Below are 69,031 nucleotides of genomic sequence, written 5' to 3'. Positions count from 1 at the left end.
TTTGAAATAGTTGGGTGTGTTATTTTTTTAAAACTGAAACAAGTGTTTGGCACAGTAAGCGTGTCCTCCGTTAGCAGTAATATCAAGACAATGATTTCCAACGTACTCTCACACGGAAGGCATCATTTACGCAGATGACCTGCTGCTTTCAGTTAGCCGTTCTCTTTCTGAGACTTCAGTTGCTTTCAGGTAATGCTCCTCGTTATTTCATCATGCATCTTAATTTTGACGCATTTCTTATTCCATACAATTCTGTTCCGAAACCCCACGATTCATTTCGCGTTGCTCACTTTTCAGTTTTCCCCCTGTTTTTTTTTTTTTTTTAAACGATGAAATTCACAATGCCGTCTTCCGACAGCCTTCTTCACCAGTCCAAGTCATTTCCCCCTTCATGTTCTCCTCCAGACACCTCAGTCCCTGACCTTCCTCTTACCCTTCGCCCTCCTTCCTGTCTTCCCCAGTTCTTGCCTATCCCCAGTTTTCTCTCTCCATGGTCCTGAGTTTGTCCCTGGTTATAATGGTGCAGATTACAGGAGGCAGAGAGGCACCGCACGTCAGCTGAGGAGGGAACCAGACGCTTCAAGCTGGACTTTGCCAATAAGGCCGACAGCCTGCAGCGGCAGATTGAACACAAAGAACGGCAGCTGTAAGTAAAGCCCATCCAAAGACAGACGATGTAGAGTTTAGAGCACAAGCTGTGTGGAATGATAAACCGGCTATTTACGCTCATGCGTTCCTACCTTGAACTGAAGCAGAAGATTCAAGAATCACAACTATAACATTAAAGCCGCAAGCGGCGTTGTAGGCCCTCGCCGGCCGACAGGCCGTTGAGCTGACCCGCCGACGCACGCCGCTTTTGTCCTGAGTGCTTCGCAAGTGTTTAGATTTGAGCTGCATGAGTAGCTCACAGTTTAGTCAAATCGTTATTTGGATTATATGGCCATCTGCCATCAGGAGTTTCAATCCAATATGGCCGCCTTCCTGTGTGTCTGGGGGCGTGGCCACAATACATTTTTTTTTTGCCCTGACATGACGCATGTCTGTACCGAATTTCGTGGCTGTCCGACAAAGTTGGCGTCGGACCCCTCCCCATAGGAGGGGTTGCCATCGCCATGGCAACAGCGTAAAAACAACAACATGGTTACGATTGTGTTTTTTGTTCGGGACCACATGAGGGACTTTTCTGGTAAGTTTCAATCATTTCTGGCAAAGTGTTTTTTTAATTCCCATTAAGTTTTTGTTATCGTTCTCTAGGGGGCGCTGTAAGGCTGATTGTCAAAGTTTCCCTTTTAAAGTGTCCAGGTAGGAAGGGTCAATCAGTGTTTAAAATTTGGTTTGGATTGGATTGTGTGTGTGTGCAAACGCTGACTCAGCAGTTTTTAAAATTATATCCAATATGGCCGCCTTCCTGTGTGTCTGGGGGCGTGGCCATAATACTTTTTTTTTTTTGCCTTGACTTGACGCATGTGTGTACCGAATTTCGTGGCTGTCCGACAAAGTTGGCGTCGGACCCCCCATAGGCACAATGCATTGTGATTTTTGTAGGTGGCGCTGACGCGCCACTTTTTCATGCCCAATTTTAAAACACATAAAATAATTAATTTTTCGCCGGTTCTGAGCTTGGTTCAAAGTTTGGTGAGTTTTCGAGCATGTTCAGGGGGTCAAATTGCCGTTTAAACAGCAGAACAAAGAAGAAGAATAAAGAAGAATTAAAGCCGCAAGCGGCGTTGTAGGCCCTCGCCGGCCGACAGGCCGTTGAGCTGACCCGCCAACGCACGCCGCTTTTGTCCTGAGTGCTTCGCAAGTGTTTAGATTTTAGCCGCATTAGTAGCTCACAGTTTAGTCAAATCGTTATTTGGATTATATGGCCATATGCCATCAGGAGTTTCAATCCAATATGGCCGCCTTCCTGTGTGTCTGGGGGCGTGGCCACAAGACATTTTTTTTTTGCCCTGACATGACGCATGTCTGTACCGAATTTCGTGGCTGTCCGACAAAGTTGGCGTCGGACCCTTCCCCATAGGAGGGGTTGCCATCGCCACGGCAACACCGTAAAACCAACAACATGGTTACGATTGTGTTTTTTGATCGGGACCACATGAGGGACTTTTCTGGTAAGTTTCAATCATTTCTGGCAAAGTGTTTTTTTAATTCCCATTCAATTTTTGTTATCGTTCTCTAGGGGGCGCTGTAAGGCTGATTGTCAAAGTTTCCCTTTTAAAGTGTCCAGGTAGGAAGGGTCAATAAGTGTTTAAAATTTGGTTTGGATTGGAGTGTGTGTGTGTGCAAACGCTGACTCTGCAGTTTTTAAAATTATATCCAATATGGCCGCCTTCCTGTGTGTTTGGGGGCGTGGCCATAATTATTTTTTTTTTTTGCCCTGACTTGACGCATGTGTGTACCGAATTTCGTGGCTGTCCGACAAAGTTGGCGTCGGACCCCCCATAGGCACAATGCATTGTGATTTTTGTAGGTGGCGCTAGCGCGCCACTTTTTCATGCCCAATTTTAAAACACATAAAATAATTAATTTTTCGCCGGTTCTGAGCTTGGTTCAAAGTTTGGTGAGTTTTCGAGCATGTTCAGGGGGTCAAATTGCCGTTTAAACAGCAGAACAAAGAAGAAGAATAAAGAAGAATAAAGAATTTTTGCAAAAACAATATAACTTTTTTTCTGAGTATGCGATTTTTACACAAAATACATTTTCGGAATGGTCTCGACGAAGGCCACGCGTCTGTGGGGGCACACAGACACACACAAACACGAGTTGACTCGCTGCGCTCGTCAACTCGTGTTTGTGTGTGTCTGTATGTGTGTGTTGTTTAGTGTCGGGGTGTGTGTGTGTGCTGTTAAGTGTCGTGGGTGTGGGCGTGGGTGTGTTGGTCGCCCGATGGTTGACTCGCTGCGCTCGTCAACCATCGGAAGACAGTTACAAACACGAGTTGACGAGCTGCGCTCGTCAACTTGTCATCTTCTGCGTTGCAAAAGCAATAGCCCCTTACGCCTAGAATAGGCGCTCGGGCCTAATAAAGAATTTTTGCAAAAACAATATAACTTTTTTTCTGAGTATGCGATTTTTACACAAAATACATTTTCGGAATGGTCTCGACGAAGGCCACGCGTCTGTGGGGGCACACAGACACACACAAACACGAGTTGACTCGCTGCGCTCGTCAACTCGTGTTTGTGTGTGTCTGTATGTGTGTGTTGTTTAGTGTCGGGGTGTGTGTGTGTGCTGTTAAGTGTCGTGGGTGTGGGCGTGGGTGTGTTGGTCGCCCGATGGTTGACTCGCTGCGCTCGTCAACCATCGGAAGACAGTTACAAACACAGTTGACTCGCTGCGCTCGTCAACTGTGTTTGTCGATGTCTGTGTGTGTGCGTGTGTGTTGTTGAGTGTCGGTGTGTGTGTGTGTGTGCTGTTGAGTGTCGGTGTGTGTGTGCGTGAGTGTGTTGGATGCCGAGGGTTGACGAGCTGCGCTCGTCAACTTGTCGTCTTCTGCGTTGCAAAAGCAATAGCCCCTTACGCCTAGTATAGGCGCTCGGGCCTAAATAGTGCTGTTCCTAAGCGCCCGGTTTCACTCAGCCCGTTGTCGTTCCTTTGTCTGTGTTGTCCACGTTTGTGGCGCTCCACAGCCTGCAGCTGGAGATGGACCTAAAGATAGAGAGGGAGTGGAGGCAGACTTTACAAAATGACCTGGGCAGGGAGAAGGATGCGGTGGCTCAGCTCAGCACCGAAGCCTTGCAGATCAACGGATTAAAAAAGGTACAAAGAGAGACTAAGGTCCCATGTAATATCTTTATTAATGACTTTGTGTGTGTGAAGTGGCAGAGAATAATCCGATGCCCTGTGCTGTTTCCTAAGGAGTTCCATCGTCTCCAGGATGAAAACTTCCAGCTGAAAACCATCTGTGAGGACCAAGAACAGGCTCTCGAAGAACTGGGCTTCAAACTAAGCGAGTATGTTTGCTAATTAGTTGTTAATTTTTTAATTATTAATTTGTCCTCTAAAGACGTGCTTTTACGGCAGTTCATATTAAATTGATTTTATTTAGTTCTTAATTATTTTGTATACCTGGTCTATCTTTTTTGTAACCAGATCCAAAATGAAGATTGAGGACATCAAAGAAGCCAACAAAGCTCTTCAGGTAGAGGAACAGTGAGTCGAAGAGATAATAAAAAAAACAAATAGCAACTAAGGTATGCCGTGGTGTTTTGTAGTGTCCAAAAGCATAAAGTCGGTGAGAAACGGATGAACTGTGTTTCAGGGGGGTCAGGTTTGGTTGAAGGACAAGGAAGCCAGACACTGCAAGCTGTGTGAGAAGGAGTTCTCCATCTCGAGACGAAAGGTCAGCCCATTGAACGAGCAGACATCCAACGTGAAACGTTGACGCGGAGCGGGTGGCTGTGACGCTTTCTCTCTTTGTCTTCTCTCCAGCACCACTGTAGGAACTGTGGGGAGATTTTCTGCAACAGCTGCTCTGATAACGAGCTGCCTCTGCCTGCCTCGCCGAAGCCCGTCAGAGTCTGCGACACCTGCCACGCCCTCCTGCTCCAGCGATGCTCCTCCAACCCAACATGAAGTACCTCCCCCACACTACATGGCTGCAACAGGAAATCTGAGGAGAGACCTGCGGACTCCCGTCCCGCAGCCCTCCTCCTTCCGGCCTTGCCAAGTTATCTCACCTCAGTGTCTGCTGCTAGAAATGGGACGGTGGGCGTGAACATTCAGAACATGTGACTTCATTTACAGTTTGAATAAGTCCCCCGACTTATTCAAACTGACTCATTTGCACCGTTGCAACATGTTTTGTCACCACTTGCTCGTGTCCAACATTAACACACACGTGTGTGTGTGTGTGTGTGCGTGTGGACAGACACGTCAGTCCTCTATAACATGGGCCCAAATGTCTTGAAACAAGAATCTTTGGTTATAAACCGTGACTTGTGGGTAGTGAAATTGTTTAATCCCACATGTATGTTTGATAGAGAGGAAACCATTTTTTGACTGGATTTAAAAACCAATGACCTTGACAGAGGAAGTAGTCCACACCAGAACCGTTAGTGTTGAGCTACTTTCGGGTCAGTCGTCGTGAGCACCCACAGGCCTGGTGCTCATAACGCACAGACGGCAGCACCGTGTCATGTTCTGGTGAGACTACACTGTGACGAGCACTGCTGCAGCTGAACGCGGCGGCTTTAGTGATACAGCCCGGGTGGTTCTCTCCATAAAGTCTGGATAGATGAACATTCACATCCAGTGTGACGGCCTTATTGCTGTCGTTTCTGGTTGAGTGAAATGAACACAACGTTTAACCTACTTGTCTTTTTGTTGCCAAAATGAGTTCTATTTTGTTTTAAAGTAGAATATACTAGCCGAGCACACAGTTAAAAGGTATTTGTTGGAGACACTAATTGATTGATGCTACTTAAAGGCTCAAGGAGAGCAGCAACGCGTTCGGTGACTGACATCAGTGTCGGCGCGTGTTGAGAAAACGACCACTTCACTGCCTCGTCGGTCGTTGCAAGAAGGCACTTCTAGCAAAAGTACTTGATTTCCTGATGGACTTAGCTGAGACTACATTTCCTTTTATTACAGGCGCAGTCATTTTTACTTTCAGGGAACACATTTTCACCAGAAGCGAATGTGCAGATGGAGACATAGAAGCACAAAACTTGCTCCGGTCCTGAGTTTTGTTTTTAAAGCAAGACAGACTGTACTTGTCTTTTCTTTTTGTTTCTAGTGATAGATTATGATAAAATGATCACTGTACATTTCTGGTTTTGTACATGTTTACAAACTATTACTATTTAAAGAACTGGGAATCCCTTGAAGGGATAGAAACAGGTCTGGTCATTTTAAACATTTAAAAACTAAATTGGCAAACGTCTCATCTGTACAGGCTTGATAGTTTTGTACAATGAGGCTGACAACTCTCCCAGCTTTCAATGGGAGTTGAACATTATCATTACCACGTTGTGTAATGTTGGTTTCATTCTGTCCCTTTATCTTGCATAATCATGCCAATTGAATTATTGCCACCAACATGTTGCCTTGACTGTAGCAGTACGATTAAAAGTTAAGACAGTGTCTTTTTATTTACGGTCAATGCAAATCACTTAAACTGGGTCTATTTCCTGTCTGCGTAAAACATTCTTAGGGAAAATTCAGATGCATTACCAACTACAATACCGATACATTTTCAGAAGTAATGTCAGAGTCAAAGAGAACTAAATATAAAATTTATTACGGTAGTCAAAATGTACAACAGCTGCATAAGCTAACTAACAGCTCAAATATAGAGGCTTTGTGCTTCCACTCTTTCAGAGTGGAATAATATCCAACTTAGTTTTGAATTTTGTAATAAACTGAGAAAACCATACATAAAAAAAATACACACTGGCTCACAGTTATCAGACGTTTCAAAGCAGGAAAGCTAACGTGAAATGCATCTCAAAACTATTACACAATGGCCAATTGTGCTGAGAAGGAACTTAAAACCAGAAAAGACTTTAAAATGTTTTAAAACCCCTTCACCAAAAGCTTTTATCTGGACTAGCTAGACGCTTCACCCCCTTAAGAGCGATTCCTATGGATCCGATCGATCCAAACAGTGCTGAACCATTCAAAATGTTTCGCCCCACAAAACCCTCCGCTCTTAATCTACATCCTATAAAATTCAATCTTAATGCATTTGCACTTTATTACATCCCCCGCCAATAGTGAATTCAGACATAACATGAATTACAAATTAAAGTGCATCCCAACAATTTCACTGAAAGTTGAAAGAAAAGCCATCGCTGTTCAAAAGCCATTTAAAATTACTATCATTAAAGCACGTGCTTTATATGTGAACAGCAAAAATCTAGTAATATCCAATTGATTTGAAATTGTAAGTTTCCCCATCAAGTCGATTCGGCACCGAGAACAGCGCCAACATTTTAATAATAGTTTTGTTCTTCAAATGCCTTAAGGAATGGTGTGTGTATATATATAGTGCTTGTTCAGGTCACGTCTGTCTGTTCTATTATCTCAGAGGACTTTTCAATACAACTACAATAAAATTAATGAGTTACATAAAAAATGAGAGACTTCAGATCAGCTGTCCAGCTTAGAAGTGGTAAATGTGGCCGACGGAGACGGGAGACAAACGTGGAACAGAACAACGAGATCATCAGTATGCACTTCGTAGGCCGCTGCTCCGTGAACTTCCGCCGCCTCCTGAGTGACTGTAGTAACCGCCGCTTCTGGGACCTGCAACCAGGAACACATAGCATGTCATTCATCAGTGCACATATGTTTGGAGAAATAAAAATTCCACTTGGCAGCGGATTTTTTGAACTACGGTATATCAGAATTCTTTTTGAAAGCGCACCGGTACTCATTTCTGCAGCGCCGCTGGATGTCGAGTTGAGAAACAGTTCAACGTAGCGATGCTCTGTGGAGAAGAAAACAAGCCGGCATTCATACCCGGTGCGCTGGTTGATGGAAATAAAATCCTCCCGACATGAGGAGTAGTTAAAAGTGTAACAAGAAATATCCCAAACGCAGTCATGAAACACATTTTGTTATTTTAGTTCAAGGTCTTCTGATCTGTTAAGCACAGAGTTTAGTTTTAGTCCTATTCCTAGAATGAATTCCAACTCTGCCGATAGTCGAGCGGTTCTGTGTCATTAACATTATAAATGGTGAATAATCACAAGGATGGAGAACGGGAAAGTAAACTAAGAGCACATACGCATGTGGTTCTTGTCTTTGGACATGGCTGCCACAGCATCCTCGTGCGAGCGAAACTCCACATCTGCTTCTCCGGTTGATTTTCCATTGAGAGCCACGTCGATGTGGACCCTCAGTGGGTTCAAAGGAGCGAAGAACTACACAGCAAAAGACGTATGCATACGTTCATGAACAGGGTTCAAGCAATAAAAGAGTTTCATTCCTACCCAGAGACACCCTCAAACTACCGGTAAACGAGTAATTCAACCCTCAAATCACCCTAAAAATCTCCTTAAAATAAGATTTGTCTTCTTGCCTTTTAAGGCACAGAATAGCTTCACTTCTTAAAGTTTTTATTATTTTGTTTTGTATTATTTTGTTAACTATTATTAACTTGCACCAGACTGAGTTCTTATTTGGTTATTATTGGCTAAACTTTAGAAGAAATGCTAAATTAGACTGTTTTTAGAATTGTCAGATTTTTAATTCCCTTACACTCCCATTGATGGGATCAATGATGGCGGTTGCTGTAGTGGTATCGTTCAGTGTACTGGTTTCACTCATTTGCGATTCATGAGCCCAACGATGACTTCCTTACCATAGATTATTAATCCCTAATAATACTCTTAAATCAGTGCGACCTGGGCCCAGATGAGGAACAGGAAATTGATGGATAGATTAAACCAAATCACGTTTTTACAGAGTGTCATCGTGATTTGATGGAGCTTGTCAGGAGCAGGAGTGACGGTTCCAACTTTAACGTCCTGCGGTATAAACTGCCGTCACAAAAACGCATCTTTAAATAAATACATGTTCAGCACAATCCGGTAGCTCGTCTCATCACGCGTGTTCTTACTTTAGCGATGTCCCCCTCTGTGGCGCGGAAGGGTAAACCCCTCATATGGACAAAATGGCCATTGTGGAAGCCTGAACAAGAATCACTTTGAACACTGTAACTGCGGCCTCCCATCCCTATGAAAAACACACAATACCACATTACCAAACACTAAATCACAAAATAAAATCTAGTCCTGCAGATGAAAGAGAGATTATCTGGAAAAAATGCAAGTTGCACGCTGGTTTAAAACAAACTAATATTAAAAGGCCTGCGCCTTTCAACAGGAACATTTAACTGTATGGACTGAGGCTTTAAACATGAACTCAAAATGACAGACGGCGAATGCAGTTTGGACTTTACCTCTGCCTCCTCGTTCCACTCGCACTCGCTCATCAAACAGCCCATTGCCAAAGTCGTAGCTGCTGAAACCATTGTAGGTTTCAAAGCTACTGTAACCTGGACACACACACACACACACACACAAATACAGGCCTTTAGATCCTTCTGTATAAGCAGAAACTTAAAACGTACTCAAACACGTTCATTAATGTGCTTTCTTCATGGCAGGGAAATATCTATTTGAGGTCGGTTGTTCACGTCGATGCACGACAAACATCAGATTAGCGACGTTGCTAGTACAACAGTCCGCAGTCAGCATAAGGTCAAAAGGTCAAAAACATTTTGATCTCGCCCTCATCTCAGTTTGATTTCTACTTACCTCCTCCATAGCCCCCTCCACTCCGCATGGTGTCGATCAGAGCCGCACCGCGAACAGACCCCTGCCCAAAATACCCTACTCTGGATCCTCCCATCATGGGCCTATCGTACGGCCCGGGTCTCTGGCCTCCCAGCCCCCGCCGGGGCAGCTCGTAGTAGACTCTGATCTCATTCCGACTGCTCTTAAAAATCTCGATGTACCTGCAACAGAAGAGGTCCATGCAGCAGAGCGGAGCAGAGGAGAGGGTCATGGGACAGAAATGGCTGGTTTCATGCATAGTAGAACAAACACCCCCCCCCCCCCCCAAACAAACATTCCTATTCCTCACCTAAGAGTTTAACTTGAAACTGAGAATGTGAATGACTGAACCTCAATAAACTTTGATGCTTATCTGGCTTTAGGGCGGTGTTACAGGACTTCTACACCAACCTCACCTTTTATAACTTAGTTTAAAAAATAAACCCTTCAGGTGTTGTGTTGATTCAGGAATGCTTAATCCCTTCTTTCACAATAAATCATCCACAGGATACTTTTATAAAAAGGGATAGAGAAGCAACACCAGATGATGGTCTGATGGTTAAATTGAGCTTCCAAGTCAATACAGCATCAAAATCTAACACCAACGTTCTATATTACATCATGACCCTTCACCCCATTAATCAACATGTTATCATTGTTACAATACATAAACCCATTAACCCTCCCATATGCATTGAACAAATATAATCATTGCTTTATCATAATTATGCACACCAACCCATGCTTATCATTGAACGGTAACAGAACCCATAGCGTTAAAACCCACAAACACTCCATTATGACCACCCATTAACAGCTAAAAGAGAAGTCCATCCCGTCCCCGTCCAGCCCGTCCCTTTCCCGTCCGTCCCACCTGTGCCCTATTCTTTCCTTGTGTTTCCCCAGAGCCTTTTCTGCTATCTCCTTTGAAGCAAACTGCACGAAGGCTTCCCCTGTGCTCCTCCCCTGGTAGTCCACTGGCAGAGTAATCCCATTTGGCACGATTCTCAACCCTTCAACCCAAGCACACATAAATACATAGGTCGGTAGGTAGACTGATAGAAGTATAAATATAACAACACCCACTGAATCACTGGACCTTCAGGATTAAAACAATATCATGACAGTAAACAAACTGCTTTTAATTGATGTTAAAAGGTTGGCATCTCAGATTAATGCATTTACTTAGACACCCAGACAATTCTAGCCTTTGTGTCAGCAACTACAATATTTAATTAAGTACAGATGAGCTTTTTCTTGAGCAGGTAACAAAATTAAGGTCAATATTTATTTTGATTACATTATATAAAAGCTGCCAGAACACAGAATGACATAACTGACCCCAGATCAGTGTCATGGGACCGGCTCCTCTAAACCGAACCTGCCCTATGTTTTAATTCCTTTACAATGTTAAAACATTTATTTAGATAACAAGAAGACGGTTAGGAGCCAAGTAACAACTGATAACTGGACAATTTAGTCTGTGCTACAAAAAGACCAGACAGTATGCTGAAAGACTGTTAACTAACTAACCTTAACCCTAACCCTCAATGTACTAAGACTAACTCTTGTGTTGACAAATATATGATAGCAAATGCTAATTTATGCTGTTAGGTTGCTCAGCAAAGAGGAAACCAGCTGGCGGTTCATTTTAATTCGACAATCGTTTCCTGTTCTCGCATTGCTGCTTAATTAACAACCTCAGAATAACGAGCTATACTCTAGTGGAACGTGTAGTTAAATTCTACTAGGGCTGTTAGAAGTCTGCCTCAAAGAATACTTTTACAGAGCAGCACATCTATAAATACTATCCCTCGCATCGACATGAATTGTGTTTTATCACTTGACTTAAAGAGAGCAAAGTTGAACTTTTTTTATATACCTGAGAAGAACTGAACAATCTCTTCTTTGCTGCAGCCGTAGGGAAGGCCCCGAAGTCTCAGCATGCAACCGCTGCTGCTGTCATAATCAGCTGGACCGCTGCGTTTCAGGACCCAGTCCATCTCGCTGCAGTTTGACTTGAACACTGATGCAGACACGTAGAAAGACGGATTTACATGTAAACAGCTGAACGGGTAACTAAACTTAGACTTTGTTTTTAAAGCTCTTCATGCACACCTGTTATTTTTACAGGGAAATCAATAACACGCAGTACGACCAGACTGAACAAACATCTTCAAACTTTGGACTTTCACTGGCATGTAAATAATAAAGCAATGATTTGACAGGAAACTAGACACAGATTATATTGCTTACCCTCTACGTATCGGTGCCCCATGTATTTGCGGTCCTTGGATAGAGCATTCTTGAAATCATCGGATGTTTTTAATTCAATAAATGCCTCTCCACTGGGACGGCCTTCTTTAGAGTAGGTGAAACACACTCCGTTTACGTGACCGACAATGTCACAGTCTGTAAGGAAGAAAGACCGGGTGAGATTTCCTGGAAATGACGCCTATTCAGAGACTAAAATAAGAGTAAAAATCTTTAGAGGTATAACATGATCTGATCAACTTGAACTTGCCAGAAAGTAGAATCAAAACATATAAAACTATCCGATTCAATTGAGATCCTGACAGAAACTTTGCAAATTTGACACAATAAAGACCGTTCTCTAATATGCCCAATATTTCTTGACAATTTCATCAAGATCTGTCTGCAACTTTTTCCGTTATTTTGCCAACAGATAAACAAACAACGCCAGCCTCGGTGGAGGTAAACATTTAGTTGAGGCTGAAACGTCGGTCTTACATACGAGTACAGGTGAGTACAGGTGAGTACAGGTGAGTACAGCCTGTTCTCACCTGAGAAAAAACTCGCCACTTCCTCCTGCGTGCAGGTCCAAGGAAGTCCTCTGATCCGGACCACATATCCCTCCTCATTCAAAGACATCCTCACCGTCTGAAAGCAGATACGAAGCAGACATTATATAATGTAATAACACTATTAACTAATACGGTTGGCTTCACTATACAGGTAATAACCATTGTGAAATAATAAAATAACAGCAGCATCATATGCCTAATAGTCGCTAAATGCAAGTTTCCGCAACTCCTACAGCAGCTAAACACGCTAACGCGCTAACGCGTTACTTCCTCCTCCCAACAGAGTAGCCAAGTAACCCGAAGAGTTATTCTAGCCCGAATAGAACCTTCCCATACAACCCCCTAACGGGATGTTATGTGTTCTCAAACAGGCACTTATTTGAAGTTCATCGCGGAATACTATTTTTCCAATCTCGATTCTAGGATAGCTAGTTATGCTAACCTTTCTCAGCCGTCGGTCTGACGTGTAAATGTTAGCTTAACATTACCAGCTAGCATGCTAACAGCTAAAGCTAACTGTAGGACATTGACAGCGGTCAAACGCAGGGGGTTGGGCCCAGCGGGTATTAACGTACGACTCTCGACGGAAATAAGACAGAAAACAAAGGAAAAAAATGCCTGACCGCGAAGAAATTATCTTACAGCCACCGATTCTCCCCGGTCCTACTCTCCCGAGCTCCAGGCAGGTATCAGCTCAGCTCTCGCGATGCGTCGGTCGATCGCGAACGATCCGGTTCCCGTCATTGGGAGCCAAAACGTTTTTTTATGTTAAAGTCTAACGTGATTGGTCGAGATGTGTGTGGGCGTCTGCGTTTCCACAGCGAGCAGGGGGGGGGGGATTTCCACACGCACTTGCAGCACAGCGAGCAGGGGGGGGGAGGATTTACACACGCACATGCAGCACAGCGAGCAGGGGGGGGGGGGGGAGATTTACACACGCACACGCAGCACAGCGAGCAGGGGGGGGGCAGGGAGGGAGAGAGCTGTAGAAAGTACACACGCTAGAAAGGGCAAGGAAAGCAAAAGAGAATCTGGACACATTTTAATGCGGTTGACGGCACAAACGCAGACTGCAAAATAAAAATCTCATACCTCGCAGGCTCTACAAGCAACTTACACAGGCACATGCGGGTTCTTCATCTTATAGTGCCATTAGAGGAGAAAAGAGGAGCAATGGAACCTGCTAATGAAGGTGTCCGTATGTGTTGCTGCAGCATCGCCCAGTAAACTAGCTAGAGTACCTACAAGCCAGAACTCTATGAGCCTAAAGAGTCTGACCTCAGCAGCATCATCCAGTAAACTAGCTAGACATTTAATAAACATTTGATATATTGTATGTTTTTACATTAGTAGCTAATTTTACAGAATGCACATGATTTGGTATTAACTTAATTTTGACAATGCTAGACCACTACGAGCCTATAGAGTCTGACCCCAGCAGCATCATCCAGTAAACTAGCTAGACATTTAATAAACATTTGATATATTGTATGTTTTTACATTAGTTGATAATTTTACAGAATGCACATGATTTGGCATTGAATTAATTTTGACAACAACAAAAAAAAAACTGAGGAGCCACTTGGGAGCCAAAAGAGCCGGCTCTTTTTAGTGAGCCAAGCCAAAAGAACCGGCTCTCTTAAAAGAGCCGGAATTCCCATCACTACAGCTAACCCGAACAGGTTTGTTATCACGAGACTTGGATACAACAATAAAGCTGGGGCCTCAATATTACTGTAGCGCTACTTCCAATAATAATTATGATCAGGAACCTTACAATCTTGATAACACATTTTCAATGTAATACTATGTTAAAATAGAAAGAAATATTAAGATAAGAAGTGTATGATAAATGTATATATTATTCTGGAAACATATTTATATAGACTGGCTTTTAGCTGATGGTGTCCTCTATTTTAATTATTAGCATTTTTTATTTCACATATTATTTTATAGTTCTTGCTTTTAAACTGAAGTTAAAAATGTATTTTAACTTCACCGACATATATTAAGTTTACCTACTGTTTTGGATTCTTGATTATGTACTTTTGTTTGTCTGTGAAAGCACTTTATGAATTTCATTTCTTGAAAGGTACTATATAAATAAAGCATATTATAATTATTATATGTGGCATCTATTTTTAATTAGCCTGTGGGATTTCAGCCCAGCTGCTTTTGGGAACTGTGAATAGGCCATGCCGTTTACACCTAAACATGCAAGCAAAGGATGATAGGAAAATATACCGGCCTTGACAAAGGCTTTTTACCAAATGAGAAAAATTCTGTTTCTGATGAAGGCCAACCACCTCGACTGATTCATCTCATACCGTCATATCTTTAAATGTGCCAACAATCAGGAAGGACAGTATTACACACTTCATTAGGGTTTATATAATTTATTCACACAAGATCAGAAAAATAAAGAAACAGGTAAAACATCAAATCCCACGGCCTAAATATCAGCTAATCTGCTCTAATCAAGTAACGCATCAGTTTATTAGAATAAGATTATAAAAGGCAAAATGGTCCCAGCAGGTTTCTTTACTTGGTAATCATTTGTAAGTGTGCAACTTGAAATTAGCTTGTCTGTTCCAACATGCTTTAATGGAAATCATTATCATCATCATCAAAATAGGCCTTGGCTACTAAAACATTTAAAAACAGAGAAAAAGCATCTGGTTTAAATTTATAGAGGTTCAACCCAGAGATTGGATCCATTAGGTTTTGCCACTCAACACATGTCAGTGTAAAATAGTGCAAACAAACATGTATGTAATATTAAAAAAAAAAGAAAAAAAAGAAATGTGCATGCATTTCTATAATTACATTTTTCATTAAATGGATTTCAACAGTTCCATACTATGAAAGATAGAGGACAGCAGTGATTCCTGACAGACGGGCAGACACCTGAGACCTGTTGAGACCGTCTCAACTGAGAGACACAGGTGACATGGAACAACACAACAGATAAGATGGTCTTCCATCACAGGGAGTAGATCGGGATGGCCTTGTGGGCAGCTTGTGGGAGCTGGATAATGTGAAGTAATGGTCAGGAAATAACTTCGTAAACCCACGATAAGTACTTAAAACACTGCACTGAAGCCATCTTGTAGCTTCAACCACCAGTTAAAGGATATCATGTTCTCTTGCTGGAGATGTTTGAGCAGTTTCTCCACTGGGGCGTAGTGTCGCAGGGTTGTGGCAGAACCGACCATCACCAGTTTGTGCTTCGCCCTGGTAATGGCTACATTCAGGCGGCGCCAGTCCTTCAGCAGCTCCCCCAACTATGAAAGGAGACACAGGAAAAAAAATCACGTCCGGTTCCCACTTACCATACTTTAAGCCATGTCGAAAATAAAGGAGAAAGGAGCGATGAAAAGACAGCTAGGAAGGAGAAGCACTTACTTTTTCTCCTTCTGGATTGCTCCTCACAAAGGAAAGAACAATCAGGCTTTTGTCCCGTCCTTGATATTTGTCCACTGTCTTCACCTCCACCCCGGTGAATACAGAGGACTGCAGAAGAGCAGAGATACTCTTCAACTGCTGTCTGTAGGGGGTGATGACACCGATATCTCCAGGCTTACATCCTGCCTGAAATTATAAAGAGAAGTCAGGAGGATTGTCTCCATTTTAAAACACCTTTCTCCTTTTCTTTCACAGCATATCAGAACCTAATCCAAGATAAGGGTTGTATAAATGTGGTTGGTGAAACAGCAATAGTGGGGTGGACAGATTAATCCAAGAACTCACATCATTTAAATAGTGTTTAAATATAAAATAACACCTTTATCAGCAATGAAAGCAGCTTGTGGATGATAACAGCCTCAGTGTGATTGCTAATCCCACTCTGCTCCAGAGACTCCAGAGCTGGCACCTACAGGAAGAAAGATGGACAATAACACAAGAACTGTGTCTTCTGGACAAAAATGCTGTCTAGAAAAGCAAATATTATGCCACATAAGTCTTCTGACTTAATTCCCAGCCAACACCAAAATGCTAACCCAATGAAGCTTCTGCATCAGCCTGAAAAATGAACCCTTTTATTAGCAGCTGGTCAGTAGACATTTGTAAGTAGCAGGAAAAGTAGAACTAATATTTATTATTCTAGAAAGGTCAGAAGATTTCCAATTAGGCAAACAACTTCAAGCAGACTTTTAATTTTCTACTTAAATACTGGGATCGTCTCTTTCTGCCCATCACAAGCTGCCACCAGAAAGTAATTGCACAGTACATTTTTACTACATCCTGTTCTAGTACACCAACCATTGAGCAATCTAGGAAGCAAACAGGGTTGCTTGGCAACAATGTGGTCTGTATCCAAGCCAGGTCATGCAGTGGATCAGCCTCGGCGAAAGAACTGAGCTCTGACTGGACAGTAGGCAGGAATGGCAGGTTGAGCAGCGCTGTGGCCGTCCTCTCTGAGCCACACTCCAGCCGGCCTTCGTACATCAGCGAGTTACTGAGGGACATTATCTGACTGCGAACACAGGCAAAGCAATATTTACTATATTTACTATTATGGAGGTTTACTGTGTAACGGCAAGAAGAAAGCTTTTATAATACTCTGACATATTTTAGACTGAAAAAGCGCAATATAATGATAGAACTCATCAACATCATTGACTGATCATTTTCTTTCATTAATACTAAAAAATAAAAGCATTTGAAACGTGACTACATTTGGGATATTAATTCCTGGGCTTCGGACAATCTTAAAGCTACAGTCGGTCAAGTTGTTTGTAAAATAATACTTCATCGCAGGGTCACACATAGACAATCATTCCCGCACGCACGCACGCACGCACGCACGCACGCACTCGCACCTACGGACAATTTAGCGTACCGGTAACCAAATTGCATGTTCTCGGTGGCGGGAGGAAGCCGGAGAACCCGGAGAGAACCCAAACGGACACAGGGAGAACATGAAAACTCCTCACAGAAAGGCCCCAAGTTTGGATTGGAACCTGTGACCTTCTTGCTGTGAGGCAACAGCGCTACCCACTGTGCCGCCTATTATATTTTCTTATTCTTAAGAAGCCTCAGTAACGTGACGGGAGCAAACACCAGTTGGATGGTCAGAAGAATGTGTGGGCCCACCGGTTCATTCGGTACTGCACGTTGAGCTGGACCACGGCCTCATCATGGTGCTCCAGTCGCTTAAACAGACTTTCATCCATCCCAAGTGACCTGGAGAAAAGAGAAGGAGAGAAAAGCATTCATTTCACAAAACCTGTTGAGCTGACGCTGACTCTCTCACACACACACACACACCCAACCTCGCTTCCGGATTCTGCACTATTGGTGGGAGCTGTTGATGATCTCCAACCAGGACAAATCTCTTTGCGTAGAGCAGGGGTCCGATAGAAACAGGTTGGCTGATCTGCGAAGCTTCGTCTACGATGCAGAAATCAAATCGGCGGCGGGTGAAAATGGGATGCCTCATGCCCATGCAGGTGGTCGCCACCACCAGCTAGAAAGAAAGAGCGGATCCGAGTTGAACGGCGTGACACAGACTCATTCCACGACGAAACCGCAAGATACAATACCCACATTTTAAATGTCTGGAAGCAAGAACTTAGATTGAGAATTCTCAATATGGAAAACAAATCTAAAAACTCACTTCTTTATTGTAAAGATGCTCCAGTTCTGACAGACTGTGAACTCCCTTCTTCCTAGTTTCCTCTGTGTAAGGCAGGATGTCTGGATGAACCTGCGAGCAGAGAGAGAGAGAGAAACCAGACGGGGACACGGCAAGACATTTAAACAACCAATCTGGACCTTTCATTACGCCCGAGCGCCTATCCTAGGCGTGAGGGGCTATTGCTTTTGCAACGCAGAAGACGACAAGTTGACGAGCGCAGCTCGTTCCAATTTCTTTTTGGGTGAACTATGAACCTTAATACAAAAATCCAGCACTTTTCTTCTTCTTTTTCAAGTCATAAAAAAGCGGACAGTTACAAAAGTGAACATTATTCCCTGTCGTGTCGGTCACACATTAAATAATAATAACAGCCCGCCGTGCACCTTCTGCCCCCGACCGAGGCGCAGGAACCCAACCCGGAAACGTTTCAGCTTCAGCAGGATGTTGTCGACGGCCGAGTGGGTGTAGCTCGTCAGCAACACGCTGAAGCCACATGCATGAAGGATGCGAACCTAGAAGGAACAACAAGGAATTTACACATCAATAGAGGAGAGATGTTTACTGTTCTAGTCCCACGAGGCTGTTGATGGCGAGGACTTGGAGTTTAGGTTGTGTTCATGAATCACGGAGAGCGGTTTGGCTCACCAGTGCACAGATGGTTGTCGTTTTGCCTGTGCCTGGCATACCAACAACCAGTGTGTAGTCTATGGACAACAACACCTTCTTCATGGCCTGCTTCTGTGGTTTGTTGAGACCTACACACAAACACACAAAGTGAGGGGAGGTCTCTGTGTACGATTTGGGACTCGGTGGAGGCATGCGCTCGACTGACTGCCCCTCTATTTACCACGAGTGTTCATGTAAAGAAACTGTCCAAGCAGTAGCGTAGAACAAGTTCTAACATTGAAAAGGACAAAGGAAAGCGAACGAGAGAATAAGAGCAGAGGACAGCAGCTGCACCACCTTTGAGGATGTCGGCCACATCGTCCTTGGCCTCTCTTGGAAGGACGGTGCTGAGGTTGGAAATAAACTCCGGAGGACGAAGGTCAACGACCAGCTGCCTCAAACGATCACTGAACAAACGGATATTGGCGTTAAACACCACATGTGTTCAGGACAAAGTCAGAGGTCTTATTTCACACAACGACCAAACGCACCATGTGAGGCGATGCCTTGTTACCCGCCCAATTTCCCAGGGTTACGACTATACCTCATTATGACGTCACGTGAACCCTACCTTTCCGGAGAGTTCTCCATGAGGTTGGACAGATTTCTGAGGTGAGAACTGACGCCCACCACGCCTTCATCCCCATCCAATCGGAACAACACTCCACTGTGTTTAGACAGGTCTCTGAATGAAATCAAGCAGGAGTAAATCAGATTAAGGGACTTTAATTGAGCAGCTGGGGGGGAATAGCAGGCAACCATAATTTTATTGATGGTTTCATTGATGGTTTTCTGTTTGCTAACTTCCAGTTAAATATACAATGAAATGAAGTTTCCACCTGTTCAAAGTGCAGCCGATGGATGTCTTGCTGACATCATGCAGGTATCCTGTTGCCAATCCAACCAACCGACCAGCAATGTCACTGACAACAATAGGATCCCCCCTCGCTAAACCGCTTTCGTCCAAACCCTTCTGAGGCGCTGCGCTGGATCGCTGGAATCGATGGAGGAAAGCTTCTGCAGACTGCGCCGTCACTGGGCCACAGAGCTGCACATCAGCCACGCAGTTTCCATTCTTCTGTCTGAAAACAGAGCTTATTAAGCTAAATATTTGAAACCATTCCAGAAAATACTTTTAATTTCCTTTTGTGTGTGTCCAAAGCTGGACATAAAAGGTAGAATATTTCATGAGAGCCCAGCATCTTACCGCTCCTCTGCAGCCTCAAGCCAGACACGCTTTTGGCCATTCTTGGACTCCATGGTGACCGCCTCAAGGCAGCAAAGTAGCAGCCAATGGGAAAAATACTTTATGTGTCGAGGGGTCAGGTGACCCGTCTCCTGTTGCAGGAAATCTCGAACACTGTGCTTAGAGACGTTTTCAGAGTTGCTATCAATCGCTCTGGAGACGGTGAGAAGACAAATTAATCTAGATACTCGCTAATTCATTACTTGAGATTAACATTGACTTCAGTCGTGTACCTTTCATATAAAGCACAGTTTCTTCTCTGAGAACAATACTGGCATGTTTGTCTGTCTGTCAGGACGTCTGGAAGTCTTGCCAAATGGCTCCGCCCTGCCTCAGTCTCCACGCAGTGGTGAATGTGGCGAACCAAGGTATTCCTCAGCTTCAGGAGCTCTGAGTTAAACAGTGGAGCAACAAACCCAATGGAGAAGAGGATCCCCATGTGACGACAGCGGATCGCCAGAGTTTATTTCCAATACAGAATGAATATGGTTCAAGCATGTAGGGGGGCATCGTACCTCTGCGATCCATGTGAGTTGGCACTACAGGGTGCAGGTTGCCAGTCTTCAGGTAAAGCAGGAAGCCAGCACCAGGATTGTATCGATCCTCGGTCATTAGCGTGTACAGGATGACCTACGCGCACAGACATGTGAGTAAACGTTCCTTTCTGTGCCGACTACACTGGTCTGCATGCGTGTCTGTCTTGTTAAACACGTTGTGATCCACCAACCTGACTGCGATGCTCTATGGAGTTACTCTCCTTCCCAGTTTTCAGCTCCAGGGGGACGGTCCTGTCCTCCGGGGCCGTGTGACGTCCGCTTCGCGGCCTTTGGGTTCGAATCTGCGCCGTCACATCGATTCTCCCCTTCAGACCAAATCTTGGCGCCCACACGCTCTCTTCTATATCGGCCAACTCTGCAATTGTGACAAGAGTTTCCGATTCTTGGCCTCTGCTCGGAGCTCCGCTGTCAGGCCTGGGGGGTCAAACAAACAGACAAACAAAACCGATCCTTCAGCTGACAAAAACTACTCGCACTAAACACGATAGATATGGAGGAGCACGACCATGAGCATGTACGACAGGACCCCAAAGATGGCGCAGGCGAGTAAACTGGTGGGAGGACCGGTATTCCTTCAATGTAAAAGTCTAGTTTTAATCATCCAACCTGTTTCTCCCCCCCATCAGATGATGAACAGACACATCTGATTTGAAATCAATCATCTGATGTAGATTTTGAGTGGAGACTATAGGGGGGGGGAAACAGCAATTTAATGTTCACAAAACAAATTGAAATGTCTGACACTGAAAGAAACCTATGGGAGCACTATTAATACATCTGGAGCACCGTTGTGTGTGTGGGTGTGTGTGTGTGTGTGTGTGTACTCACATTTTGAGACAGATAGCTTTTGGTGTTGGAGAACTGAGGTATTCCTCAGCCCAGCGTTCTATTGAGGGCAGATATTGATACAATTCCTCCTTCATCTCTTCCTGACTTACACCCAAACTGTACCTGGAGACATGGGACAAAATTTGACTGAACAAAAAACCCCAAAACACATAAAAAGATCAAATATCTGCAACGTGTAATCTGACCACTTACATGTCTCCCAGGTACTGAGGGCTGCAGAGGGACTGGTCAGCCAAATCAGACAAAGTCTTCATAGAAAAATCTTTAGCTGTAGCTGCGTTTTGAAAGATTTCATGGACCATACTGCCCTTCAGCATTTCCTTGGAGCCACCGTCAGTACTCTGCAAATAGAAGAGGAAAAGACTGGACTTACCACCCGAGGGCTCTGAGCTCCAGCCGGGTTTTTAGTTTACACCCATGTCTGTCCAGACTCTCGCTGCAGGTAATGAAGCCTGAAGGTAGTAAGTGCAGTTCTTGAGGAAATGGAAGCTGTTATTAAAGTAAAGGTTCCTGTATGAGACCCAGTGAGAAACACATCTTCACTTCCAGACTCCTTCTGTTTCTGAATTAAGGCATTTTATAATAAAGTCACTGTATAGCTTTGACTTTTGGGGAATAAAAATCATGACTTTATTACAATCTATTATAAATTTGTGTCATATTGCTGTAATGCCAGAATGAGGTCGCTCAGCAAATCAGTTTTGACCTTACAGCGTTAATAATTTGTGCGAACTTTGACCACTAAATACTAATTTCTCTTCCTCATTGAGTGCAATTGGACATTCGTGCCACATTTGAGGTTATTCACCCGAGGGATTCCAGAGCAACAATTGCAGCGCTAGTAATCGCATTAAAACCATTTTACCTTGAACATATCTCCCAGCACAGCTTGCCTCATGCAGCGGATGGAGCTTGAGATGCTGGTACCCGAGATGAGGCTATCGGGTCGTAAAACCAGGAAGCCGTGCTCCCGATCTACTAACCAGGATCCACCGTCGCCTTCGCCCTCCAGATGCACCACATCCCCACGGCGAACAGGCGTGTCCTCCCTGGAAGAATAATAAAAATAAAAAAATCACAGCAGATGCAGGTAAAGATGAACACAATAAACAATAAACTGAAAACCTAAAACACCTAAAGATACATAAAAACAGCTACAGAGTCTCATTAAAGAAGCTTAAAGCCTTCATAAACTATCATTAAAAAGCAAAAGGAAAGGGAGGGGATAGAAACAGACCAAAAAAAAAAACCCCAAACATAGTGTCCATACAACTATGTGATGATATACCCGTCAGCTAAAATATAAGTCAGATGACTTTCTGATTTAAAGAATGGCGAGCAGAGGCTTTACGCCTTAAACATTCAGTATTTGTATTGATACTATGCATAACGGTGTTAAAACACGTCGGTACTGCTTTGATAAATCTGGTTTGTATGGCGGAAGCCTTGAACAGCATTACCATCCGTCTATCAGGACACACGTCTCAGTTGGATGTAGAGATTTGAAGCATGATATTTTCAGTGTTTTACAGCCAGGTCTCTCCTCCACATCCAAAACCCAGTAGCGGTTGTTTCTGCCTCCAGTCAGGATGACATGGTCGGGCACCTCACTGAAGGAGTAGAGAGGATGCACAAACATTTTCTGGATGCACACAGTAAGGAGAAAAAATATATTTTGTGTGTATAGGAAATGTTTTAGGTCTTTGAGTTCAGCTCAGGAAAACAGAGCAAAAACAAAACTGTCGCATTTATTTTCATTCAGTATATTAATATGATAAAAAAAAGGTCTCACATAGTGGGGCAATGTCAATATTCTGACTTGTGGAATCAAAAAAAAGCACTAAAATGAAAGCAAAGGATGCATTGATGAATAGCTCGATTGTGGAGGGATTCAAAACGGGATATAAATTCAGTGATCTGATTACAAAAGACGCAAAGTAAAACTATCCACAGTAACACGTACAAGTTTCAAAACACAAGCTCAATAAACTGAGCAAGCAAAAAAAAACAACTTTGGACCACAACAAATAGAAGCGTGCAACGTTCAACAGCCACAAAGGTTACTGAGGGTTCCTTGACATTTTTTTCAGAATTTCTTTATACATTAAGAATATCGTAATTGGATAAATACCGAGGCGTTACATTACTTTAAGGCTTTATCGCCCACCCTAGTTCAGTAATTCTCACCGGCTTTTTCTGGATTTCTTCTCTGAGACCTGGCCTCCATCGTCCATCTCTTCTGCAAACCAGCTCTCCATCAGCCTCTCCTCCTCAGGACTTGCTGCCGTTGCTCCTGCAGGTGTATTGTGAAAAAGTTATACAAGTAAATTAGATGTTTAACACTCAATATATATTTACCTGGGATTTTATAATAGTAAGCAGATCAAACCATTCCTCTTTTCACTTAAATGCTGCATCCCTAGGAATTAAAACCTTAACCCCCAGACATTCAGGTCAAACACTTGAACTCAGTGTTTCAATAAGAGGCGTATTCAAGTGGGCTGAGGAGAGTTCTGCAGCTATATGCAACAACACTGAGCTTTTAAACCCATTAATTAAATATATCTATATATATATATATATATATATACAAGACTACCGGTAAGTGATAATCAAAATGTTAAGCTGTACCTTCAGCCTGTTTCAGGCCTGACAACGTCCCATTGTCTTCCTTGACTGAAGTCGATGCTGTTCTTGTAGCCTCTACCTCACCAAGCTCCCCGTCGTCTCTTACCTGCATTACAGATGTGATATTTTGTGCAGTATTTGTGTGTCTGAGAGCAGTTGGCGTGCGAGTAATCTCATCCAGGTGAGTGTGTGCGATTTGACAGTCTTTTGGATCGGTGGCTTTCTGCTCGGTTCCGATCAAAGCCAAACCACAGTCTTTCTCGGTTTCATCTTCCATCCAAGCAGACTCCACAGACGGCATTATGCTTTTGTTGTCCTCGAGGACCACTTCGTTGTCTCGACAACAATCCACTGACTGGTCACCGGAGAAAAGAGGAGTATTCAAACAACCAATCAAGGGCCGTGTTGCCTTCAGATTGCTCCCCGTGAACACATCTGGTTCCGCCAATGGGTTAGCAGGTCTTTTCTTCTTGGCATTGTTGGACTCTTGAGAAGGGCTGATCAGTCTTTTTATGGAGCTTGAACACCCCACTTCACTCATACCTTTTCCAGAACCCTTTGATATAGCTCTCCGTACACTCTGCCCTTTGGGTCGGGGACCACGACAGACTGGAGACAGCTGGCCAAACCTTTGGCTCGGCTGGGAGATTGATTGACCTCGATATCTGGAGGAAGAGGAAGCAACCTTGATCTGACTTTTGGGGGTCTCCGGAACAGAAAGGAGAAACTCTGGCGAGGAGGGCAGGAGGTTTTCAAGGTCCAATACGATGCTCTTCTTTAACGGTGAATGAGGTCTGATTGCAGACGTTACTCCATCTTCACTCTGAGTTTCACATTTGGCAAGCGCACCGCCGGTGATGGACAATTTTGTGGAAGACGACAGGCCCTATAAAAAACACACCAAAATGTGTATTTGAATTCCTAATCTGAAAATTGTGGCAGGTAAAATGTTTGCATTCAGCATGACACACGCAAAATGATCATCTCAAAGAATGTATGCGCGGACATAAAGCAATAATATCGGTAGTTTCTATCAACACTTGGAAAACGGGATAAACGGTACAGAAAATGTATCAAGGAGGAAAAAGGTAACGTTTTTTTACCTCTTTGTGGTTTTGACAGGAAAAGAAGACTGAGATGTTCCGCTGCCCGGCTGGTGCCTCATGAAAACCACAAAGCAGACAGAAGTTTTTTTGTTTTTGTTTTTTTACAGGCATCATGAGCTTCCGTTTTTCTAATTGGAGCACATCTGACATTTCAGAAGTAAATGATCACAGTCACTTAGACACCGCCTGCATATGTAGCAGCACTGGAGGGGGGTTGGGGTTAAGGTTAGGGGGTAAAGGGAATGCAATCTGAGTTAATAAGCGACCATAATAAAAGATGACACAAAAACACGTTCGCCGTAAACCGTCCTATCAGACGCTGGTTTGTTTAATTTGCCTTAAAACTGAACGTACCTTCTTTAGTTTGGTCCTATTCATATTGCCGCAGTATTGAAGCGTTTTCTTCCCGTCTGGCCACAGAGGAGGGAACTCAGCGATTATTAGCGGGATCTTTAACAGAACGCGAACATCTCACAGCATCTTTGGTCGAATCTGCATCTCCACAGCCGAGAATCGGTCTAACAAGAACTACAAGACGACTACAGGATTTGCAAAAGTCTTTTTGATAATCCTACAACTCTCTGCGGCGCCAAAGTTTGAGATTCGCAGAACGGAAATGACGTGTGGGGCACACTTCCGCTAAAACCAGAGACGTGTAATATTGTGGGACGTCCACATGCGAATAAACTGTACACATTCATAGCAGAATTTAATTTTTCCCAAACCCCGTGTTTGTAATTTCGTTTTAATTTACCTGTATAGTATTTAATTTTTTAATATTTTCCTTCTCATTATTTCCTTTTGCACGTATAATTGTAAATAAGTGATATTATATTCCTCACTGTTAGATTTCCTTCTATTTTATTCTCTGAAGATGTAATATTTTGGGACGTCTATGGCTGAAACGCTCCTTTTATTATTAGTTCTATAAGGACACAATTAACTGATTCCACCCGTGGTACAATTAATGAAATAACGAAAAGTCATTTCTGTCACAATAGTCGTTCACATCGTCCATGAAAAACAGACAAATCTTGTCTTTTGTTTGTACACAATAACTGGACGGCACTGACGTCCCTCCAAAACGCCATAATCACTCAAACATTAGCAATAAAAAAGAGGATTCAGATTATGTTGAAACATAATTTTGATCTTGGACAGAAACAACAACAACAACAGAAAACAATATTTAATCTATCATTGCAGCTTCAAAATAGCTAGGATTTATAAATAGTGTTTATAATTACCTCAGGTAGGTTTCTGGATGTGTAACAATGTCTGTGTAAAGAGTATATCTGGTGTAAATACCCTTCGTTGAACTCTGCTGCACCTTAATGCTGAGTAATTATTAACTGACCAAACTGCAACTGAAAGTTTATTACACCTTTCTTCTTCTTCTGCCACTGATTCACGATGGAGCAATAATGGACTTTGTTCTTATTTTATAAGTCAAGCATAAGATGAAAAAAAAAAAATTCTAACACTCTTGTTGGAAAGTCAAGATTTTGAGTAAAAGCCTTTCAAAGGGATGCATGATAAATATATCTAAAATGTAAAATTAATATTTTGTCAGCACATCAATAAAATGTTCAATGTTACAGTAAAGTCCTCAGTGTCAGAACTTGATTGTGTTTCCGAGGATTGCTCGCCTTGAGACAGACTGTAATGCTTTGATTTATTTCTTTTTATTTGTGTGTGTTTGATAAGATTAGCTTTCTCGATAAAGCTTTTACTGTAGTTGGTGCAGCTGTGAGGTTTCACCGCTGTGTGGATATTTGCATGCACGTTCATGTTTCCTATTCCCTTGAACCGCCTCCTACAAACACTACCTCTGTGCGTTTTTTCACCAGAGTGAGACTTCATTTGAGTCTAGAGAGGTCCACAGTTCTTCTTTCAACCACGTGGGCCTGGTTATCCTCACAAAAGTCAATCTTCATTTCACATTAGTTCAGGTTGGGGGACCCTGATTGACTGCATGATAAGATTTTGCTGTTGCCCACTGCCATGAAACAAAATACTGAAACAAGTCCAGAGGCACAAGCAGCAACAACAACAACAACAACTCATGCAGGATATTTCAAAGGTGGTTTGCTGGTTTTCATATTTGGATATTTTTTGCTGCAGTTTGTCTAAAATCTGGCAATTTTAGGGCTGTTATATTTTATATTATACATATTGCCTACGTTTGTTTCTTCTTAAGAGTAATTTTGTATTTGCAGAGTGCGACCAGGAGATGACAGCAGATATCCAGGGAAACCCATCAATGACTGTAATCAACCAGTAAAACGGCTTGGAGCCATCTTCTCAAACACTTTGCTGATTTCATGCTATTCATTTCAGTGTCATTTTGATTTAACATGGCAGGCCTGTTAATCTCCATGAAAGCTTTACTTCAGTCTTCTTTGTAGCCCGTGATGCTATTTTTTTTTTTTTTATTCATTCATTTGTGGTCTATTATTCAGCTTCAGTCTTTAGCATTGATGTTGGTCCTCCAATCTCAAATAAAAAAAACAAGTTCTGATTGACTTTTGAAAAATATGTAAACAATACATTATGATATGCATTTCTGAGGGATTTGAACCTGGCACCTCATGCACCCTACGCAAAAATTATACCCGAGCCGAGACCAACGAGCCATTCACACAAAGTTTGGAAGATGCCTCCCAGGAAAATATAGACTGCAGCCTGATGGGTATAATCATGACAACATCCTCCTGCTATTTTTATTTCTATCTTATGAGCATGAAACTATAGAGCTAAAACAGTAAATATGCCGTTGTGCTAATTTAAACTAACACCCTGAATCAAGTCACAAGTGGGAGGGGGGGGGGGGGGGCATTTGGATGTGAAGCCAGTGCACATTCATGTGAGAGTATCTGGTATGGTACGAACACTGAAATGGATCAATTCTGTTCAGCAGCCTCAAACCAGCCAATGAGAGAGAGAGAGAGAGAGAGAGCTCAACTCGAACTAGCATACAGGTCTGAACAGATATTAAAAAGACAATTAGAATCCCACCTCCAGGTCTTACTGAAGGTCAGAATGCCCGTGTTGATCATGTTTCCCAGCTGCTGTAAAGTAGACGGATCCCCAAAGAAACCTCATCAGTCGTTTTCTTTCCATTACACGGCTGCTTCTCTGGTGATCATGTGAGGAGGTGCTTTCATTGCTCCCTCTGGCAGCGGGACCTTAATGAAATCTTGTGTAGAGTCTTATTGCCCATTATTTTCAAATCTTGGAGTGTGTGCATGTTTGTGAGGACAAAGTGCGTTTTCAGAATGGGTAAGGATTTAGACAAGAGGGACGCACAGAGCAGATTTGTTCACATCACCAGGTTGAAGTGACTCAATTCAATTTTTTTTTTTGTGTATATGTGGCACAAATAAAATCTTTTCAGGGCTGTGTGAAACAAAGAAAAAAAACTTCAAATCCGATTTTACTCACTTTTACATGTGGCCTGAGATCGGATACAGTACATACCCATGCGACCTGAATGAATGAGATGGGAATTCATGTCTTGTTTTGCACTTACATATTATTGTTGTCATCATCAATCTGAGCAATTAAAACACAACCAAAGAGGAGATGTGGTAGCATGCAATGTCTCATGCAACATGGACCTGATGCATGCTTGATGTTTTGCAGGACAGATCCATCAATGTCAGAGCTACCATAGATATAGATTCAAAACAAAGTTACCACCAAGGTTATGTTTTTGACGGCATTTGTTTGTTTGTCAGTTTGATTGTTAGGAAAAATTGCTGGATGGTTCACGTTTGAGTCACATTTTTCTGTTCTGCTCCGTCATGTTCCCTTCTGGTTCTGTTCTACGAGCTGAGCTGAGCTAAGCTGTGTCTTCAGCCTCCGGTTTGATTCGAGTTAAATGGCATTGTAGAGCAGAGCATGTTTTTAATTCAACTATTTATTAGCTGTGCCAGGACCATTAACTTTCTACACGCATTCCATTAATAGAGGTAGAAAGGGCAGGAGGAGACAGTATTGTGTGTGTGTGTGTGTGTGTGTGTGTGTGTGTGTGTGCACGAGTGTGCGTGGGTGTTTACCAGCTTAGTGGGTCTAATGGCCGCCTGGAGGTGTAGAAAACGTGATAAATAACACTGCAGGAACTGCACTAACGAGCCACTGGTAATACCAGTCAGCAATCTCCTGTCCTCACACACACATGCACGCACATCCACACATACATGTATGCAAATTAGTATGATGATAGTACGAGCAGCATGATTCAATTCGTGTAACAAGGGTGGGTCAAACACACAATCTCTCTCTTTATTGACTCTGATAACGGGATAGAAGTCTGCTACCTGTTCTCGTTTTATTTTGAAATCTCTCTCTGAGGCTAGTTTAATGAAAGGTTTCACATCAATTTATTATTCAGGCAGAGACATAATACAGCATATAAATTCAGCTTCTAAACTCTGACCCATGCCCCAACAGGGACAATTTAAAACGACATAACTACTTTAGGTCCCAATATGGTATTAGCCCAATTCTAGTCACTAAGTTGTTATCTGACCTCCGCCCTGCTAACCTCCGCGGCACCGTGATCCTCGAGGAGACCCAACTACTTTTTAAAACTACGTGCGTGCTGATCGGGTCAGTTACATGAACTGCTTCTTTGGGTTTGGTGCAACTTGGTACTCGGGTTTTTATTCAGAAATCTGGATAATTCATACTTCTAGGACAGCATCTTATTCTATTTTAGTCAGTGGAACTATTCAAGGACATAACATAGCCTTTAGAACCTTTTAGATGTTATTCTGGCGTAAGCTCTATTTTTAAGTCACGGAAGAAGTCAAAGGGAGAGTTAAGATTTTGTAATTTTATTATAGGCTTGATTTAGAAGTAAAAAGCAATAAGCTGGGGAAAGCAGTTACACTTAATAAAAACATCAATTATAATCATAAATCAAAATTAAAATCAAAACATCCCATCCTGTTCTATCCCTAGTACCTCGCTAAGAGGGGAGTTGCTGGAGAAGTGGACGGAGAAAGCCAGGAGAGGAGTCTTTGATGAAAAGAGAGTAAAATCCTTTTTGTCTTCATCCGGCCAAGATAAAAAAAAAAACAATAGACAAACTGGGTGAGACATTTCTCACAGAAAAAAAGCAGAAGAGGAAACAGACATGGAGCGTTTGGTCAGTGATGCTTCACATGACGCAGCGGCAGAAGAACTCATGATCTCAAACTCACGTGGATGACTTTTTAAAAAATGCACCCTTTTATTCATTTTGGAAGTTCGAGTAGTTTGTGTAACGCAAACAAAAATAGTTTTGTGTTTGTGTGAATGATTGTCACTGGATGCGGTTTTGAGAGCGCCCCACCAAGCAAGAAGCGCCCAAGGCCACATATTACCAGGAACAACGGCATGACCCACCTGAAGCCTGCCACCTGGGGACCAGTTGATGTGGAGTATGCTCCGACCTCCGCCACATCAATGCTCCCACCAGAATGCTCAGAACAGCCTCATCCATCAATCTCATTGTGCCTCTAGCCTGCCGACCACCATGGGATCCCACCCTGGCCCCGCCCGCCACGTGTTTTTGTTCCTGTACTTGTCTTCGTAGGGGATTTGAGTCTCTTGAAAGGCGCCTCTGAATGAAATGTATGAGCATCATTAGAATGACTTCTTTTTGTAAACACCTGTAATTGAATAGGGGAGTCAAGTACAGTAATGGTTTATTTAGTTCATAGAGGAAAACAATGAATACATAAAACAGCATAAAAATGTTCAGTGCTTTAGACCGAGGCCGTGATGAAGATTTGACGAAATTTATGTCAGATAAAATCAGACACATAAGTGGTTGCGTTGGTTTCTGTGTTTATCCCTGAGACGAAATGCAGTGTGTTAACACTTGAATTTCCCAGTAGTCTGGATGTCGATCCAATTCTAACAAAAAACAACAAAGTTTTTCCTCAGTTGAGCACACAGACTAAACCGGCAGTTCAGAAGTGTTTCCACAGCGGCGCCACCTGGATTGACTGGAGCGAAACGGCTTTTTGGCTTCATCAGTCGATGTCTGGCATACAGTTGAACCATTTGGACACACGGCCGTGAGTCTTGGCTGCTCTTTCGTGTTCGTTTGAGTTCAGTAGTCTGTCCCTGTAGTGACTGTACTCACTGATGGCGTCTTCGACGCGAGTGATGTACAGCCAGCTGACTACCACACCAAAAAACTGGGGAGAGAGAGAGAGAGAGAGAGGCAGCAGTTGATGATGTCCTCTAACAATGGTTCTTTTTCCTGACCTCATTCCGGATCAGATCCAGAAGACATATTTCATGATAGTGCATATCGGACCCCTTTATGAATGTGATTTTTGGTGAGTGAACTGAATGCATATTTTAAAAGATATCATTTTTTTTAAGCCTCAATTATAAGTAAATGGGAAAATACAGATCATTGTTATTTTTTTGTATCCAGACCCGGATTGCTCTCAAATTTTGATGGGATCCAAGTCCGACCCAGACGCACTTTCAGATTTATTTTCATAATTTTCATATTTTCATCCAGCAGTTCTTCTGTAATCCTGCTAGACTCCTACAACATTTACATTTGACATATTTTTGTTTCTTGCCTTGGTGCAGGAGGATAGCATAGCAGGCTCTACGTTTGGTCTTAGTGCAGCACACACTGTGTGTGTGTGTGTGTGTACCTGAGGCAGCAGGATCCCTAATAGTATTGCTGCCATAATCTTGTAGTTGTCCATCAGCCAGATGAAGAACGCGTCAGTGCAGCCTCTGATGTGGATCGTATCTATCAAGTCCAGTCGCTATGAAAGACATCGTACTCGTTAGCTCCAGTTTCACTTAGTGGTTACAGTCACAGAGCAGTTTATAAAGTTTTAATCTCATTAGAGTTATTCATGTTGACATTCAGGAATAAATCACACCTCATGACTGAAAGGTTTTTATGCTGACTTCCTCCAAAGATCATTATATGGCCATTACAAGCTTTCTTTGCAGGCAAAAACCAGCACGATTCATATGAAACTAACAACAAGCACTTGAGGTTAAAGAGACAACAGTCTTTAAACTCTTACCTCTTTCTCCAACGCTTTGTACCCACACAAAGTATTGGCTACTTCATTAGGCTGAAGCGTATAGGGAAGCAGAGAAAAGGAAATCAATTTAAAAACAGTGCATATTAAGAAGAAGATCCCTGCGAACGCCTTCAAGAATCAAGACAACGTTTTATGTGCAGTCACCACAATGCAGGGTATTCCGTGTACATTATAGGTAGTGGACATTCAGTCCATTTCAGATCTGCCCCTCATTGTGTTGTTGCCTTTGGGATGAACTCTAAGTGAGTTTGAGAGTTTATGCAGACCAGAATGTACGAAACCAATGGCATCAAATATTAACGAGAGGAAACACGGGACATTTCGGTTTCACAGTAAGTGTTTCACAGTAAGAGAACTTTCACGAGTTTAACTCGACATTAAACTGAGGATCAAACACTGATTTTTTTGAATGATCAAAAAATTAATTTGTATTGTTTTCTTTTTTTATTGTAAACGCTTGGATGTGGGTGTTTAACTTAAGGATCGCCGTTTTGTGAGTTTGTCAAGCACAGCAAAGGCATAATTAACGCAACAATGGTGAGATGCTGTTCAGACATAACTCCACACTAGTGGCCATTATTTCAATCACATGACACACACGTGTGTGTGTGTGTGTGTGTGTGTGTGTTCAGGGCTTCACAGACTCATAAATATAGAGAGCCGGGAATGATTACATGCTTTCACTGTTCTGGCACTTCAGGCAAAGTTCCTCCAACGTATAAATAATCCTGATGGGAGTTTCGCTTTTCCGAGTGACACCTATAACTAGCAGAAATAGAAGCGGCACCTGTGAGCAGGTGGCTTTCTAGCCAAAGGATATCCAGATCATTTAGCATACATTAAAACAGCATGTTACGCTCTATGGTAAAGATAATAACCACGATATAATTAGACTTTTTTTGAGTTCAAAATATAAACATAGCATTGCTGGCTAACGGTATATTGCAAATGAATTGCCTGATCAACTTCCGTAAGTTTCACATTTGACTGTAGTCATTGGGTCAGACCCATAAAAACATACCGGCTTGGAAGGGGTTGATTCTTGATCGTAAAAATGCCGAGCTTCAAATTCAAAAGGATCGTTTCACAATATTTTTCCTCAAGCACTCGGCTGGAAGTGATTTGAGTGTCAACTGTACGTTTTTGCAGGAGCGTGCAAAAAGAAAACGGCAGCAGCAGTGATACCTACCCTGGTGATGATGCAGCAGGTGTAAGGGACCCCACATGCCAGCGGGCCAGGAGCAGAACAGTTGTGGTACATGTTCACCGACCAGTCTTTATACTCTTTACCGCCGCAGCATTGAAACTGTCAAAGATAGGGGAGAGGTCAGAAGAGAGGCGACAGCAGAAATGACAAAAACAGCACAGTACAAGTCCAGTGAATATAATATCATCTTTGTAAAAATAAAAACACTCCACCAGCACACCAGAGCAGCAGCGTTATCTCAGAAACGCATCCAAAGAGTCACGTCAACCCATTTTTCTGTTATTGCCCTCTATTTCACTCAAGCCCTGAATAATTTTGTTTTTTCTATGTAGGAAATGAATTTGCTTGGTTACGTTAAAGGAAGTGAATTGTTATTGGTTAAGGCTCTGAGCTCTTGAGTCAAGCCGAATCGACACTGCTTCTCGTCCCCAACTTCTTTGACTTTGATATTCTTATCCTCATGATGGCGCTACAGCAAACATCAGGGCCAGGCCTGAGGGATATTGGACTTCCCAATTTTAATTAATTTTGTTGCAGGTTATTTGTTGTTCCGTTTTGAGATGTCCTCATTTATTTGTCATAACTGCTGCCAGCTTGAAACACGTCTCCGGGTGGCTAAATCTGATTACGACGTACAAGATGTGTACAAGGCAAAGAAAGTCAGTTCGAGATAGAGTTGGAGCAGAACCTTATCTAATCAGACGCTGTGCTCTGAATAACAGATGGAACTTGAAGGCTTAATGATATTTTTCGGTCAAGGCAGCTCGGCTCATGTTCCCTGCCATATCTTTCATTCATTTATTATCCTTTTCCCGCCTTCCTCCTCAAAATGCAGCTAAAACGTTTTTTAAACGAGTTTCCAGTGACATACAATTTCAAATATCATTAAACCATGAAGTTATATAAAATGGAATTTAAGGCAAAAAACATGACTGAATATTCTCAGCTGGAGCTCCTCTGACGTGGACTGATGCAGAGTGAAAAACTGCACTGTCTGAAAGTTCTAAAGAACTAATGGATGTTGTGTCCTCGAGGTTTAAGAGGAAAAATACCATCCAGATTGTGTGCGAGTAGACCATCCGACTCGGTGCTTTAAATTAACCAATTTTACTGCACTAATTCACAGCACTAAAAAACATTACCCAAAGGTCCCCAGATATCGGCTGCCCAGCTGCCTCAGAGAGCATAAATACTCTATTCACAGTGAAAAAGTCATTTGAGAAGACAATAAAAAAGAATAGATGACAGGGTCAGACACCAATAGATATATAAGACAACAAATAAACAACAAAGATGAATAAATAAAGAAAAATGAGGCTGCTCTTTCCGAAGCAATGTAATGAATATCCTAACACGATGCCAGTCTGCCAGGAAGTTACTCTCTCATCATTGGCTCGACTGACGGACCAGAGCGGAGTTTGTTCAGGACCTGGGTACGACCCTAAACACGTGTCACTGGAAGGGAAAGCAATGGTGATGCGATTCATGTAGAGAACTGTTAGATAGAAGTAAAAAAGAAAAACAGGAAGCACAACATATCATTTTGCTGATTTCAGTTCAGGGGATGTAGCGTTCTCAACAGAGCAACCTCACGGGCAAAAGACTTGACAACAGCAGCGAGACCATGGAGATGGACGCCCCTCCGTCCTCTCAGACATTCCTCATCAGACTAGAGGACATTATAATCCGCTTGTTAAAGTTTTAATCAAATATAACAGACTTAATTCAATATAACTACAGTTTCATGGCTTTTCTTCCATTCCTCTGTGGCTCCCTGACTGATGACCAGCTGCTCGCTGGCAGACCGAGTGACTAACTGGGTGGCAAAGCGGCCAGCTGACTGTTCAAATGAGGTGCTGCAAAATCATGATCTCCCTGCCATCGTCATTACACTCATCGGTGAATCAGTATCGAGACGGAGCGTTCATGAACGCTTAGCGGTTAGCGTTTAAAAGGTTTGAAATGCTCGCTTGTTTTTCCTACAAGTCGAGTCGACTCGATTCAAATCGGAGGCCGCACTACCGACTACATCTTCATGCTGTATATTAATTTCTTCGTCATCAAACACATTTTGGTTTAGACATTTGTATGTGGGCTCCCTGTGTTGTTGACAGCTATTGTGCCCCAATAGACAGAAAGTGTTGTTTTGTCTCCACATTGACATTGTCTCTGATTCTGTGTTTTTTTTTTTATATACCGGATTTGATTGAAAGCTACACTTTTTTTAAACTTGGAAAAGCTTACAGGCGAGTTGTTAAGACCAAAACTCCAGTCATAAATTAAACAAACTTGGCCAATTACTGCGTAAAATTAACGGTGCTTGTCACATCGCCATCGACTGCGACAGGTTGTAATTTGTGTCCTGCCACTTTTCACGCAGTAAAGTAGGCAGGTCTCTTTGTGATCAACTCATCCCTGAAGCAGTTTGAGGTCTGTCTGCAATTTTTTTAATCAGTGAAATGATCTGAAATTGATGCCGAGCTCGGTTTATGGAAAAACGGGTGACTGGAACGATGAAAGAAAGACATGACAGCACAGTGACAACCTGAGGGAGAAAGTGGCACAAGTCCCACGTCTGGTCACTTTTCAGGTCATCAAGCATGAAGGTGTTTCTGAATTCTACGCATCCGCCACTACTGACTGTTCATATTAAATACGATGTGATATTTTTAAAGAACGGTTGTCAAATAGATTTAACTTTTAACCCCATTTGATGTACAGAGCAATCTGCTTTTTTTAAGTAGGGTGGGAATAGTTAAAAAAGTTATAAAAGAAGGAGAAGTGATTAAAATACTGTCGTACCGGTAAATGCTGCGAGCTAAAGCGAATGGCTCGACAGCATGTCTGTCTTATTGTGTTCAGAATAGTGTTGCTGCTTTAATTAGCCTGGAAAGCTGTTAATAGTAAAATAAAACAGCCGTCATGTAAAGATCAAAATAAACATCACATCAAACACAGAAGTGTTTCCGTTTGAAATAATTAATCAGGTAACGCTGACATGTTGTCCGAGTTTGTGTGTGTATCCAAATACTAATACTAAAGTACCATCAGCAGCCTTGTTTAGATTCATAGACAACATGCTGTGTGTGTCACAAAATGTATAAAAATACAGAGACACAAAATATTAGTAGTGGTAGCAGTAACCCTCAGCAGTGGCAAATGTTCCAGCAGGAGAGTCGGTCGTTTTGGACAGGTCTCAACTGGCAAACACGACGGGAGGATTAATCAGCTCAAGGTGTCTCATCGACGGCGAGAGCCCCTCTCCACCCCAACAAGCGTGCCTCATTCCAAAAGGGTCCAATTAAACTGAAGGGGACTTTGAGTATAAATCGTTATCTATCTTGGAAAGGTGGAACCTGGAAAAAGTCACATGAAAGAGCGACGGGTTGTGTCACTGGAGTGACCTCACTCCAGTGACACAACCCTACAACCCTTCCAAAGACGTTGCTGTAGGAGTAGATGTGTAATTTAGTTGAACTAATCAGGCTGGCGTCTATCTGGAACGTATGTGATCCTGAGTTGGCCAAGTTTCAAGAACATAACCCACTGAAAATACATGTCACATTTATAATGCTGTGCACGTGCATTTTTTGTTAAAATATATTTAAAATAGGTGAATACTGCGCCTTAGCGTTCAGTTATATGTACATGAAAAACTGACATTTTTTAGTATTCTGTAAATTATTTGAAAAATGTTAAATATTTCTATGAAATTGATCAAATCTCTGAAAAGAAGCAACAATTCCCACCTGGATGTTCAGACTATTAGATTCAAGATGATAAAATCTCCACAATGAAACGTCTCATCTGGATCAGGTGTTTCAGCCTCAGTTTGTTAATTGCCAAATCCCAATATGAAACTCAATTTGAGCCGCCAATCTTATTATCCGTTCAGAAAGGCGTGAGGCTTGCAGCCTGCAGACAGACGGGCTTGTCCTTCTCTTCCATCAATCATTCGTTTCATTTCAAATTGTGATCAGTCTACTGCCCCCAGATATGACAACCCCATGTGCTTGACAAAAGTCGATAATGAGATCTGTGGCTTCCGGCTGTGTGCCGCGATGACACGGCACTCTTCTGATTGTTTTGGAGGCCACCTGTGATGCCAACAGGTGCGTTGTGTACAGCAGTCCGTTTATAAGACGTCTGAATACTGACACCCATCAGTATTCAGACGTCACAGGAATGATCAGTGGCTTCACCGCACCTTCTTCTGCACAAAGTCCATGATGTTTTTGAAGTCCAGGTCGTCGTAGTAGTTCGTTATTCCTCTTCGGATGTTCTTGTTCAGCAATTCCACCGTCTGTAAGTAATAGAGGGCACTTGATTTACCGGTACTTTATTTGTACATTTGTCTTATTCACAGTTACATTAGACTCAACGCTTCCCTCTTTTTATTGAAGGATAATGAAATGAGAAAATAATTTCTTTTCTCATTACCCTTTAAGACAAGGGAACCTCACCGAACATCTTCCTGCAAGCTCACGTAAAACATGGTATAACCCCAAAAAGAAGAATCCATCTTCATCTATTTATACAAACAAGAAACTGAAGGCTTTTTATAATGAACACATTTCCTTTTGTGCCAACATGTCTTTTCAATCTAAATGTAAATGAGACAGCTATAATATAAAAGTGATTATATTTGATTAAAGTTATCATTAACACAATCTAATGTATGCTCATACTGTGGACAAATATTGTTTTTAATCTCCGTTTATCTTTGAAATCAAACAATATTGAATATAATTTAGATTTTCTTTTGACAAACATTCAAATGCATTCAAATGCCTCACATTATATGAAAATGTTGCTCATTATTATGAGATTAGGTAAATAGATGCATTGATCCCGTTCCCCAGACTGATAGAACGAGTATCTGAGCAGTAAACAGTCCTTATCGCACAAATATGGTTTTCGTCATAAATCAGTGCCTGACTACATTAGCACCAAAATTGTCGACATGAAAACACCATCATTTCTTTAAGTTCCTACACTGTTGACTTTTCCTCTAATAATGTGAGGCGCTTTAATATTTCATGCATCACCAGTTGTAACATGATTATTATGCAAATGAGATGGAAATATAAGCATCACAAAAAGACAAGCGACATTTTTTCCCCCTCTCCTCTGTTGTGTGCATTGCAGTGTCCAATGGTGGCGTCTGGGGAGGAAGAGGAATGAGTTCACATCCGTGTAACATGGATTCATGTTCCTTGTCTTTGTGCTTTCTCATCTTGAGTGGACGTTTATGGGCCTAATGGACAGTTATTTTTTTTTCTTTTAAATGTGAATAATTTTGAGATTGGGAAAATTAAGATTTTCCAACTTTTGAATGGATGATGCCTCCAATGCTTCGACAGATATTAGAGTAATATTCCAGATGAGTCACTGAAAATCCACTTCTCCCACATGACAAATACCGATCATCAAATGTAGCTGAATCTATGCTGAATCAGTTTGGTGTCCGATTTGATGCATCATCAAAGGCTGCTGAGCTTGATCCTGCAGAAAACCTTTATTAAACAAATAATGTTTCTTTAAATAAATATCAAATGGATAATGACACCAATCCAATTTAAAATTCAAGGGGCAAGCATTTAGGGTGAGGAAATCATCGTCTCTGGCATCGCTTTATCTCTAGCAGGATGAAGGACTTCACTGAAAAACGTCCCCATGCCGTCTGTTTAATGACTCCTGATCAATGTGTTGGAGGACTCACCTGGCTGCGGAACACCAGTGCCAGTACTCCTCCCAGCAGCTCCAGGATCAGACATATAGCCAGGGTGTACATGAACTTAGACCAAACACACAGTGAAGAGGAAGAGACATCATCCACCCGTCTTCATAAAGTCAGCAGCAAACTTAAATACGATCCGTGCAGGGTTTTCATCACAGTCGGAAATCTATATCTCCAAAAAGGTTTGCACACAGATAATGTGTACGGTAATCAATATCTCTGGCACCAAAGGCTACATTCAATTGTATTGCTAAATACAATGCATGCATTAAATCCACGTGTGTCACTGGAGCACAAGCGTCCCAATCATTCCTCGGCTGGGCATGTGCATTGCCATAAGAGCTCGCCTGTTTTTATTCTTCCTTTGTCCAACTGGGTGTCTTAAATTCTTCAATTCAATCACCTTTTCTTTGAATATGTTCACTTTTTAGGTGTGAATGAGTACAAGCTCACAATGCCTCATAAAAACGGAATCTATTTCAAAAGAAAAACACTCCAGGGTTGAAATTTGAAATTTTCAAGTATTCCAATGTGTTCCCTAAAAATGTTTGATTAAATTCTCCATATTTGTCTTCTAATTCTATAAGAATCACTAAACTATTGTTCTGTCTGATCGGAACTCTTTGCTCTATATTAAAAGTGCATCTTGAATAAATGGCCGGTAACATCGACTCATTCATTCGGAGGCAGAATTTTATCCAGGTGCTGTAAAACAACAGCGTAAACAAATGCAAATGTTCCAAGAGGATCTCATTACAGAAAACAAAGGCTAAATTGCACATTGATACACACATCCTAAGAATCCCAGCAAGCACTCACCACCTTCAGAAGGGTTAGATTATCCCTCAATGAAGCCAGGACTCCAATCAATGACACAATGAACATTACAATCCCCAGAACGATCAGGATTATGGCTGGGGCCAAGAACACCCCCTCCAGCGTCTTGTAGCGTTGCCTCTCCACCTCAGCATAGATGCCAATGGCCAAGATAAAGGCTCCGATCAGCTGGAAACACAAAGAACTTTGGATGAGTCGATTCACGAGATCCCAAACGAGGCTCCACAATGACACAATAAAGGTCAAAGTGTCAACACAGATGATAAACTATGTCAATGTCTTGTGCTGTGAGCTAATAGGCTAAAAGTAGCATGGCAACAGCAGGTTGAAGCTGCGTTCTGTTCCACGGTGAACTTTGTAGGCGACGCTCCATACTTCCCTCAGGAAAACTGCCCTATCTGAGGCATGGAGTGACGGTTACATTATCCAAATCCGTACATACACCTCCCACCCAAACAAGTTAAACCCCCGTCTTGACATTCTGTTACTCTACATTGGTGACTGAGGGGTTTGTCAGAGGAACAGAAGCTGGACGTTGTGTGACGAGGAACGCAGCGCATCCATTAACACTGGATCCTGTCAGCACAACTTGAGAATCACAAAACGAAAGCAGTCGAGCTGCCGCTGTGTTCCTCAATGGGAAAGGCATTTTGTCTGCAGGTAAAGTAATTCATATGAGCCTTATAGGTGTTAATGAATCTCATCCAGGAATAAGAACGATCGCCTTCATGCCCCTGCCTGCCAGAATGGCAGACTATAAACCGCGTGAATTCCCTCGTGCATCTAAAGTGTTTTGCATCGAACTGAACACACACACTCTCACACACACACACACACACACACACACACACACACACACACACACACACACACACTAAAGAGTTTGATCACAGCACGTTTCATTTGGAAACGCTTCATCTTTGGCAGCTTCGTTGCTAATTACAGTCTCCCTCCTCACGACCTGCCTTCATCCATCCATTAACTATGACCACCTAACCTTTGCAGGGTGGTGGTGGGGGGGGGGGGGGGGGGGGGGCAGCTGACACCAGGCCAAATGAAGACAGAAACCACATCAGAGAAGAGGATGAAGAAGGGAAGAAATGAAAGGATGGTTTTGTTCTAGCAGCCCTCTGCGCCTTCTGAGGTTCCACAAACTGTTTATAAGATGTCCAAGCCGTCCTCTCCTTACAAGTCCCTGCTCGCAGTCTGTTATTGCGTCGTACCATGAGATGATGGTCGTTGCTCCTCCCCCCCCCGCCCCCCCTCGAAACTTACATTCCGTCAAAAGGAGGGCACTCGGAGCAATAAAAGTAGCAACCCTCAGATTTCTTTGTAAAGACGATCGCTTGTCCTCGTCTTTATTAAGAGCACAAAAATCTAATTTGCTCACATCAACAGATCTTAATAGTTGAGATGATACAATAACACAGGCAGTGCTGTGTTTACCAGCGTGCACTTAGTGACAGTGTCAGCGCATCACACCAAGGTTAAGTTGCTTTTTATATATCATATTAAACTTTATTCAAACTTTGCAGGGCTGGTGTGCGCTTGACTTACTTCCTGCTGTGAAGGCAGACCGACACTGCTGAAATGCAAAAGACATCAGGCTACATATATATATATATATAAAAAATCATTCATGAGAATTCAATGTAGAACTGTAACTGTAATTAAACTCACAAGGAACCGGCAGCCGTTTGTTAATTTGCTAGAAATACAATGCCAGTAAAGAGTTTCTGGAATGTCGAGGACTGAAAACTTTCCCACAGAGAACAACACAAATGGAACCATGGATGCTCAGGAATTTTAGCGAGTCAATAGCATCACACTAAATGTGACTTTCCAACTAGCCCTGTCATTTGAACGCAAACTTTGCATTTGCATGAAATGCGACACACGCTCCTAATTCATCTCGGGATGACTTTTAAAATTACACATGACATTTGGGATAATCATCTTGCTGGAACTTTTAATGCTTTGATTTTTGCTTTGCGATTGTCAGCTGCAAAACCTCTCAAGTCATTGTTCTTGTACGGCAAAATTGCTTCCTGCAGTCATCAGGAAATTACTAATCCTCTCCTCGCCATTGTTCATCTGAGATTTGACATTTCTTTTGACTATTTGCAGCCTCAGCGGCTGATCTCCGGGACACGGACATCCTGTCCTGCGGTACAATAAATCTATCCAGCATCGGTAAACATTTGAGAATCGCTTTTGCTTTTAATAAAACAGCACATATAATGCAGATTGTTTGCATTCCGCATTCAACATTCCCGGGAAGATGCAACAACAGGATCTAAACTGCTCTCTATATGTGACTGCATCGTGCTGAGCTAAACCACATTCTTGAGAATGACTCTAACGCGACTGAATCAACAAGCTGTAGGGGTAAAGTGAATATAATTTACGTCTGTTTCGTCTGATTCAAAGTTTAGTTTTAACTTGTATATAATTTTATTAAGATTTAAAAAATGTTACAATACAATAGTATTGAAAAAAAACTCAGTCTAATTTATTTGAAATATCACCCAAATGTGTCACTTTTATTCATTTATACAAGTTCTATTGTTTGCATTTGTAAAAATAAAAGCATTTTAAGTAGTTTTTTTCGGCCTTTTTTGGACTTGAAAATTACCTGAACCGAGCACCTCAAGAAACCGAACCGAAATGACATTTTAGCGTACCGTTACACTCCTAGTAGGAATAGAAATCCTCACTCCACACCTTCATCCAGGTTCACTCCAGAGTTTTACTTTTTATTTTCCTGCCATATGCCCAACAAGCTTTACAAAAATACGAGTTGAGCTTTTGTGAAGTCATGATGAAAGTCGGGGGGGCAATAAAACCTGATGCGAAACACACTGGAAACATTATTAGTGTGGTAGCTCTTCAAGAAAAATAATGTTTAACTAATTTGTTAAAAGATGCCATTATGGAAATCAGGATTTTCCAATAAAGGCAGATCTGAATGATTAGTTTTCATGATGATAGCTAATTACAAAGTGTTGACAGTCTTTCCACATACCTTGTCAGCAGACAAATGAGTAAACAAACCTGGGAAATTAAGTCTAGCAGAGGTAAAAAAAAATAATAATAATAAAAATAACATATGCTGTTTTTATCTTTATACACCTCCCTGTTTAGCCTGCAAGGCTCCAACAGGTGAGTGCAGGCAGGTAAAGGGCGCAGAGGAAGGTGTGGCGGACACAGCAGGTTGATTCGGGTCTCAGCCTGCACCCGCACTACTTTACGCTTTACGCGTTCAACACCTGCCTAAACTCCGGCGGAGGGGTGCGCCGCTTTCTAATAAAATAGTAATAACGTGCTTGTCGTTGCTCCGCGGAGGCCGAGCACAGACGCACCGCCTAGCACACATCCCCGTCCACCACATCTCAGCAGGGCCGTCGGTGCGAGCAAAGCGAGCGCTCCTTCTCAGAACAAGTATACGCGACTCACCCAAAAGACAATGGCGTAGAAGAAAAGCAGGAATTTGAGGAGAACGTAGGAGAATTTGTGACAGTATCGGATGTCGTCGTTGTTTGACATCGTGCCTGGCTCGCGCTGCCGCTGACAACACACACACTTCCGCGTTTTCAGCGTCGCCACACCTGGGCGCGCGCGATGACGTCACGGATGGATGGACGGATGGATGGACGGAGGATGAGAGAAACTGTCTCTGGCAGCAAATGCATTTCTAAAATGAGGTGGTAGTTTTTTTTGTGTTTTTGTTTTTTTTACAGAGGAGCATCACAGAACGACACCATTGTGTAGCAACAATAGGAAAATAGTTTCCAGGCTGTCAGAACAAATTCCTGGAACAGCTGTTTAGGTCTTCTTATACATTTTAATCACAGTTAAATATGGGCTGTGGTGCAATGTGACAGAAAACATTATCAACCTCCAAACCGGATGATCTGGATGTCGTCGTTCAGATTGGTGGAACATCAGGAGTTGTCAATGTCTGTCTGTCTGTCTGTCTTTTAGCAAGATAACTCAAAATGCATATATATATATTACATATATATCTTAATGAAATCTTTTAGGAAATGTTGTGAATTTTACCAGGAACCGACGATTACATTTTGGTGATGACCCAGAAGAGATCCTGGATTTTGGATCACTTTGATTCTTCCTTTGGTTCATTAACAGTGAAATGGAGCTTCAAAATGTGTTCTTCAATATCTCAGTTGATTATTGATCGATATACTTGTGTTGCCAATGAATTTTTATTAGGTGTAAGACATGTACGTCCGTCCATCCATTGCTGCATGGATGGGCAATGATATATTAATTTGAAAACGGCTGAAGGCTCAGGATAACGTGGGGAAATGCGTAATCCCAGCAGGTGTGTGAAGGACAAACAAGTTAGCGCTGCTGTTTTTCCTTTTTAAGTATGCCGGCCCCTGGTGGTGAAGTTCAGAAGAGGGACTATCGGTGCTGGACATCAGTATTTTATTGATAAGGAATTGTGGTAAAGTGGTAAATCAACTACTTAAAGAGAAAACTTGCAATAAATTACTTTGAGTGACACACAGCGGTGCGGCTGTCCAATCATTTCTGAGCTACGTATAAACACGGATGTGCAGATCATATATTTATGCACCTGAATCATACACAATAAAATGCATATTTGCTAACAACATAAATATTTGTTCACATATCACCAACGAGGTGCTTTTGAGGAGACCACGATTCAACAGTAGCTGAACAGAAACGTTTCATTCCCCTCCCATTACCCTCCAGCGTGCCCTTCACCAGGCATGCGAAAGTACACATATGCAGTGGATACTGTACACAACGCAACAGCAAAAAAAAAAAGAGAATGAGTTCAGCTGAACTCAGCAGGATCAACCTCCATATATTTGGTTTCCATGAAAACACATATAAAGAAAGGAATATTCCTACCTGGGAGGGAGGAGAGCAAATGAATAGTGAGATTTTATGAATGATCGACATCTAACAAGACAGGTTAGATCAAAAACCACGAACACAGTTAGAATAAAGGACTGGACATTAAACCCACTGATCATACTGACTGCCTGTTTTAGCTTGTTCTTTAAAGGATTTATTAAAGGAGAAACATAAAGATGTCACACATCACCACATTAGATGCTTCTGTATACAAATAATAATGCATCTGACATTAACCTTATTAATACACAACAAGGACAATTAAAACATGGCATGACTAAAGACAACAAAGAGTACAAATGGTAAAGAAAAATGAAATCAATAACACAGACTTAAATAGAAGGATGATGTTTGCCTCCCTGATTTCCTGTGACGGCTTGGGCGCCTTCAGCGTTAATGTTTGACTGATGAATGGCCGAGGGGCGACCTGCCGGAAGACCTCAGGAGGCATTTTTGTTCACCTTCTAAAACCATCAGTGCAGAAACGGTGTTTTAAAATGTTTTATCTTGTTTCAGAAGAAAGACAGAAGTTGTTAAACTCTGAGTCGTGCTTCACAAGGACATCAGCGTTCGTGATGAATCCCATTTCAACCCTGTGACGTGAGGTTCTGTAGTTTGAGTCATTTATAAAATCACTTGATTTATCCCTCTACTTTTTAGAACCCACAAAAGTAGCCCTCAGAGGCATTGATCCTGAGTGAACCGATCACAGAATGTACACCATGAACGCGGCCGCAGCAGGAGTGCACGTTTACTGACCCAAATGCTTTAGAATAGAGATCCTGTAGTATTCATCCAAATGAATGCCCATGATTAAAGGAACATTTTAGCATGGAAGCAGAGATTAGGCGTAATCTCCACAAGTATAACAAAAAGATTAGTCAAAGCCATTACCTCTCTGTGTGTCAACTTTAGGCTGCTGTATGTTGAAGAGGAAAACATTTTAGAGGCAGGAATGGCTGCAGAGACTCTATTCATCTCTCTCTCTCTCTCTCTCTCTCTCTCTCGTGCTTGCCTGTCTTTGCGTCTCTGTCACCTTCAGTAGCCTGAGCCATACTCAGTTAGTAACACATTCCAGGAGAGAGAGAGAGATGTCTGGAAGGATTATTGGATGGACCAGGTTTCAGGTTGTCCGTTACGCAGGAGTTACATTTTTGGACATCATCATGAGATATGGAACGAAATAAACGACGCGGGACTGACGACTGCGAAATCAGAGAGGTGAAATAGATGAAGGTAAATCTGACATGTATTTTACATGATTTTAATCTGACATGTATTTTACATGATTTTAATCTGACATGTATTTTACATGATTTTTGTACAGAACTTCTTCAATGCATAATTTATTCACTGTTTTGCGTATACTTTAGCCAAATACATCGGATTTTATTTATCGTGTGTGCTATTATTTATTGAATTTATTGTGCTGCAACAGTTGTTGGAATATTATATAAAGCAAATGTAAAGTAAAGTCAGTTTTATTGAACACGCCAGGAAATGTTTTTGTAAAACTAAATGGAGCCGCTAATAAGATTCCGTATCAGCAGATTGTGGAACTTGATATAATCGTGATTCGGTGTGTGATTATTAACTCTGGCGCCAAACGGTGCAACAGTGTAATTTGACAAGTGGATGTGAAACCACTACTAATGAGCTCTGTTCCAAATTACGCATGACGCATAGCGCGCATACAGTTAGAATATTTGTATCACCAGGTGAACCTGGATTTAAAATAAACATGGACGACCAAAGACTTACTCAAGGCGTTGAACGAGACATGGAGGCCACTTCATTCCCCTTATCAGCGACCGTCGACTGGCTGGAGGACGGAAACGAGACGAACGGGAATCAGTTCCAGCAGCCCGACTGGCAGGTAAGACAAAGTTCTGATTGAGTTGAGCTGGGGAAACGCTGAAAGAAATTATTAACATAATTAATGAAAGAGAGCGCAATAATGTGAGTATGATGAAATAAAATCAGCATTTATGTTGGGCGGGAGAGATTGTCTCCAAAACGTTGGTTGTTGTAACCTGATAAGTCTTTAAGACAAGAACGATGTCTTCCATTTGAGCTTGTTTTTGTATTCATTGCATATTTTTTTATTTTTTTATTTTTTTATTTGAAAGGATAACGTCAAAAAATATTGACGTTACTGCCATCAGATAAATCTTATACATTTGTAAGAAGTTTTCTTTAAAAAATGATGCCCAACGAGTGAACTATTTTAGGAACAATTAAAATTCATCATAAAAACAATTTAACATGTAGATATTTTATTTGTGTTGCCTTTTTTTTTGCGTTAATGAATATTTTTCTCCTCTCCTCTCCTAGGTGGCTCTTTGGGCCATCGCTTACTCCCTTATCATCTTGGTGTCTGTCACTGGGAATATCACAGTGATCTGGATCATTCTTGCTCACAGACGCATGAGGACCGTCACCAACTACTTCATTGTCAATCTTGCCTTCTCCGATGTTTCCATGGCCTCATTCAACACTGTTTTTAACTTTGTCTATGCCCTTCACAACGACTGGTACTTCGGCCTGGGCTACTGCCGATTTCAAAACTTTTTTCCCATCACAGCCATGTTTTCATCAATATACTCAATGGCTGCCATCGCAGTGGACAGGTAAAAAAAAAAAAAAAAAAAGAATGGAAAAAAGCTATATTGGAAATTGTACAAAGACCATAATAAGTACAAATCAAGATATTTGATGTTTCATGAGTTAGAAGATCATCACAGTTAAGGTGATGATCTCATCCAAATCACCATTAAAATTGAAAAGTCAGCACTCAAGAAAATGTTTTCTCTCGTATACAAGCAAACAGGAAGTAATGGGAAGATGGATCCACCTTTTCTTCTGCAGAACTCCATTAGGAGCTTCATTAACAGTCAGAAAGGGTTGGATGACCACTTACTGAATCAGTCAACTTTGCTGCATGTTGTCTTATCAAGTAGCGCTTTAAATTGCCACATTACTGTACAGTCTGCGTTCAATCAACACATTTGTTAATAAAAATGAAGCAACAGTTAGATAAATAAACAAATTACACCTCTAATGCAAACTATTTGATGCCAAATTTCACATTTATCAAAAAAGGGTCACAGTAAGTTAAATATACTGATTTGATCCTCAAATATTCCAATATATAATTCACAGTCATAGAGGAATAATTTGACTATAATGGATGATGCTGATAATATTAAGCATATCAATATTAATAACCTTTATTGGGATCATTGCAGCCTTGTTGATAAAACACAGTTGCCATCAGTGGACAAACTAGATTGATAAATATGTTAATCCATATTTTTAATTAGAATTTAATACATTTTACATCCTCATGCATATATTTCTTTTTTTTTTGTTCTTAAAGATTCAGATAATTTTATTCATACAGGAGATTTAAACAATATAAATTCACTATGGTTAACACATTTCTTCTTCATATTATTCTGAAATGTTAAATCACCGGCTTTAAGCGTTTCAATTGGAATTAATAAATGTATGCAGTCATTTTAATTTATTTTTAGCACACTGGATTCCATGTCTACCAGACAGAAACACAAAAGAGTCTGTTATTTTTAAAGACTATGAGAGTTGAACGTTACATTTCTGATGGTTTAACACTTAGCTCTGAAAGGATAAACCTTCTTATTCTCTTTTAGGTACATGGCCATCATCCATCCTCTAAAGCCCCGCCTCTCCTCAACCTCTACAAAGGTTGTGATTGCCCTTATTTGGATTGTGGCCATTTTACTGGCTTTCCCTCAGTGCTACTACAGCGTGACACAATTTTACTACCCCAGGACCGTGTGCATGGTTGACTGGCCTGGCGATTACGGAGGAACACATCAACTAAGGTGCAAGAACAAGATATGAATACAAAAAACACGCAGTAACAGCTGCAACACGACAGGTCAAAAATAGAGCATTACAGATTGTAATTTTCAAGGACTGTTTGATATAAAAGGTTAGAATTTTCCGTGCCATAGGATATCATGCCTCCACATTTAAATACCAACGTAGGTGGAAGTAAAGAGTATATTCTAATCAACCAGAGGGACTCTTCAGAAGATGAAGACTCACAACCAACGATGCCTAAGACATATAATAAATATTCATGTAAATATTATCACGAGATGTAAGAATCGCTCTTCCTCTGTTTGCAGTTACCAGTATGCGGTGATATTGCTGATCTACTTGCTTCCTCTGCTGGTGATGCTTGTGACCTACAGTTTAGTCGGTCGGTCGCTTTGGGGTGGGCGCATCCCCGGAGAGGCGACAGACCATTATCACAACCAGATAACAGCAAAGAGAAAGGTGCTGTGCCTTGGTCCGTTCTCCTTCTGTGACCCTTTAATGCATCTCACTGTTACCCAAGAGCTCAGATTGTCATAGCTGAAGTTAAAAAATTCTTTCTCTTCTTCTTCATCTAGGTGGTGAAGATGATGGTCGTCGTGGTGGTGACCTTCGCCATGTGCTGGCTGCCCTATCACGTCTACTTCATACTGGGATCATTTAACAAGGAGATTTATAAAGAACACTACATCCAGCAGGTCGGCTGCTGCCCATGAGCCCATTGTTTGTTTTAATCGGTTTTGTTTTCTTATATTGCAGCTTACCGTCTTTCCCCGTTAGGTGTATCTGGCCATATTCTGGTTGGCGATGAGTTCAACCATGTACAACCCCATCATTTATTGCTGCCTGAACCAAAGGTAAGCGGCACATTCATATCCAGGAAATCCCATCATTCCATCAAACACCAACTCTGACATCCTTTTTGTAGGTTTCGTGCGGGTTTCCGTCACGCATTTGCCTGGTGCCCCTTCATCAAAGTGTCGGAGGAGGATAGGATGGAACTGCAGCACACACACATCTTCAGAGTCACCATGACACGCAGCCACCGCAAAGAAAGTGCGTACGCAAACGCCTCCATCAAAACCAACGCCTTTGACCCAAAAACGGAGAGCGAAAAAAACATTTGCATCCCTAAATATGAGACGTCAAAAACATACAGCCCACAGAAAACAAAGATGCCTGGTGATAAAGCAGCTTCCAAACTGATGCAGCACAGACCTACCCACTGACCGATGAATCAAATCAAGGGTTTCCTATAGCTGCAGGAGCTCCAGAGACTGCAGCCATTGGAACAAAGGAGAGCCAGCCAGAGTTGAGATATTTGGATGACTGTCTGCATTGTGGGAAGAAAAGTGCTGATTGTTCTCTGGACTTTGTACTATCACCCGTCTTATTTAAATACTGTAGGTATTTGATTTAAGGTGAGTACGAAGCTGATGGATGCTTTGGTTTTCTTTCTTTTTTTTGCCAAAGTGGTCATAACAGCTGTCAATGGAGGCTACACCAGAGACTTACGGCATTGTTAGAGTTTGCTCTTAGTCAGGACTTCTCAGACGTTACACATTTAGTAATGGAGCTTTTTTTCCTGATAGTACCACTGTCATCACAAAAAACTTCAACTACAGTCATACACCTGATCGATCTCTTGCAAAATAGAATCAAACTTCAGAATAAAGGATAAATAACAGAATATGTGAAGGAATCTCAATTTACCAGCCCGTTTATTTTACAATCATTGCTGAATCTCCCTTATTATTCTTCATCCTTTATGTATATTACTATTCATTCATCGGACACATAGTGTGCATGCAGTATGCTACTTGTTACTTTTGTATGTTACTTTCACTGGTTTGTACTATTTTCTTTAGTCAGTGTACAGCAGAGTCTAAATAAGAATGCAAATGTAATCGCTGCTTAGAACACTCAGATATGAAATGCAACACTGTCATTAGCTGAGAATAGTATCGTAAGTGATTATTAGGTGTCATTGGGTGGACTTAAAATTGAACCACGGGACTGTTGTAAATTCTGTAAAATCCTTGTCATGTTTTGATGATTTTAAATCATCACATGGAAAGTAGTCATTAATATGTGGCATAATAGGTTTGTCATAGCCTATTGAAAACACTGGTAGACATACACTGAGGCTGATGAGGCGCCCATTCGGGCTCCTCAGCAGCCAAAGAAACGTGATGCAGCCACATATTGGCTGTTCTGTTCACTAGACAAATAGTGCCTGTAAATTGTATGTATTTCACTGTGTATCCTTCTTTATTGTTGATGTGTCGCAATTGATTTTATTTGAGTGCTTTTTAGTTGTTTTAATTGGAATCGGCGTTCTGATCTGTTAAATGGGATGTCATGATATTCTGTGTGTTGGTGCTCTTTTTTATTTTTGCCTGTTGGAGAGTATAAAGTTCACCAACAATTAAAATCAATGAACGGTACAAAAAAATAATAATCTATGAACATCAGAGCTACACAGGTTTGTCTTTATTTGCTGACCGTTGATCAGATTCAGGTTTGTGAACACGACCCAAGATAACAATAAGACATCTGTTATAGAACTGGCTTTCTGACAACCTGGTCCTGCTGGAGACCGTCTTTATTCGGTTAGTTTAGCTTGTGCTCATCTGTCCCTCCAAACCATGTAGTTGACAAAGTAAATGTACTGTAGCATCATAAATATCCATCCCTGGAGAAAAAAAATCCGTTTCAAATTATCCAGACTTGAAATGTGTTTGTCTTAAAGAATGGAGGAAAAACATAACAAAAAATATCTCTACAATTAAATGACAATTTAATTAAAAGCTAGTGAACACTAGAATTTTGATGATGACTGAAAGCAATCATGGAATTATGTTAAAGAGAAAAATAGATATGACCTGTGCTACTCACACAGACAATAAAGTAGTTCATATTAAGTCTCTTGTGCCTCTAAGTGTACAGTATACAGTGAGTAGAAGGATGAGCTGTATTCCCATGAAGTTCCAGTTACCACATTCTCCTTTTGGCCTTGTGTATCACTGGCATTCCTGTTAGCACCACATTCCAGTTTCATGGCGGTTGCTAATCAACCATTAAGTCTCACTGTGATGATGAGGCCAGCAAGTATTCTTAAGACAATAGCAAGTTAAAAACAGATGTAATCAGTACCATCACCTGCATTTCTATAAATAATAAAAATACAAGTACTTTGTGGACATATTTTACAGTGGAGAATATAATGGAATAAGATTCTGGTAATAAATTAGACCACATGTGCACATTTAGCAAGCGCATGACATGGCTTTCCCTGCAGATCCTACACTACACAAATGCCTCTTCTGTCAACGTCTTACAGTAAAACTGTCCTCTGATACAAATTTCTACTGCAATAACGACTTCCTTTGTGCATCATTAATGCAGTAGCATTTTTTTCAAACATTTTCCAATATAAAAATAGAATAAACAGCAACAACATATGCATAACATTGCTTGTACATTGTATTATTTATGGGTAAGATATTTAACATTTTAAAGCAAAAACATATTCCCTTTCATCTCATTAAACACTTAAATATCAACTCACATCCTTGGTCCAACAGCAGATAGCCTTTGGTCATCACATCTTTAATCCTAAATCTGTAAAAATGTTAAACTTTCTCTCCGGCGCTTTGAGGAAACTGCCTTTTAACTGTTGAACTCCTTAATTGTAGCAGACAGCAGTTATAAGAGGAATCCTCGAGATGGCGATGAAGAGCAGTTCATGGGAGAATGTGGGCTCTGTATATTTGTTAAAGAAGATTTCCTATTTTATATTAATCTCAAACTCTGAAATAAAACAACAACAACAACTGCAAAAGCTCTACCAGTCTGAATCTCATTGCATCGGTTAATTATCTGACTACAAACATGGCTGCAACATGACGGCAGAGAAAGCTACATCCTCCCTCTGTCAGTCCCGTTCCGTTGATGGGCTAAAGCAGCTGCTGGAGTGCTAATCATTTATATTGTTTGATTCAGGAGGAAAGGAGACAAGGGGACAGAACAGAGGTAAGACTTTGTCAAATGGGGACATTTCAGAGCGAGACAGAGCACGTGTCTCCTATTTACTGTTCAGTGCCTGTCTCATCCGGCAGCCCACCGCTGTGATGAGCGCCGCTCCTTTCCCGCTGCCATCCTCTGACAGCAGGAAGTTAACTTTACACTGAGGAGCCAGTTCCTTTACCGTCTGGTGCATGATCTTGGAGAAACTAAACAGAAGAGAGTACAGAGAAGTGGACATTGGATCAACTTGGGAAAACTAAGCCAGTATAAATGACCACATAGTCGTATGATATGGTTATGGGAAAATGATGTGGCGATATGTCTATGATACGAGACCAAATCAGCGAGATAAAAAGAATGGAGGCAGAGTGAGAGGCTTTATTTAGCCTGCAGCACCTTGTGTTGTTGAGCAGGTCGTGCACGATCGCTGCTATAAGCGGCGGCGGTTTTGCTTTTTGGAGGGTCAACACTAACGACACAGTGAAAAACGTTTCATCTCTCGTCTGATCGCCTTCACCATGAGATGAACAAGATTTTTTTTTTAAATGTGAACACGGACATTTTCTGAGCTGCCATTGGCTCGTACCTCGTGTAATCATCGTGATGTCCAACTAGTGGCTTTGTGTTCAGTTCACCGCTTGCAAAAATCAGTAATGACGCTAAACAATTCCTGTCGTTACGCAACTGAGAAGAATGTGTCAGTAGCGGATATTAGAAAAGACACAGAGAGCATAGCCTGGTGGGTCCAACGTTAGACGTGTGTGACTCACTGTGGATGTAGTTTGTAGAGCGTCCCGTCTACCCCTACAGTGATTTTCAGATGGTCCAGTCCTCGGTTCTCCCTGATCTTATCCACCACGGCTGCCATTCCTGCCCCACACAGCTGAGCTGCGCGCCGCGACACGGCTCCACACACCTGTGTGGCAACGGAAGACAAAAGCATCGTCATTGCTTAATGCTTAACAGATTGTTTGATTTGCTGGGCAAGAAAACATCACATCGCTCCACGGATGGGATGAAATAGATAAAGCTTAACTTTGGTCTAGCCACATATGCGCTTCCTCTTTCACAAGGCAAGTGTGAAAACAGTGTCGAGAGGCCTTTCTGCTTTTCAGACACCCTTCACTGATTTAAATGGAGTGGAAAAATAGTAGATATATTTGTCAAAGGCTACAAAGTTGAATCAAGACCTCGCTGAAACTATTTCAACAACTGAACATTCTTTTTTTAAAGCAGGTGGTATTGCAGGAAACGTATAAGAGACTGAAATGGACTGAATAAACCTGCAACTAAGTGTATTTTTTATTTTCTATCTCCAAGCAGAAAAGCTAAAAGGTTCAAGATTAGTCAGGAAATATTCTGAGCAGTTGAGCTGGATGAACACTGAAACACGGCCCTTTAGAAAACACAAGTGAATATTAGAAGATCATTGAATCATTAATGCTTTGTTATGCACTATAGTGAATATCACTCGTACCTCTTTGACTATGATGCTGTCATCACAGGTGCTGTCCAGCCCCAAGTGCTGCAGGATGGATCTCACCTGCAGCAAAGCCAATCTGTCACTGGAGAGAGAATGAATCATTAGCAGTGGGGAAATGAATGAATCTAAAATGCATGTTGAATTTTAGAGGGACGTCAGTCGACTGGCAGTGAAAGAAGCAAAGATAACAATGCGATGCAGCGTTAAAACTAGACAGTTTCCCAGACAGACAAAAATCCACAATATTTTTCCACTCATCCTGCAACAGAAACACAGTTTGATTGGGGGTTTTCTTACCTCTCTATCTGTGAGAGGAATTTGGTTTCAAAGATGCCTCTGGTCTTTAGTGTTTCTGAAATCTGCCCTCTGAACAGGAATCCTCTTTTGGTCATATCGATCAGGATGTTCCGCACAATTTCACCAAGATACATCCCACTGCACATTTTCTCATATCTGTACACAACGTATGCAAGCAAAAAACACAGACATAAGCATGCATCCACACATACTACCTATATATATATATATATATATATATACACACAGGTAGGAATCCAAAGCATTCAGGCTTTATATTTACAATTTGACTCATTAACCTTTGTTTGCCTGAATTGAGGGAGAAGTCGTCAACGATGCGGTCATACTCCGTCCTGATGTCATCAAGGCATCCGTTGTCTCCGAAAGCCCCCCACTCCATGTTGACACACATCTGTCCCTCATCGCCCTCGATCATTTCAACATTCCTCATCTCCTCCATGTAACAAGCATTGCTGCCGGTGCCTAGATTTGAAACACGTTGGATGAATAGAGTAAAAGAAATCCTTATACGGGGTGAATCAACAAGAGTCAATAAACAAAAGGGGAAACCAACCGGCAATGAGCCCAATCACGCAGGTGGGCTCCTCATAGGCACAGGTCATCATGGTTCCTACCGTGTCGTTCACTACGGCTACTACATCCAGGTCAAATTCCTGTAGAAAAGCATTTCAAATATAGGCGTAAAAACATAGAATTACAATGCAGCACAGCAGCGCCCGCCGTGGACAATGAGTGATGCTGCGCCTGATATTCTACCTCTCTCCTCTTTATGGCGTCCCTCAAAAGTCCCACGACATCTTCTCCTTCACAATCTGTGGCTTTAAATCCTTTGGTCCACGTCAAAAGGATGCCCTGCACACATTCACGCGAGCATTTTTTCATTGTCTTCTCATGCCGTGAGGATAGAAATTAAATAAACTAGTTCTGCTGGTTCGCATGATACCCCCCCTCAGGCAAGTAAGCGACAGCGTAGAGCATCAGAGCGGAATGGAGGGTTGCGTACTCACAGCATCGAGGCTGGTCTGCCGGCAGGGGAAGGAGAAGGTGAAACCCAGAGGAAGACGAGTGTTCTTCATTCCCATGTAGTCCAGGAAGTCACTGATACACTGAACGATGTGATCGAACAACTGGAGGAGAGGAATAACAGACGCAGTACGACCGTGAATGCAGATGTTTGAGGTTTGAATGATAAAACGGTAGACGTTAATCGTGTCTCACTTGTTTAAAATATAGAAATATACATTTCTATTTATAGCACTGGTCTGGGGGGGGAGTTGCATATGATATTACAGGTTGTCAGAGGAGCAGAGTGCGGTTTCAGGCTCGGGTAGCTGTCCCATATAGAACGAGCTCCAGCCAGTGTCCTGATCTAACTAATAATGCCACCGCAGCAGGTAGTTAAAGTCAAACCTTCTGAGAGTCTGAATGTAGCGTCTCATCACGTCAACGCAGACGGACGGGACGGATCTCACCTCCTCTCCCGTGCCCTGCATCACCTCCAGAGGAATAGCGTAGATCTTGTTGTGCATCTCCACTGTTCTCTTCTTACCAGAACGAATCCTGACCAGCAGAACTCGAAAGTTGGTTCCTCCTAAATCTAAAGCCAAGAAGTCGCCGTTCTCTGGATGACAAGACGGGTTGAAAGACGGATAGATACGTCAATCGCGCAATATAAGATGCATTTAATATTTGCTCCACAAGAACAAACTGAGAGAAGGTCAGCGAGAAAAAAGAGAAATCCTCGTCTGCATTTTGGAAATAATGTCTTTTTTTTTCACATTGCTCATGCGTTAAATCTTCGATCCTGAATATGTGTGTTTTTGTGTGTTTTTGTGTGTTACCGGTTCCATCAGGAGTGCTTTGTACAAAGGTTGGCAGCATTTTGACAGCAGCAGAGTCATGCGTGGTCTTTGAAAGGCCGTTTTGTATCTCTTCTCTCATTCTCTTCTTTACCTGAAGACATTTACATATTAAGCAGTAACACACAAAGAGACATGCACAGACACACACACACACACACACACCTAGACAAACCAAACCACTGCCGCATCCCGCCGACCTCACCTCCAGCAGCTGTTCGGTCGTCAGACGGAATTCAGACAACGTTTGGGCGATTTCTCGTGAATGTTCGGCCAGTCGATAAGCCACGGCCGTCACCATGGCTGCTCCTTTTCCACTGCCGCTCTCTGATAGGAGGAACCGGACATCAATGTCCGGAACCAAACGACGGACTGCCTTATGAAGACGGCGGGCATACCTTAAATAGATATATCAGAGTTTTGTGTTTCAGTGAGACGCGTGACACAAAGCAGAGCAGCAAATGCACACAGTTTTATTCCATCTTCAATATCGTCGTCACTGACTGTGGGTGCATCTTGTACAGAGACCCGTCGATGCCCACGGTGGTCCTGAGGCGCGTCACGCCTTTGTTGTCCTTTAGCTTCAGCAGGATGCCCGCCAGCGCGGCGGCTATCAGGTTGGCAGAGCGGAAAGACACAATGGTGCAAACCTAAAAGCAGAAGGGGCAAGAAGAAGATTTAAAAATGGCTGCTATAAAACCAGGAAGTAAGCAATATTTATATATATGGAAATATTAAACAAAATACACTGAAACTGCAACATAACTTTGATGCTTGATAATTACTTTCAATAGTTTGAAAGTACAGCATAAAAATACTGGAGTATACTAGGGAGACAGTGTCTCTAATTTAAAAGGCATCTTGATACACACATGCTGGACAGAAATGCAGTCTTCAGTCGTGGGCTCCAAACCCAGTCGGCATAAAATCTCTCTGGTCTTGGATAACCCCTCCTTGCTCCTAACCAGGAAGGACAAAGAGCATTTAACAAACTGGAAAAAATATATATCCAAAATGGTGCCATTTATGTATTTTACGATTTGATTTTCAACCCAATCAATAGTACGAATGCTCACTTTTCTATGGCGGAGATGTGTTTGGTTTCAATCCTCCCCATAGTGAGCAGCTCGGGGGTGATTCTCCCCTCAAACAGCATGCCGTCTCTGGCCATCTTCACCAGGATCAGACGTACCAGCTCCCCCAAGTACATGCCGCTGACCATCTTCTCAAATCTGTGACGCAGTGGCAAAAGGAATCTTTTATTATTCTCATTATGTACACTTTCCCTGACAAATATCTCTTCTGGAATAGATGAAGATGCCAACACTCGGCTTTTCTCTTCTAGCATAAAGATTAACGACGCTTCGGTTTGACCTACAGCTGATTTCCGGGGTTTATGGAGCCTCGGTCTATCTCCCTGTCGAACTCGGTCCGGATGTCTTCTAGCCTGCCGTCGTCTCCAAAGGCCCCCCACTCAGTGTTCACACACATCCGGCCCTCGTCGCCCTCCACCAGGTCGATGTTATGCAGCTCCTCCATGTAGCACGCGTTGGTGCCAGTGCCTTCACACAGGGAAACAGCAGAGCCCCCAGACGTTTAAACTCATTAAACGGACAGCGGGTATTTTTCTGGGTTGGTCCTTTTACTAGAATGTCATACACACGGTTGAATTTGGTTGATTACGTCACTATTTAAACGTTGAATTACCGACAATAATGCCGACTTCACATCGCTGGTCGTCGAAGCCGCAGGTCATCATTGTTCCCACAGTATCGTTTACTACTGCCATGATGTCAGCATCATAATCCTGAAACAAAGTTAGTACATTTTTTTGAGGACAAATACTTATTTATTTAATTTTTTTCATAGTGCAGAAGTGTAAAAAAAAAAAAGGATTAACCAGGACTCACTCCTCGCTTCTTAATAGCTTTGTTGAGCAGCTTGACAACATCCAATCCCTCCACTCCGCTGGCCTTGAAACGCTTAGTCCACGTTATCAGAAAGCCCTGCAAAGAGACAGAGGACATTTTGAATAAAAGACAACAGATGGAAAGTGGTCTGCGACACAGCAAACTGCAGATGCAAAAAACATCGACTGAAACATTTTGATCGGGCATCTGGATCGATAGATCAGTTTGTTTTACCTCATCTAGTTTGCTCTGCTGGCAGGGGAAGGAGAAGGTGAACCCCACTGGAAGTCTCTTGTCTTTGATGTTGTGCTTTTCCATGAAGTCCCCGAGACACTCTGCCACGTGGTCGAACAGCTGGTGGCAGGAGGGAGACGGGTTCTCTCAGGTTGAGCTGACAGAACTGCGTTCGCGTGCGTTTCAGGGTGAACATACTCTCGCCCCACTGCCGTGCATGATGTCCTCTGGCGTGTCGTAGATCTGACTCTCCATCTGAACGGTCTGCTTCTTCTCGTGGCTCACTTTGACACGGAGGATCCTGAAGTTGCTCCCTCCCAAATCCAAGGCAATGAAGTCTCCCTTCTCTGCCGATAAGACGATGAAGACAGAAACAGTTTGAAACAGTAACTATGTCCATCAAATGAGCTCGGTAAGCCGTAACCTTAAACCTAGCCCAATGGATAAATATAGAATTACAGCTGCCTTTGCTTGTCACAACTCATTAGCATCCGACTCTGAGAGCGTCGTGACTTTTGATAAGAAGAGATAAAGCAGGCGGTAGCTATGAACTAATTGCACATTTAGTCTGTTTCCAGGCAGCCCTCACTCCTCTGCGGTCCAGAACAAAAACACATCAAAGTGAAACGTCCGCGTCGCAGTTAGCACACGCTTTAGAAGATGTTCTGGAGAAGTTCTGGGTAAAACCCATGTTTAAGCCAGATGTGGTTATTAACACGCCCTGGAAGTACACAATGCGCCATGTTGTCTTTGTGATCTTTTGCTGCACGTTGAAAACAGGTCAGGTCATGTTTGCTGAATGAAAGGAATGTAAAACAGTTAGTACCAGTAAAAAGATGGGGGGGGGGGGGGGTTGAGTGCAGATTATGTGATAAATGCATGGTGTCATGTGACAAAATGGGTTTGAGACTGGAATGTTTTTGTAACCATGGTTGCGATGAAGGTTGAAGGCACCGACCTGAGCCGTCAGGTATTGATCGCACAAACGTTGGCAGCATCTTCAGTGCAGCCGTGGCGTTGGTGTCCCGGCCCAGCCCTTTGATCAGCTCCCTGCGAAACTGCTTCATGATGTCCAGCAACGTCTCATCGGAGAAACGCATGGAGTACAAGTACTTATCGATCTGAAAAATAAGCACGCATTTTAGTGTTATCCTCTGACTGGTCCATATTCCATCTCTGCTAAGGAGGTTATGTTTTCGCCGGCGTTTATCTGTCTGTTAGCAACATAAAGCTACCAACGGATCTTGATGACATTTTCAGAAAGTGTTGGGAACAGATGATTACATTTTGGCGATGATCCAGAAGAGAACTGGGATTCTGGATCACTTGAAATTTTCCTTAACGTTGCAATAAATAGAGCTTCAAAATTTGTTCCTCAATTTCTCGTTTACATATTGACCGAAGTTTATGGGATTTGAACCAATCATGTAGGGCAGTGACCTCTGTCTTACCAACGAATTTCATCCGGATCAGATCAGGATTGCGGATATTATCAAGATTTGTTTTTTAAATGGGGGCACACTTGGCCTACTGGGTGTTTAATATTAGAGATAGAGATTTCTAACAAGCGTCGTCTCATAGCCGAGTCAATTCCACATCGGAGCAGGTCAACAGATTTGTTCTATCTTTAGTACCCGAGGAAACAACTCCAGTTGAAATCGGGGGGGAATTTTCACAAAACTATTTTGTATTATTTCAATAATATCTCTTTCTCTGTTTCCAATGTCAGCTGGGATAGACTCCCCCAGGAAAACCGGTTCCACGCAGTGGAGAGACGGCGGTAACCGATAGCGAACCAATACGATCATTTTCCATTCCATAAAAGTTTCAACTCACCACTTCCTGAAACTAAACATAAATGAATCAGAGTGAAACTAATTATATTGCCTTACTGCAAACAGACCGATAACGCAAAACATCATAACTTGGTCACGTACAGTCAATAGATAATAAAAAAAAAAGAACAGCATCATCAGCGTGACACATAACAGGAGACTCGGTGTTGAGTCGTTATCAGGATGTTGCATCACATGACATCACAGGCCGTCAGGATCCCAGAGTTTCTCCACAATACGAGCATCAAGAGCAATACTCAACGAATCTTTCTACGCCTTCTTTCTTCTTCTGCATTGGACTGGCTTGGCATGATGAATCTCGTGTAGCACCGATCGACTATATGTGAGAGATGCCATGGATCAAACCAAGCCAATCACAGCAAGGCAGGTCAATGTGTCGCCATAGTAACATTCAGAGACACAAATATTCACACCATCATTCCTGGTGGTAATAAATCCTGCAGACATAATTGTAGTGAACGTCCTCAGACCCTGCTGAAGAAAGTAGGCACGATGACATCACCAGGTTTATGCCAATCGATGAGGAGGATGACTGCTAATCACTGCTAATGGGAATCTAATCGATTACTGATCGTGTAAATTGCTGTGTCGCCTGAAAAATGCCTGCCACTGTCAAATTTTGATCTTTTTCTGGTTAGTGATTAAAAGAAGATAAAACAGGAAGTCACCACATTCCAATATGATGTCACACACAAGACTGTACATTGTTATTAACTTACACAAGCATGAGCACGTCTCTGTGATCGTTTATTACTCACACCTCGTAATAGGTATCGTGTTGGAATGTTGCAACTTCCTGTTTCTTAAGTCACGCATTTACAATATTTCCTCAGCGGCTCTGTTCCGTTTGGCAATGAGTCAGTCTGGGCGTGAGTAAAGATGATTTTATAGTGGGAACACTGCGGTGTTACAAAACAACGGACATTTACTCCATTGGGCATAAAAGAACATTTGTGGTATTATAATAAGTATACATTTAAAAGTAAAAAGAGACGCTACATTCAGACTTTCAGAAGGTTTGACTTTAAGGGGTAGCATCACTGGACGATGACTCTGCACTTTATTATAGCAGGACAATGCTTGACGCCGCGCTACCGCCCACAGTGGATTCTCATCAGAATTAATTTTGCCCTTTTTTTTGGGCTCATTCATCCACTGCTGAGGAGAGACCGTATGATGTCATAACGCGCTATGACATCACCTGGAGCTCGGTTCAAGTTACCGGAAGACGACATTCACCAGCTCACCACAACGCTCCCACAGTCCTCCCTGCTCCGCTTGAAAGGTACACGTCACTTTGAAGTCATTCACGGAAGTAATGAAACCCGACGCCGCTGTGTGTGTGTGTGTGTGTGTGTGTGTGATGTCCTCCAACACTGCACCTTCACTTCATGTACCCCAGTGAAGGACACTGCAGTAGACCGGCACACACACACACACACACACACACAGCTGATTGTGGGACGCACAGTTTGTCTGAAAACACAGGAGTGATTATGGGATTTCACGTCCCACCACTTCTGTCCCACCAACGCCATCTCACAGTTTCACCACCCGAGGCCAATACAAAAGCCACACAATAAGCCTCACACCTGGCACAGTGTGCGAGTGAGTGGGCACGATGGCGCGTAAGCCTCCTCCTCCTCCCATCACCTCTGGTCACATGGCTCAAAGCCGGCCTATTTTAGGGCAGCAGAGAGACAGCAGGACGGTCAGCGAGCGAGGCGTGTCGTGTTTACACCTGATCCTGATCAAACGCCGTTTCTCTTTATTGACTCTGATCTTATACTTGTTGGGTACGCCTATGGATGGCATCCCTTTGTGCGTTGTGCGTCGTACGAATGAAGATTGGTCCGTTTATCTGGGGGTGAGAACGCTGCTATAGGCGTAAAGGGACAGCCTTTAAAGATGGCAGCACATTCACTCAAGGAGCACCGGAGGAGCATGACAGACGGGAAAAGCCCAACGCGTTCTAAAACTCACCCACGAGGCAAACAATGCTCTGGAAAAGTGCGACTGGTTCAGCGAGTTTTCTCACCAGAGGCGAGATCATTATGACGAACAAACATTCCTGCTCCAGTCAGGAACCGGCCACTAATAAGACACTTGGGAATTATGTCGATTGTGCACTCATTGACTTTTGCTGCATGGGATGATCATTGAGGAGGAGCAGATGGAGGAGACACCTCAGATGTGTAGATGAGCACGTAGTATTACTTGGTATTAACCCCAACAACACAGTAGCGTTGTCTTTTTTTGCACATCTAACTACAGACCCCTGAGTCCACTGTAAAAAATGATCTCATGGATTATTACCCTCGCCGAAGGAGAGGCGAGAGTATTGCAATTGGGTTTGTTTGTCTGTCTGTTTGTTTGTTTGTCTGTCCGCGCGCATAACTCAAAAACTAGTAACCCAATCGACTTGAAATTTTTACACAAGCAAGGGTCTGTCCGTGGTTCGGTCCTCCCCGAGAATGGCGTTGATTCGGATCTGGATCCAGATTCTAGAATGTTTTAAAGGATTCTTTAACATTGTGAGATAGGGCACTTTTTTGACATTTTTCTTAATTTCTTCAAAACATATGGCGGTATGGATCTGAAAAAAAATCACACATAAGTACTCCTTAAAGGTCTATGACCATGACTAATTTCGGCCGGATCTCAGATCCGGATTGTGATCCGGATTGTGATCCGGATTGTGATCCGGATCTGAGAGCTAATTTTCATTCTAAAATCTGCATTTTTCAGGAGTCCATCCTGACCTCAGTTCTGGAGCTAGAGACTTCACATTTGGTGTGCACACTCATAGTTCATTCTAGTTTCATATATGTTACAGTTGTAGTTGCATCTTTTCCCATTCCGGAGCAGCAAGCTAGTGCAGGTTTGGCCCCTCTGATCCAGAAGCCCTGTTTACCATTGTCTCTTATCGGTTTGTCTGTCTATGTAGTAATTGTTCAGTATATTATCTAGTATGTAGTACATATGTACATACACATAAAGAAACTGTTGAGGTGGAATACACAACAGGGTTTTGCTCACATTTACATTTCAAATGCCATAACTGTCTCACAAGATCGAATAGTCTACTGGAGGCGAGGGTCTGCAATCTCTGATTGTCTTTTTCTAGTTGTGTATGGAGAACCCCCCCCCCCCCATCCTGCTAGAGACATAGAATAGCGCTGAAAGGCAAAGTTAGAATAAACTCTGTGACCCTTCCTCTCTCCTCATCCCAGTCTGGGGGGGGGGGGGGGCACTCACCTTTTTAATCTGATCATCCTTCAGTTCCGTGAAGTAGTAGGCTAGTAGCTGGGCTGCAATCATCCTGGTCCTCCTTCACTAGCACAACATACACCCCCCCGCACGCACACACGCACACGCTCACCTACAGTCCGATGGAGATAAATCCAACAAGAATCAGTAAAACAAATAAAGCCAAAGTGAGCTCTGGTTCTACTTCGATCACACAATCCCTCAAACGCCTGAATTCAGTTTGGGGTGTTTATAAAAGGCGGCCGCTTCCAATGCAGCGAAGAATCTTAGCCGAATCAGCTCCGGGCTCTCAGTGCGTGTGAGAGAAAACCCAGGAAGCAGCAGGGGAGGAGCCGTGAGGGGAGGGGCGGGGCGGGGGCGGGCCTGAACGCGAGCTCCGCCCACCATCCCTGAGCTCATTGGCTGTAGCGCGTGCGTATTCATCGCGATGGTGCCGCATCCTCTTTTTTTTTTTTTTTTTTTTCTGATTGGCTGGTCCACCGACGCCAATGAGACAAACTCAGAGATGCAGGAGGTGAAAGGAGGAAGGAGGAGAGGAGGAGGTGTGTGTGTGTGTGTGTGGGGGGGGGGGGGTCCATATTAATGGACTCATATATGGTTGCATTCCTTTCTCCATCCACCCTGCATGTATTTCCTTTCTGACACCCCAATATTAGAGGCATTTATGAGATCAAAAGTGGATCAGGTGTGTTACACAGAAAGCCATGGATACAGGATGCATGGCTATTAACAGAGAGAGGACGTGGAGGACAAGGACAGTGCCCCCCGTCCTCTGGTCCACATCGCTGCAGCGTGAGTTACAGACTCAGCAGCCCAGCTGTGTTTGTGTGCTCGGCTCCATTGAAGCTGCAGTCGGTGCATCCGTGCTTTAAAGCTACTCGCTCACTGCCAGGACAGTGTGGGATTAAAAGGCTCTGAGTTTGGCTGTGTGTGTGTGTGTGTGAGAGAGAGAGCGAGACTTTCCCTCGGATGGTAGCATTCTAACATGTTAATCCCTGACAGATTAGCCACTGCTTCAGTTCTATGAGCACGCACCCTCTGTCACCGCTCTGCATTCTTGCCTTTCTATAATCAATTCTAATTTGTGTCCTTCCTTCGCTCCATCTTTCTCGGGGTTTTGCTTTTGCTTGGCATTGTTCTCTGTATTTCTAACGATCTTGTTCTCGGCCTTCCTTCATCGTCAATGGATCCAATATGTCACAAGAGGATTAATTATCATCACACGAATCATTTTAATGCTTATTTACTTGTTACGATTGTAATGCAGTCTGTAAACAATAACATTAATTATACGTCTGGAACAAAAGGACTAATAGAAAATCTGAAAATTATATGCACAAAGATATTACGATAGTAAAAAAAAATGTCAACGTTTATACGTCAACTTTTGAGGTCCTTATTTCTGCTTCTTTGCTTTTCGGTTCAGTCCAAACAGAAAGATATGGGCGAGACTCCAGCAAGACAGATAAGCACACAGACGGGATGACCAAAATGGCACAGATGCAGAGACAGACACCGAGAGCAGAGAGACAGGCAGTCGATCACGAGGACAGAATAACAGCACAGAATGCTTTTATTGTCGGGAAATGCGGTCAGCGGCATTCCTATCCTCCTCCAGCCCTTCATCCGTACTGAAATACTGCTGACTAAACACCTGACACACACCCACGCCTGCTCCGCAGCCACTGTACTTTAGATTGATATTAAATATTCAACCCAATTACAGAAAAACAGGCACGATAAACTGCTGAAAATATACAAAGGCACAGTTTTATACGTTATAATTAACCTACATATCTGTATTTGTGCTCCTGAAGATCAAACATTATTAGTGCAAAGCAGTCGGTATTTGGAAACACATTTTAAGGAGCCAGGGATTGTTTTCAGGGAAAATACTTCAGTTCTTGTGTTTCGTGAATCACTTGCTACACACCATCAGCACATCCTGACAGAACTGAACTTACAGATAGAACAGCTTCATGTGCAGATCAATAGGAATTCCAAGAGAGTTTTAGTCGTTCTTGATTGGAAGGAAAGTCGAGCGACCGCTGTGTCAGTCACGCTTCTGTCTGGCCACGGCTGCGATGAGGGCAGCGCCTTTCCCACTGCCTTCATCAGAAGGCAAGAAGGTCACGTTGCACCGGGGAGCCAGGACTCCGGTCGTCTCTCGGAGGACGCGAGAGAAACTACGAAGGCGTAGCAGAAGGAACAGAAAAGTGTTTCATCAGTCAAAATAAAGGGCACGAAGAGTGGCCACTTGAATCCGCTCGACAATAACAAATGCTTCTTTTTAATTGGCTTTGCTGGAGGTTCACACAACAGCTAAAGCACACGAGGACTCACTGTGGATGTAGTTTGTAGAGCGTCCCGTCTACCCCTACAGAGATACTGAGATGGTCCAGTCCTCGGTTCTCCCTGATCTTATCCACCACGGCTGCCATTCCTGCCCCACACAGCTGAGCTGCACGCCGTGACACGGCTCCACACACCTTTAGGATAACGGAACTTGCTATCATTACTGCAGCACTGGAGAAAGCCACAGCGTGCTGACTCAGAAAATACAACAAATAACAACAACAACAACACTAAATAGTAGAATTATGACTCCAAAGGACAGAACCCAGGAGGCTTCTGAACCAGACGCCTAAAAACGGACCCAAAAAAATGGCTAAACATGTGAAATTGCATTGAAAACAGCTTTTTCATTGCAAACGCAACAAAGACTTGGTCATCACTTGTTATCTTCTACCTCTTTTACAATGATACTGTCGTCACAGGTGCCGTCAAGCCCAAGCTCCTGGAGAATCGATCTGACCGTCAGCAGCGCCAGGCGGTCACTGGGGGGAGAAAACACACACACACACACACACAGTAAAATACAGCCACACATTTAGTTAGGACATAAACCTGCAAAGGCGGGTCTGTGTCTAACGTTCACACACACACACACACACACCGTTCTCCTACCTCTCTATTTGAGACAGGTATTTGGTTTGGAATATTCCAGGTCGCTTTAAAGCCTCAGTGACATTTCCTCTGAAGAGCAAACCTCTTCTGGTTAAATCTAACAAGACATGACGGACGACCTCTCCCAAATACATCCCACTGGTCAGCTTCTCAAATCTGCACAATCAACAAAGAAGCACATCATCTGTTAGAAGGCCGAGGACTGCCTTACTGGATGGAGCATGATGCACATGTTGATTTAAAATATTCAAGTCAGTAGGCCTGTAAGTATAGCCTGAACACACGAGAACACAACCGCATACTTCACCCAACCTTTACAGAAGTGTGAGCAGGATAGCACAGAATCCTGACACACACACACACACACACACAGAGAGCATAAATCTAACCTTTGTTTTCCAGGGTTGATTGAGTCGCCGTTCACCTCGGTGTCGTACGGCGTGATGATGTCATTCAGCGAGCCATCGTCGCCCAGACCTCCCCATTCTGTGTTTATACACATCCCTGATATCTCAGCACCCCCCTCCATCTGCCCAAACTCTAGTTTAATCTTCTCAATGTTCTTCAGTTCCTCCATATAACAAACATTACTGCCAGTTCCTAAAAAAAAAAAACAGACTCACGCCGTTAATACCTGGGTTATGTACATGTAAACATTACAGATACGTGAAAGAAGAATATTTACCACTTATTAAATATTCTAAGCATGCTTAATTTCAGCCAGCCACACACACACACACACACAGTCATATACCAGCAATTAGTCCAATTTCACACCGAGGGTCTTCATAGGCGCAACTCATCATTGTCCCAACTGTGTCGTTGACTATCGCGACAATGTCCAAGTCAAATTCCTGCAAACAGAAACAGAATGGATTTTCATTCAATTTCATGGCAGGGTTGATCATGTGGCGTGGAAGAACTCATCCAAATATAGAGTGGCTCTGGTGGATTTATTTTAGATTGGGAGATCATTTTTCACAAAAGAATACACATTAAAAAAAATAAAAATAAAATACAGATCTTGATTAAACGTGAGAAGGATTGGGCATTAAGCAAAGAAAATCATGAATTATTTTGGAGAGGAGTTGGACAAAGGGTTGATTCTTTGTTTAATGAGGATTGTTGGGCCTTTGTCCCTTCCCGTCTGCCCTTCCTACTCACATTGCGTCTCTTGATGGCCTCTCTCAGCATGTTAACAACATCATGTCCTTCACAGTGTGTGGCCTTAAAGCCTTTGGTCCAACTCACCAATTTGCCCTGCAAACAATGGGTTAAAAAGTTTTAAACTATTTACAAAATGTTTTTTTAATGTTGGTGTCCTGTGTTAATTTTTGTACTGTTTATTACCTCCGCCAAGGCGGTTAAGTTTTTGATTCTGATCCTTTTGTTCATTGATCGATCATTGGTCGCTGTATCAAACGGCTAAGCAGGAGCCCCTCTGATGTTTCATATTTACCGTATCAATAGCCGTCTGCTCGCAGGGAAAGGAGAAAGTGAAACCCGTTGGGAGGTGAGCGTTCTTTACCCCCATATAGTCCAGGAAGTCGCCGACACACTGAGCTAAGTGATCAAACAGCTGCAGATGGACAAACAGAGAGGTGTTTGATGAAAATGATCAAGCATAGATCATTAAATACTGAAACAAACACAACGCGCTACCTCTTCCCCAGTCCCTTGCATTATTTCCAGTGGTATGGTATAGATCTTATGGTAGCTTCGTGAATTACCATTTTTAAAGTACACCAGCAACACTCTGAAGTTTGTTCCTCCCAGATCTAAAGCAAGGTACTTTCCATGCTCTGCAAAAAAAAATAAAATAAAAAATACACAACATTCATGTACTGATTAGTTTTTATATACAAGTCTGTCAAATTTAGTCTTCTTCTTCTGGACAATGAAAAAAAAACCAACAAGCAGTTGATATTTTCGCCAGAATAAGTGGGGCAGGATTCTATAAAGGCGGCTCGATGTATTTTCACCAGACTTGTGTCGTGAGAGTTCAATAGATAATTCGGAATATTCGGAACGTCCTCTTCTGAGTGTCCTTGTAGCCCACTGTGTTGGTGCGAGCTCAGACCTGTGCCAGTGGGTGTGTGGTACACAAAGGAAGGCAGCATCTTCATGGAGGAGGGGACTTCGCCCTTCAGTCCTTCTTCTAGCCCGGCCCTCATCCTTGCCTTGACCAACTTCAGCTGATCTTTGCTCAGTCTGAAGGAGGACAGCGTCTCGTCCACCTGAAATACAAGGAAGATAATGTGCCAGAGGTGACGGCATCAATGAGAATAAAGCGTGCATGCTCTATATAGAGCACAAGAACGCAGCCGTCGTCTCCCGACCTGGTGCCGCCGTGATGTCAGACGTTGGGCGACTGCCGTCACCAAGGCGGCTCCTTTACTGCTGCCCCCGTCTGACAGGACAAACCTGACGTGGCACTCGGGAAGCAAACGTCGCACGACTTTATGGAGACGTTTGGCATACCTGAAATGAAAACAAATGTCTTATATGTTTAAACTCATTCACCCAATTCAGAGGTCTAACTCAGCGTTCAATTCATAACAATCTGCTATTTTATTTTCATTAAATTTACAATCATCACTCAAACGTCTTCCACATGAAAAAAGGCACACCGACTCGCATGATCAAGGATTTTTGCTGAATT

The 69,031-nt window shown here is 42.5% G+C and overlaps 7 protein-coding genes across 9 annotated transcripts in view; 2 read left to right on the top strand and 5 right to left on the bottom strand.

The window, feature by feature from the left end:
• LOC137914520 (RUN and FYVE domain-containing protein 2-like) overlaps nucleotides 1-4,578 on the top strand; it is a 13,053-nt gene extending 8,475 nt beyond the window's left edge. The window contains exons 14-19 of the mRNA XM_068758061.1: nucleotides 527-646; nucleotides 3,633-3,762; nucleotides 3,862-3,956; nucleotides 4,096-4,144; nucleotides 4,265-4,345; nucleotides 4,435-4,578. Coding sequence (XP_068614162.1) covers nucleotides 527-646; nucleotides 3,633-3,762; nucleotides 3,862-3,956; nucleotides 4,096-4,144; nucleotides 4,265-4,345; nucleotides 4,435-4,578 — 619 coding nt within the window. The remainder of the gene's footprint in view (nucleotides 1-526; nucleotides 647-3,632; nucleotides 3,763-3,861; nucleotides 3,957-4,095; nucleotides 4,145-4,264; nucleotides 4,346-4,434) is intronic.
• Nucleotides 4,579-4,598: 20 nt separating this feature from the next.
• Nucleotides 4,599-12,799, bottom strand: LOC137914519 (heterogeneous nuclear ribonucleoprotein H3-like). Of its 3 annotated transcripts, none has more exons than XM_068758058.1 (11): nucleotides 12,755-12,799; nucleotides 12,092-12,188; nucleotides 11,544-11,699; nucleotides 11,170-11,313; nucleotides 10,162-10,300; nucleotides 9,270-9,469; nucleotides 8,912-9,007; nucleotides 8,570-8,685; nucleotides 7,736-7,871; nucleotides 7,373-7,435; nucleotides 4,599-7,251 (listed from the first exon to the last, which is right to left on the bottom strand). In XM_068758058.1, the coding sequence occupies exons 2-11, from the start codon at nucleotides 12,177-12,179 to the stop codon at nucleotides 7,172-7,174; spliced, it is 1,218 nt and encodes a 405-aa protein (XP_068614159.1). In that variant the 5' UTR covers nucleotides 12,180-12,188; nucleotides 12,755-12,799; the 3' UTR covers nucleotides 4,599-7,171. The 3 variants fall into 3 exon arrangements, with proteins under 3 accessions (XP_068614159.1, XP_068614158.1, XP_068614161.1); XM_068758057.1 differs by having other exon boundaries at nucleotides 12,736-12,786; XM_068758060.1 differs by having other exon boundaries at nucleotides 12,039-12,188; nucleotides 12,755-12,771.
• Nucleotides 12,800-15,095: 2,296 nt separating this feature from the next.
• On the bottom strand, nucleotides 15,096-25,183 carry LOC137914515 (DNA replication ATP-dependent helicase/nuclease DNA2-like). The gene is made up of 25 exons (XM_068758054.1): nucleotides 25,160-25,183; nucleotides 24,803-24,859; nucleotides 23,703-24,585; nucleotides 23,259-23,364; nucleotides 22,532-22,681; nucleotides 21,937-22,120; nucleotides 21,264-21,412; nucleotides 21,051-21,173; nucleotides 20,393-20,636; nucleotides 20,181-20,295; nucleotides 19,899-20,055; nucleotides 19,627-19,818; nucleotides 19,259-19,501; nucleotides 18,991-19,104; nucleotides 18,717-18,826; nucleotides 18,399-18,508; nucleotides 18,137-18,265; nucleotides 17,733-17,822; nucleotides 17,389-17,582; nucleotides 17,210-17,299; nucleotides 16,376-16,589; nucleotides 15,897-15,986; nucleotides 15,518-15,703; nucleotides 15,250-15,396; nucleotides 15,096-15,149 (listed from the first exon to the last, which is right to left on the bottom strand). The coding sequence occupies exons 1-25, from the start codon at nucleotides 25,181-25,183 to the stop codon at nucleotides 15,096-15,098; spliced, it is 4,155 nt and encodes a 1,384-aa protein (XP_068614155.1).
• Nucleotides 25,184-30,490: 5,307 nt separating this feature from the next.
• LOC137914521 (tetraspanin-15-like) lies at nucleotides 30,491-43,214 on the bottom strand. The gene is made up of 8 exons (XM_068758062.1): nucleotides 43,125-43,214; nucleotides 39,651-39,836; nucleotides 38,814-38,888; nucleotides 37,299-37,394; nucleotides 33,074-33,190; nucleotides 31,864-31,914; nucleotides 31,477-31,593; nucleotides 30,491-30,999 (listed from the first exon to the last, which is right to left on the bottom strand). The coding sequence occupies exons 1-8, from the start codon at nucleotides 43,212-43,214 to the stop codon at nucleotides 30,832-30,834; spliced, it is 900 nt and encodes a 299-aa protein (XP_068614163.1). The 3' UTR covers nucleotides 30,491-30,831.
• A 3,106-nt stretch (nucleotides 43,215-46,320) lies between these two features.
• LOC137914510 (substance-K receptor-like) lies at nucleotides 46,321-49,672 on the top strand. The gene is made up of 7 exons (XM_068758049.1): nucleotides 46,321-46,455; nucleotides 46,914-47,209; nucleotides 48,251-48,445; nucleotides 48,755-48,905; nucleotides 49,022-49,141; nucleotides 49,224-49,300; nucleotides 49,372-49,672. Exons 1-7 carry the CDS (start codon nucleotides 46,321-46,323, stop codon nucleotides 49,670-49,672), a joined length of 1,275 nt encoding a protein of 424 aa, XP_068614150.1.
• A 1,249-nt stretch (nucleotides 49,673-50,921) lies between these two features.
• Nucleotides 50,922-63,453, bottom strand: LOC137914507 (hexokinase-1-like). Its single transcript, XM_068758045.1, has 21 exons — nucleotides 63,391-63,453; nucleotides 59,235-59,397; nucleotides 58,475-58,623; nucleotides 58,277-58,396; nucleotides 58,043-58,138; nucleotides 57,840-57,939; nucleotides 57,511-57,694; nucleotides 57,209-57,364; nucleotides 57,005-57,092; nucleotides 56,637-56,782; nucleotides 56,338-56,530; nucleotides 56,115-56,226; nucleotides 55,746-55,894; nucleotides 55,281-55,400; nucleotides 55,030-55,125; nucleotides 54,827-54,926; nucleotides 54,552-54,735; nucleotides 54,253-54,408; nucleotides 53,950-54,037; nucleotides 53,243-53,388; nucleotides 50,922-52,678 (listed from the first exon to the last, which is right to left on the bottom strand). The coding sequence occupies exons 1-21, from the start codon at nucleotides 63,451-63,453 to the stop codon at nucleotides 52,531-52,533; spliced, it is 2,757 nt and encodes a 918-aa protein (XP_068614146.1). The 3' UTR covers nucleotides 50,922-52,530.
• Nucleotides 63,454-65,455: 2,002 nt separating this feature from the next.
• The window catches only part of LOC137914508 (hexokinase HKDC1-like), a 7,695-nt gene continuing 4,119 nt past the window's right edge, over nucleotides 65,456-69,031 (bottom strand). Inside the window, exons 10-20 of the mRNA XM_068758046.1 lie at nucleotides 68,709-68,850; nucleotides 68,450-68,606; nucleotides 68,032-68,171; nucleotides 67,829-67,948; nucleotides 67,534-67,629; nucleotides 67,124-67,223; nucleotides 66,759-66,969; nucleotides 66,370-66,525; nucleotides 66,152-66,239; nucleotides 65,746-65,891; nucleotides 65,456-65,588 (exon numbers count right to left, since the gene is read on the bottom strand). Coding sequence (XP_068614147.1) covers nucleotides 65,456-65,588; nucleotides 65,746-65,891; nucleotides 66,152-66,239; nucleotides 66,370-66,525; nucleotides 66,759-66,969; nucleotides 67,124-67,223; nucleotides 67,534-67,629; nucleotides 67,829-67,948; nucleotides 68,032-68,171; nucleotides 68,450-68,606; nucleotides 68,709-68,850 — 1,489 coding nt within the window. The remainder of the gene's footprint in view (nucleotides 65,589-65,745; nucleotides 65,892-66,151; nucleotides 66,240-66,369; nucleotides 66,526-66,758; nucleotides 66,970-67,123; nucleotides 67,224-67,533; nucleotides 67,630-67,828; nucleotides 67,949-68,031; nucleotides 68,172-68,449; nucleotides 68,607-68,708; nucleotides 68,851-69,031) is intronic.

Source organism: Brachionichthys hirsutus, unplaced genomic scaffold (assembly GCF_040956055.1).
Source record: "Brachionichthys hirsutus isolate HB-005 unplaced genomic scaffold, CSIRO-AGI_Bhir_v1 contig_176, whole genome shotgun sequence".
NCBI lineage: Eukaryota > Metazoa > Chordata > Actinopteri > Lophiiformes > Brachionichthyidae > Brachionichthys > Brachionichthys hirsutus.
This window is presented reverse-complemented; position numbering and strand designations above follow the sequence as displayed.

Excerpts from the sequence above, each read along its gene's own strand:
- LOC137914519 (XM_068758058.1), bottom strand. The coding sequence starts at position 12,179 with ATGTCTTTGAATGAGGAGGGATATGTGGTCCGGATCAGAGGACTTCCT. Across the intron at positions 11,700-12,091 it reads AGTGGCGAGTTTTTTCTCAG|ACTGTGACATTGTCGGTCAC; the intron begins GTGAGAACAGGC and ends TCTTCCTTACAG. Across the intron at positions 9,008-9,269 it reads TGGAGGGGGCTATGGAGGAG|GTTACAGTAGCTTTGAAACC; the intron begins GTAAGTAGAAAT and ends GTGTGTGTCCAG.
- LOC137914515 (XM_068758054.1), bottom strand. The coding sequence starts at position 25,183 with ATGAATAGGACCAAACTAAAGAAG. Across the intron at positions 21,174-21,263 it reads CCTCAGTACCTGGGAGACAT|GTACAGTTTGGGTGTAAGTC; the intron begins GTAAGTGGTCAG and ends CCATGTCTCCAG. Across the intron at positions 18,509-18,716 it reads TGTGGCCGACATCCTCAAAG|GTCTCAACAAACCACAGAAG; the intron begins GTGGTGCAGCTG and ends GTTTGTGTGTAG.
- LOC137914521 (XM_068758062.1), bottom strand. The coding sequence starts at position 43,214 with ATGTCAAACAACGACGACATCCGATACTGTCACAAATTCTCCTACGTT. Across the intron at positions 39,837-43,124 it reads TCTACGCCATTGTCTTTTGG|CTGATCGGAGCCTTTATCTT; the intron begins GTGAGTCGCGTA and ends TTGTGTTTCCAG. Across the intron at positions 31,000-31,476 it reads TAGGGATCCTGCTGCCTCAG|TTTTTTGGTGTGGTAGTCAG; the intron begins GTACACACACAC and ends CTCTCTCCCCAG.
- LOC137914510 (XM_068758049.1), top strand. The coding sequence starts at position 46,321 with ATGGACGACCAAAGACTTACTCAAGGCGTTGAACGAGACATGGAGGCC. Across the intron at positions 46,456-46,913 it reads TCCAGCAGCCCGACTGGCAG|GTGGCTCTTTGGGCCATCGC; the intron begins GTAAGACAAAGT and ends CTCCTCTCCTAG. Across the intron at positions 48,446-48,754 it reads GGAGGAACACATCAACTAAG|TTACCAGTATGCGGTGATAT; the intron begins GTGCAAGAACAA and ends CTCTGTTTGCAG.
- LOC137914507 (XM_068758045.1), bottom strand. The coding sequence starts at position 63,453 with ATGATTGCAGCCCAGCTACTAGCCTACTACTTCACGGAACTGAAGGAT. Across the intron at positions 57,940-58,042 it reads AAGCTATTAAGAAGCGAGGA|GATTATGATGCTGACATCAT; the intron begins GTGAGTCCTGGT and ends ACTTTGTTTCAG. Across the intron at positions 54,409-54,551 it reads CTCAATTCAGGCAAACAAAG|ATATGAGAAAATGTGCAGTG; the intron begins GTTAATGAGTCA and ends CGTTGTGTACAG.